General features: G+C 46.5%; 1 protein-coding gene across 1 annotated transcript; it reads right to left on the reverse strand.

The window, feature by feature from the left end:
- Window positions 1–6,973: 6,973 nt before the first annotated feature.
- LOC128938601 (heparan sulfate glucosamine 3-O-sulfotransferase 3A1-like) lies at window positions 6,974–50,146 on the reverse strand. Its single transcript, XM_054278918.1, has 3 exons — window positions 50,127–50,146; window positions 41,350–41,901; window positions 6,974–7,592 (listed from the first exon to the last, which is right to left on the reverse strand). The coding sequence occupies exons 1-3, from the start codon at window positions 50,144–50,146 to the stop codon at window positions 6,974–6,976; spliced, it is 1,191 nt and encodes a 396-aa protein (XP_054134893.1).
- Window positions 50,147–72,089: the final 21,943 nt, after the last annotated feature.

Here is a 72,089-nt window from a genome sequence, read left to right on the forward strand (position 1 = left end):
GAAAAGAACCACACCGCCACGATGGCCATCATCATTCCTAATTAACAAGGTGGAAATGCAGGTCCTGGGTCTTTCCTGAGGGGCTTTGCTTGGCTCCCAGCAGCTTTCCCCAGGAGCCAGGCTGCCTGTGGGGCATTCCTTGGCCAGCACATCTGGCAGGTCAGGGGCCAGCTGTGTGCTCCAGGCTCAGGGTGGTATTGGCTTCTCCTGCAGCTTCACACCCTGATGGATGATCCAGGGCTGTGTCCATGAGTGCTGAGCTCATGAGCTGGAGATGAGCTCCGGAGAGCTTTCCCCAGGATGGAAAAGCAGCATGGACCGAAGTTGGAGGAGGTGTGTCACCCTGGTTTTTTAAGATTTTCTAAGCTTTCTGATGTTGACATCCTTGTAGTGAACTTTTTCACACACTTTCTGTAAAAATAACTCATTGTTTTGCATTCCTTTATGGAGGAGGAGAGTTGATGGACTGTTGGTTTGTCCAGTGCCATTGGAGATGTGGCACTGTCACCCTCCAATCCACTGTCACTTTAGGAAAACTATAAATGTTGGAGTCAGAAAATAAACTTCCCTTTTTCTTCACCTTGAGAGCAGCAGTGTGAGCTTGTGTTCTTTTGTGTCCTACAGTGACAGAGGTATAACTCTTCACAAAAGCCATGGCTGGCCAATATTTTAGGTAAGAAATGAACTGAGGAATGCAGCCAGAATTAATTCTGCACATTGGCTTCTCCAGAGTTTTCTGGTGTGGTTGACTTCTTACCACCACATGGATATTTTGGTATTTCAGCAGAATTCCCCACTCCTAATCTGGATAGTCCTTTCTGGGTGGAGTGCAAACCCCAGATCGTTAACTCCGGATAACCGTAATTAAAAGAAAATAAAATCAAAGGTACTCAGAAAAAGAAATGGAAATTTTTCTTCCATGGAAGCCAAAAGATTATATTAAACTTCAGTGGTTTAATAAAATATTATGAAGTTTGGGAGCATATTTTCCCTGGGACTTAATCTGTTTATACATCTGAAAAAGTAAATAGAATATCGTTTTACTTGACCACACAGCAAAGCTGATACAGGAGGGGGGTTTCTCCACTGTGTATATTTCTTGAGGAATTCCTTTCCCCTCGGGTTTCACTCACTGTGAACTGGGACAATCCTGGTCAGGGCAAGCAGGAATTCTTCCATCTCAGTGGAGAAATGCTGTGGACGTGGCAGGGACAGGGACAGCAAAGGGCTGAGCACTGGGGGAGATAGGGAAACCTGAATTTTTAAGGGAAACCTGAATTTTTGAGGATTTTTGCAATTTAAAGAAAGGAATATGGCATTGACCTTGATGTGGTGCAAGACAAGAGGTCATGGGAACAATGATGCCACTGGGGAATTCACAGAAGGCAGAGCCATGGAGTGAGTGAGGTTTAGAACACTAAAATCAGACACAAATGGGTAATTTTGTGGTTTTCCCCTTTTTTTGTCATAAATTTTGTGGTTTCCCCCCTTTTTTCATAAATTTTATGGTTTTCCCCCTTTTTTGCCCCCTCTTTCCAGCTTGCTGCCACCAGCAAAAAGAGAGCACAGCCTCTCAGTACCCGTAAACTTTATTAAACATGTGCTTTTTCATTCTTAAATTAATTTTTTTTTTCCATACTGAAATAGCACCAAAGGGAGAAGGATGACAGTATCACCAAGTCAAGGGGAGGGAGGAGAGAAACCCCAGAACCTGCTGTATACAACAAAGGAATGTTTTAATGGTTAGGAAAATGGGGAATGTTTCCCCTTCATCTGGAGACTTGATGCTGTGAAGTGTGAAGGGAGAACTGGGAATCAGTGCAAGCCAGAATCACCCTGTACAGGGCAGGAAAAACCAAATTATTGCTGGAAATTTGGCTCCTTAGTGCTGCACCCCAAGGCCACCCTGACTTCAGGCAGAGGAGTGTCACACACTGATCCCCAGGATGTATAAACTCATTTTATCTGTGTGGATCATGGAGTGGCAGCACTTCCACAGCAGCTGAGGATAAAATTCCCTGTGGCACAAAATCAGCACCAAGGATCCCACGGGCACAGCAGCCCCTGCCAGGAATCCCAGGGATGGATTTCACAGCAGCACACACACCTGGCATTGCCTTGCCAAACTGCGCTGGTAAAGAAAACCCCATTTCTCTGATTTTTTCAGTTGAAACAGAGAGCAAAGAGCTTCCTCACCCTCCAGGTTTGGCTGAAAGCTGTTGCTGATGGGTTAAAGGGAGATCTCACCTTCAATGGACTGGGCTCCACGAGCCTGTGCCAAAGCATGTCAACAGAAGTGGGGGAAAAAATGATTTCTGAAGACTGTCGCAGACATCTTTTTATGAAAAATCCTTTCCTTAGGATTTTTTCCTCCTGAGAAGCTGAGAAACCTCAGGAACAAAATGTAAACAATGGTTATCTGCTGTTGTGGAATGCAACAGGTGCATCTCTGATTGGTCTCATGTGGTTGTTTCTAATTAATGGCAAATCACAGTCAGCTGGCTCAGACAGAGAGTCCCAGACAGCTGCCTTTGTTATCATTCTTCTTGGCTATTCTATTCTTAGCCAGCCTTCTGATGAAACCTTTTCTTCTATTCTTTTAGTATAGTTTTAATGTCATATATATCATAAAATAATAAATCAGCCTTCTGAAACATGGAGTCAGATCCTCATCTCTTCCCTCATCCTCAGACCCCTGTGAACGCCGTCACAGAAGATTTTGGGGCAATCCTGGTGCTCAGCACACCCAAACCCACACTGCTGTGTTCTCTGCTGTGTGGTGCCATCTGTGGCTCTGTCTGTCTCCTCAAAGATCATGGAACCAGGGCATGGTTTGGACTGGAATCCACCACAAAGCTGATCTCATTCCCTTCCACGACCCCAGGATGCTGCAAGGCCAATCTGGCCTCAGACACTTCCAGGGAATCCACCACCTGGGCAACCCAGGCCTCACTTTGTAAAATTTATGATCAATTTGACATTTGATGCTGATAGAAAGGTTGGTGTGGGTTGTTTTTTTTTTCCCTTAAAACAAATCCAAAATTTGGATTTTGTTCTAAAATCCAAATGTTGCATCACATATAAGCCTGAGCTTCATCAATGCCTTAATGGCAGATTTGATTATTGAGACCAGAAGCCTTTTAATAACTTAATTATTTTCTCATAGTTAATGTTTAGATTTTTCGGGTTTTTTTTTAAAGGAAAACACTTTTTTATTTATAGCTACTTTTGATTTCCCCTCCAATACATATGCCCAGCACTGCAGGCCCAGGAGGGATGTGGTTTTCAATAGTTTACCTCCCAATTCTTCTTAAGGTTAAAATAATCTAAACTTCATGGCTGGATTTTCAAATAAGCCTAAAGAGTTTAGAGGCTTAAATGCTATTAGAGTTCAAAGCAATTTGGTTGCATGACCTCTTTTTAAAAGCCATTGTTCATACATGGAGGGATTTTCCAAACTACTTATGGCCCAGATCAAAAGCAATCAATCACAGCCCCAGATCCCTAAATAGCTTTACAAGGTGTGCAACAAGGTATTCAAACCCCTGGAAATGAAGGAGAGCAAAACATTGAAGCATTTAGGGGAAAGGATTCCTAAGTGGCTGAGCTTGATGTGCTGGGAAGAGTTTTAAAGGCACATTTGATGGGTTTTTGTACATATCAAGGCTCTGCTGATTTAATGGCAGGTGCAGATATTCAGCTGTAAAAAATGTTTGGTATTGCTGCAGCTTGTGCAATATGGGAGCCCAGTCTGTGGCCCTATAAAGCTGCTTTATGGCAGTGCAAATGTGACCGTGTGGGAGAAAACAGCAATATAACTCTATTGATTTTTTAAAGCATCACACTCCTAAGTGATGTTTGTATTTGTCTGCTGGTTTTGGCTGGGGCAGGGTTCATTTTGTTCACAGGACTGTGGTTTGGGTTTGTGCTGGGAGCAGTGCTGATAACCCAGGGGTGTTTTCAGTGGGGCTGAGCAGTTCTTACAGAGCATCAAGGCTTTTCCTGCTCCTCCAGTGGGGAAAATGGGGATGCACAAGGAGCTGGGAGGGGACACAGCCAGGACAGCTGAGCCTGGTGGATGCAAGGGATATCCCAGACCATATGACATCATGCTCATATTGGATATGGATATTCCAGACCATATGACATCATGCTCAGCATATAAAAGAAGGAAGCAGGGAATTTTTGGAGTGATGGTGTTTGTCTTCTCAAGTCGCCATTCCAAATGTGAGGGAGCTCTGCTGTCCTGGGGTTGAGTGTTTGAGCACCCATGGGAAGCCTGGAATTAATTTATTGGTTTGCTTTGCTTTTGCTTTACCTATTAAATTGTCTTTATCTCAACCCTCAGGTTTCCTTAGATTTACTTTTCCAATTCTCTCTGTGTCTCACCTGTGGAGTGAGTGGGGCTGAGATCCCAGCTGGGCTTAAACCACAATAACTTGTGAAAGCTATGTCTGTATTATCCCAACCTTCATTCTCCTTGAAATACCAAAGAAATGGCATGTTAAAATCTTCTTTTCAGCTGGAAGACCTCAGATTTTGTGCCTTACTGGTTCTGGCACTGTTTGATTATGCCTGTGAGTGACTGATGCCTCACCCTTGCTACCACTTTGGTTTTTCCATGTGAATAAAGAGCACAGCATGGGGGGCTGTCCATCCCCATTCCTGCCCCAAAACCTTGCTCTTGGAATATTTGTTCCAATAATTCCCCACCATCCTTTTGGGTACAGCTCATGCCCATTCTGACCAGCACAGGCAGATTGCTCCCCTCACCTCCTGTGGGAAGGAATAATGTGACACCATTATGAAGAACCCAATGTTCTCCCGGCTTCTGATGCTGGGAGGGACCATGGTGCCACCTCTGTGACCATCTCTGATCTTCTCAGGTCATGTCTTGCCTGAATTTTGAGAGGCTGAAGGGAGGGAGGCAGGAGAAGGGATGTTGGGTCTGTGTGCTGCCTCATCCTCCTTTCTTCTCAGGTGTTGTGTTTGTGCAGATGTGACATTGCCAAAAAAGGCCTTAAAATGGGACATAAATGGGGGAAGAGGTGAAAGCAGCAGTGGAGGGGGTGAACATGGCACTGAGCTGTGCCACACCAGGGCAGAGGGCTGAGCACAGCCTGGTTTTGGTGCCACCAGCCCAGCAGCACTTCTGTACAGCTGGGGCATGGAAACCTGGGTCAGGCTCAGCCCTGCTGTGGGAGAAGCTCCAGGGGCCTCAGGAGCTCAATGAAGCTGTTTGATCCCCTTGGGAAAGGGGCCTGGCAGGCAAAACCCTGTGGGTTTGTGTCTTCAGGGCATGGGAAGGTTCCAGGGCTCATCTTTGGGAACAGGAGATGTGTAGGGCTGAGCAGGAAGGTGGTTCAGGGCAGCCAGGAGAAACTGTGGCTCAGCACATGCAGAGGAACTCAGTGCCATGAGGCTGAGAGGGTGCCCAAACCCTTTTCCTAACTTTCCAACGTAGAACTGCCTCCCTCTCAGGTGAAATTGTGACTCTGCTCCAATTCTCTCTGGACTCTGAAATTTCTGCTCTGCCGGGATTTTATGAATATTTTTGCTGGTATGCAGGCAGCCAGTGAACTTCATCCCCAGGCTCCTTCCTCACCACATTCCTGGGGGATCCCACACAGTTTGTTTTACCCCCTCAGGTTTTACCCCTTCAGAGCAGGGCTCAGGACAGGGAGCATTCCCATGTGGTTTATGCAGCACCAAGGTGTCACTGGGTACCCCCAGAGCTCAGAAATGCTGAAGATCAAGAGCCAGCAGATAAATGAGCCCATGGAATAAAAGACTCTGCTTCACTAAGATTTCTGTCATTGAAACATTTCTACCAGCTAAAAACACGTGGTAAAGGTTTTGCCTGGCACACTTCACAACCTTCAAGGTTCCCCCTCAGTTCTCCTTTAGGAAAGAACTACTGTTTTCTAATTCCTCTTTCTGGACATGATTATTGTTGACCTTTTCCCCACCAACCCTTCCTCCAGTCTATTTAAGACTGGCCCAACTTAAAACATTCCTCATTATGGCTTACACCATGTCCACTGGACACCAAGGAGTTTCCTGCACATCCCTGGTGGGATGGTGGGTGCCCCAAACACCTTCAGGGTGTGCCATGAGCATCATCTCAGTGTGGAACCTCCTTCCCATCCCCAAAATCCCTTCAGATGGGCCCCTCTTAGAAAAAAAACCCTTAAAAAACTATTTTGCTGTCAGAGTAGCAAAAGGGATGCAGTAGGGAGCCCTGGTTTAGAGCCAGCTCCTGTGAATGAGGCTTTTGACTACCTGGCAATTTTCATTATAGAGTCAAAAGAATCGTTTGTGTTCTTTCACTTTTGGCTACCAAAATTATTTTCTCTCAAAACAAAACAAAGGATTATTGGTTTTGGCTTCCTTAAGAGCAAAAATAAGCTCGGCTGATGAAAAGAGCTTGATTTAAAGGGGGGTAAAAGTAAAACAAAAAAATTGGATAAGTGGAAGCAAAATTCACCAAATGTTTCATGCAATAAAAAAAATCCCCTAAGGTAACATTTGGAAAGCCAAATTAGGTATTAAGCCACCTTTGTTTTATTGTCAAAAGTGGTGAGGTCTGGCCAAAATGGCCCTTACAAGGCAAAACCTGGCTGAACTTTCAGGAAGACTCTGAGCTGCCCCCAGCACCCCTGTCACTGCTAAAAACTTTGCACCTGTGTTTTTTTACAGAGGGGAAAAAAAACATTGAGGGAAGCTGCTCATGTCATTGGGACCAGGCTGTTTCTCCACAGCCTCCTTTTCTGGGTGTGCACAGCCCCTTTTCTCTGAGAGAAGAAAGGAAACAAAGCAGTGTAACAAAAAAGATAAAAACCAAAGTGTGTTTCAGCACAGCTATTATTTTTTTCTCCCCATTATTTCCCCCCCCCGCCTCTCTACTGATAGGTAAAAAAAATAGATATATATTATATTATATTTTCCTTTTCTTAAATTATTTCTTTCAGCCTCAGTCCCAGCCGAAGTCCTGCCCTGTCATCTGGTAGAACTTCATGTTGAAGGGCCTGTAGAAGTCCCTCAGCCTCTGCACCACGTCCTGGTCGATGTCAGGGTGGGTCCTGCCCTTGGTCTTGCCCAGGCAGTGGGGTTTGCTGCTGCCCTCCGCCTTCTTCAGGCACGGGAAGCCCTTGGTTTTGTTGAAGTAGAAGTGTTTGTCCGTGATGATCCTCTTGAGGCCCAGGAAGTCCTGGACCCTGCCCAGCTCCCCCGCGGGGTCCCTGATGAGCCTCTCCCCGCTGACAAAGAGGATCTGCCCGATGGGGAAGTGCAGCAGCCAGTTCTCCAGGTGCTTGGCGTAGATGCCGATCTGGATGGCGCTCCACGAGGTGTCTATGAGGCCTGTAGTCCTGTTTTTGAAGGTCAGGCTTTCAAAGGTGGGGATGTCAGGCTTCTTGGAGAGGGTCTGGGTGTAGTCCGAGATGGCTCTGGTGACGGGGTCGCGCACCACCACGATCAGCTTGGTGCCCTTGCTCATGGAGGAGATGCGGGCTGGCGCCTCCTTGGTGACAAAGTAGCTGGGGGTCTTCTCCATGGTGATCTGCCCCTCCAGGGTCCTGGGCATCAGCTCCCTGCAGAGGGGGAATGAGGGACGTGTCAGTGACAAAATGTGTGGGGTTCACCTGCCCTCTGAATAGAGAGACAAGCTGAGAAGAAGGGAAACACAATTCTTATCTCTTGGATGAAGGAAAAAGGAGAAGGAGAAGGAGAAGGAGAAGGAGAAGGAGAAGGAGAAGGAGGAGAAGGAGAAGGAGAAAGAGAAAGAGAAAGAGAAAGAGAAAGAGAAAGAGAAAGAGAAAGAGAAAGAGAAAAAGAGGGAAAGGAAAGGAAAGGAAAGGAAAGGAAAGGAAAGGAAAGGAAAGGAAAGGAAAGGAAAAAGGAAAACACTATTCTTATCTCGCTTGCTGTGCCTGTGTTGTGCCAAAGTGGAATGCAATGTGGAAATTGTTTACCCAAATGAGGTGTAGGAGCCACAGGAGCAGGTGACTCCCAGCTCCTCTCCTTGTCCTCCTCATCCCTCTTGCCTGCCACACCACATCCCATCCCTCACACACATCACTGCTACACCACACCCAGAGCCAGGGATGCCTCAGGTTTGAGCTTTTCTATTTTTCAGATTCTGTGCTGCTTTAGTGTGTGGGTCTGGGTTCACATCAGGGGATGGTGAGCTCTGTGCACAGAGCAGGGAGACAAAACAATTCCTGCTCCAGCTGGGCACCAAGGACAAATGATCCAAATCTCAGCCCAAGAGCACAAACACCGTGGGCTGGAGAGAGAAAAACAAGGATGGGACTGGATGGGCTAAAGCTGGAATGGGACAATGAACTGCAAGATGCAAATGGAGCAGAACTGATCACAGTGAGAGACCCCGTGCCCGGTCGTGCATTTTGGGGCCATTTTGGTTCATCTTGGGTGCAGCCCTGGTGGATCCATTGAGGAGATCCTTCTAATAAATCCCTGCTTTATTCTTTAACTCTTTGGCCTCTGTTCTAGGCCAGCCTTCTCAGCAGCATCTACAAACCACCAGATTCCCACCCATCATGTGGTGACACACAAACCCATCCTCAGCAGTTTCCCTCTCCACAGCTGATCTGCCATGGTCCCATCCTTCCCAGGGGGGCTGGGGGTGGCTGCAGCCCCTCTGAGGTTCCCCACCATGCCACCAGCAGCTCTCCTGGCAGCTGCAGCCCCCATACCCTGCTCCCTTGGCTCTGACCCCGTGTGGGGTGAATGGTCCCTGTCCTGCAGCAGCAGCATCTGCTTTGCAAACCTGAGCGACCTGCCAGCAAAATTGAACCCATCTATCAAAAAAGTAACAAGGAAAAGCCAACAGCAGCTAAAAACAGCAATAATAACCAAACCCCAGGCTGTTATGTTACAAATGAGAGAGCAAGGAATGGCCCTTCCTAAAGCAATTGTAACCACCTGACACAGGGGCTGAGCAAAGATGTGCTCCCAGAGAAGTCAAACCTTTGCTGAGGGTGTCTGTCTGGGGAAACTCCAGGAATTTGGGACATTCAGGCTGCGGAATAAGCAAGCTGAGGAGTATGAAAGATCTCTCATGCATCCTGAAGATGTGAAGATAAAAGGGAATCCCCACTGACAATAATGTGATGTTAGAGCACCTTCCTGCTTTCATGGCTTGGGATGACTGCCGGTGGATGTGATAACACCTTAAAGCAAACTGCAAAGGGGAAATCTGCCCTCTGTTAGCTTTTCCCTGCTTTGCAGCAGCTTGATTTTCCTCTGGAGAAATGTCCAGGGTCTGGCTGGCATTGGAGACCCCAGCCTGAAGCAGTGGTGGGAAAGGAAATCTGTCATGGTGGCAAGTGCTGTTCTAAGGAGGTGCCACTGAAGGGTCATTGCAGGGAAAACTTATTAAAGAAATGCTGCTCTTTCTGAAAGAGTCCCACAGCTCTGCAATCAGCCTTGGGTGCTGGGGAAAAGGGAAAGGAGGGGCCAGATCTGCTCCCAGAAATGCAACAAGGTCACAGGGTGGATGGGACCCTCTAGATAGGGTGGAGCAGCAAGGCAGAGAGGGAAAATGAACTGCCTGAGGGGGCTTGTTTCATCTCTGACTCCTCCCCAGAACCAGCGCCAGAATCCTGTCCCCAGGCAGGAGCCAGACACGGTGGTGACAGGCGTGTGACAGGGCTGGCAGCCCTGGGGGAACACAGAGCCCTCTCCAGCATGGAGCTACCAGACAAGCCGGACAGAGAAACTGAGGCACAGCCAGCATCCTGGCTTGGTGCAACCTCACTGACAGCCCCACAGGGGTGTGTGCCGCTCCCTGGGTCACTGCTGCCACCAGCAACTCATTTCCTCTATTTCTTCTTCTTCTATTTCTTCTCTTCTTCCTCTTCTCTTTGTCTTCTTCTTCCCCCACTCTCAGATTCTCTGTGGTTGAGATGACCCCAAGGTATTAAAAGTCTCTTTTTCCCAGCCCTGCAATCCAAGAAGGAGTCAGGATTCTTCAGTTCTGCTTTTCAAGGTTCTTTTATTTTCTGTTATCTATTCCATTCTCTCTCTCACCTGCTGAGATCTGTCCAGCAGGTTGGGTTGTGGCACAGTCCCTGCCCTTGGGGTGGTGTTGGCTTTTTATACTAAGAACTACACGTACTTTATTTACAATAATATTCCAATACCCATCACCTATGTTAGACAGTCTGTCTCTACTCTAAACCAATCCAGAAGTGTCACCATCACAGCAGAAGATGGAGGACAAGAAGAAGAAGAAAGAAGAAGGACAGGACATGCCCAGATTCCTCCATCTTGGCTTCTGAACCCCCATTCTAAAAACCCCAAAATTCTACTTTTCCACCCTGTGACAAATTAATTATCATTCTAATTAAAATCATGGCTTGTAAATCTTCATATAAGGTTAGTAATTTTTTCCATGGGCTAAAATCAAAGGCACAGGTGTTTGTGACTCTGTGCCAAGGTCTCTGAGCCCCCTGCCAGGGTCTGGAGTACTCCAGGGCAGGCAGAGCAATGTCCTGAATTCCCACAACCCACCATCTCTCTTTTTCTTCCAAATCATTTTAAGCAGTGATTTTGCAAGAGGAATTTATAAAAAACCCAAACCCAGCTCTCACAAGCACTCCCCTTCCCCCAGCCCAGCCCACACTCCCAGAAGTGCCATTGCAGCATGTTCAGGAGATGATTGAAAACAAAGATGCTCTAGCAAAGAGTGATAACTCCATGTAACCAGCAGCGTGGATGGACATATAAATTCAGGAATGCTGCCTAAAGAGATTAATTCCTCCCTCCCATGAGGCCAGCTGCTAAGCCCAGGGGCTGTGCAGCTCACAGGGCTCTGTGCTTGCTTTGATGAGCTGTGAGTGTGCATGGGAGTCAGCTGAGCCTCCTGCTCTGCCCTCCCTCAGATCTCACGTGAAATCGATACAGGGAAAGATGCATTTCAGGAAACTGAGAGAAATTTAAAGGAAAAAACCTCCAAGAAAAGCTGTGAGACTGAGGATGCTGAAAGGAGAGGGGCAAAAGATCAGAGAGATCTGCAAGGAAAAAAAGAAAATCACTCACTGTGGTGTTGGATGTGAAATCAAACCCAGTAGCAAAAGGACACTCTTGCCACTGATTTTAATGAGGATGGATTAAGCTGGGCTTGGAGCAAAACAAGAGGCAGGAATAGCCCTGGGAGAGGACAAGGAGCCCTGGGTGTCTCCTATCCCTCCCCATCCTGCTGTCCAGGCATTCTCTCTGCACAAAGATACAGCTCAGGGAAAATTCTGGTGTTATTGGAGGGATCTGTGACACAACTGCCATCTCTCAGGGGACGCTGCACCCTCACAAAACAAGCCAGGGGCCTTGGAATTTCCTGTGTCTCTGCTCTTCCATCCCCATGGAAGCTCTGCAAGCCATGCAGGATGAGGGTGTCACCTGCTGAAATATTTGTGGTTTTTTCCCTTGGCTGTGGTCAGAAAGGTTTCCAGCAGCTCTGCCTCACTCCCACTGTAAGGAAACAATCTCTGAATTATTTACTCCCTCAGGATGTGCTGAGGTGGCTGTCCTGCCTCCCTGGCATGGTTCCTGTGCCCAGGGCAGCGAGCTCCCTCCTGTCACTGCCATATTTTCTGAAAAATCCTCTTTGCCCAGGATTTTTTCTCCATACATATATATCTATATGATATATATCATATAGATATATCCTATATATATATGGGGTTTTTTTGCAAGGCCATCCTTTACAAAAAACCCCATATATATATATATATATTATATATCTTATATACATCCAAACTTGTTTCTAGCTCCATTTTTCTCTCAGCAATGTCTGTCTTATCCCACGGCATTTCTAAGTCAGCATTTCTTATCTCAAGGTTTGCACACAGATGCACACTGTGTGAGCCTTCTGTCAGGTTTTGAGGATTCCCTACAAATCCATTTCCCACCCAGGGGTCCTCTGTGACAGTGTTCACAGGGGTCTGAGGATGAGGGAAGAGATGAGGATCTGACTCCATGTTTCAGAAGGCTGATTTATTATTTTATCATATATATTACATTAAAACTATACTAAAAGAACAGAAGAAAGGATTTCTTCAGAAGGCTGGCTAAGAATAGAAAAAGAAAGAATGATAACAAAGGTTTGTGGCTTGGACTCTCTGTCTGAGCCAGCTGACTGTGATTGGCCATTAATTACAAACAACCACATAAGACCAATCACAGATGCACCTGTTGCATTCCACAGCAGCAGATAACCAATGTTTACATTTTGTTCCTGAGGTTTCTCAGCTTCTCAGGAGGAAAAATCCTAGGAAAGGATTTTCCATAAAAGAAGCCTGTGACAGTCCTCTGCAGACCCTCCCAGCTGCACACCCAGTGCCATGGGCACCTCCACTGCTTCCACCATTCCACCTCAGCATTTAAAAACAACCCACTGCAGGCATCTCAGTGCCTCCAGAATGGCCTGACACACCCAGCTCCCAGGAGGTCACAGCCAGGAAGCCTCATCCCTTCCTGAGGAGCTGGGAAATCCATCTAAGGAATGTCATGGAGGATGCAGCTTGTTTGCTGATCGCTCCAGAGGTGAAGATCCTTCCTGCACCTCAGGGAGCCAAGGCAGGAAACAGCAGTGTCCCTGAGATAAGGGGGTCACACAGCCCCAGAGACTCTGCCAGAGTATCACAGAGTGACCTTGTGTCACCCCTTGGTGTCCCTGCCCTTGGGGTCACTGCCCTTGGTGTCTGTCCCTCTAGGACACGAAATAACACAATGTGGGCACTGGAATCTCCAAGGTAAGAAGAAGGGCAGTTTAATTTCTGACTCCAACATTTACAGATTTCCAAAAGTGACAGCGGATTGGAGGATGACAGTGCCACCTCTCCAATGACACTGGACAAACCAACAGTCCATCTCCTCCTCCAGGAAAGAACGTAAACCAATAATTATTTACAGAAAATTGCATGAGAATGTTTTGTTACAAGAATGTAAACATCAGAAGGCTTGGAAGAACTTAGAGAGCAGGGTGACAGGTGTCACTCCTATTGGTGTCCCTATCCTTGGTGTCTGTCCCTCTAGGACACAAAATAACACAACAGGGACACTGGAATCTCCAAGGTAAGAAGAAGGGCAGTTTAATTTCTGACTCCAACATTTACAGATTCCCAAAAGTGGCAGCGGATTGGAGGGTGACACTGCCACCTCTCCAATGACACTGGACAAACCAACAGTCCACCTCCTCCTCCAGGAAAGAACGTCAAACAATAATTATTTACAGAAAAGCACGTGACAAAGTTTGTTACAAGAATGCAAAGATCAGAAGGCTTGGAAGAACTTTGAGAGCAGGGTGACAGGTGCCAAGGTGTCACTGCCCTGTCTGCAGAGCCTCGGGGCAGTGCAGTGAGGGGCAGCAGCTGCACACAAGGAGGGGGCTCTGCTCTCCATCCCATGCCCCGCTGTGCCTCCCGTGCTCAGCCCCTGCCCCCCTGCTCTCCTGGGATGGAGAGCGTGTGGATCAGAGCTCATTACAGCACGCAAACCCTCTGTCTAATTGCTCTGATGAATTATTGAGGGGCTGGGCTGCTGCTTTGAGGGCACAGGTAGTGGGGAGCGCTGTGCCCTGGGGTCTCCTTGTGCTGAGAGGTGATTCCCCATGTCTCAGCATCCCGTGACCAGTCTGGGAGAGCAAACTGTGCCAAGAGGTTCCCAAAAAAACCCTCCCTGCTGGAAGGCACATCTGGAGAGCAGCAGGGCCTAAGTGCTATTGTCAGGCAGAAACTCCCTGGTGCCATTAGCCCTGCAGGCCATTGATTTCCTCTGCTGGAACAAGAAACTCATCGGGGCTGAGGCAATCACAGGTGGCACCTCCAGCTCCTCTGGGCTGCCCAGCTGGCCTTTGGAGAAAGGCGTTTCAGATTGTTTTCTCTCCAATGGGTAATTGCTGGTAAATCCCAGCCCCTCTGCCCACCAGGAACAGATGAGGAGCCCCAGGGCTCTTGGTCACAGCTCTTCAACACGTGTCCAACCTTTGTATGGGAATGGAGACACCACCAGGCATCTTCTGAAGGATCTTTCTGTGCCATGTCTGCAGTGCTTGGTGTCACTGCCCTTTCTGTGACATCCCCTTGAGCTCTTTAAGCCAGAGCACTCCCAGCAGCTCCAGTCATGCACTGGAAAGGACAAACTCCTCCTGGACCCAACACTCATCACCTCTGGTCTCCCCAGCACCATGTCCAGTTTAACCCCAGCAGTGGGCAGAGCATCGCTCAAAAGGAGCTTTGCCAAATTCTTGCAGCACCAGCTGATTCTTACAAGGGAGAAAATCAGGCTCACAGACAGTGATTTTATCACATTTTCAATGCCATTCCCAAATGAAAAGGGATTCTTTATCACAACCTGCTGACTCCCCTCTATGTCTGTCATGCCAAAGGAGGATTTTCCAGCTGAGACAATGGACATGATCCTTTCACATCCCTTGCAAGTGCAAATCAAGAGCTCCCTTCTGCCACCCCAGCACACAGCAAGGTCAGTCCCTGTTTCTCATCCCAGCAGAGGATGTGGCTGGACATGAATCCCTGGACCCAGCACCCACCTAAAGCAGAGTTTTGCTGTAAGTCCTTGCCTGTTTGTCCACTGCCCCATGGAGAGGGAGCTCCCAGCCTCTTTCCACCCCACAGATGGATGCCAGGAGCCACAGCCTTGAAGGGATCAGCACAGCCTCCAGCCTGCACCTCACCTCCCTCAATTACAATCTTAAACCATCCAGTTTTGGCACCTGCATTGAGATTTTTGTTTGTGTGGGCTGTGGGTTTGTGCCCAGCTAGGATGTGAACAGAGCAGGAGATGGCACGTGCTCTGAAAAGTTCAAAGAGCAAAGACTGAGGGATGACCAAAAAACGGCTACAAATGACCCAGCACCTGATATAAATAAATCTCCATCTCATTCTTTCCCTCTAAGGGCACCTCTGAAGTCTCACAGGGGTACATCCACCCAGAAACCCTCACAGGAGCTGCTGCTGGGCTTGGAGGGAGCAGGGCTGCACCTTCCCCACCTGGACCTGGGGGAACCCTCTGTTTAAAGGCCTTCAATTTATCATGGTATTTATTAAAGGCCTTCAATAGACACACCTTGGGCACTCAAAAGCCTCCCAGAGGGGCTACACCCAGGATGGATGATGGTCATGAGTTTTTCAGACAATTTTAACTTTGGTCCATTGACATATCAGTGGTTAATTGTCCAATTACAGCTTCAGGTAATGGAGTCCTATTCCCTCAGTTTGCTCTCCCCTCCAAATTCACTTTTTTTGTACTTTTTGATGCCTGAGGCTGTGGGGTGTCCTTGAGTTTCAAGCCCAGAGGAATTGTTTTGTCTGACCAAATTGTGAAGGCAGCAGCTGGCACTTTATATGGAGTTTAGAGTTATGCACTAAAGCAATGCAGGATCTGAAAAAGGGCTCTGTAAATGGGAGAGTGTGGAAAAACCTCCATCCCCAAACCAACTTCATTCTCCCTCACTCAAGGATCTCCAAGACCCCATTTCAGTCCTGACTAAGCAAATCATCTCAAGGAGGAAGGTTAAAGAACTGTTTGTTATTGGAAGTGTCTCCCTCTTTAGGATTCGTTTCTTTTTGATAAATTAACTCCAGCTCCATTACTTCATGATATATTTCCCTTGACATTTAATTATACTTACACCAAACACATTAAGCCAATCAGTCTGAACAGCTTCTTATTAATATGCAAATTTCTCCTTTGAAAAGCCATGAATCTGTGAAAAAAAAAATCTCTACAGGCTTCAATTAGGCCCTTTTGGGAAGTTGGGAAGTTCCCTGAGAAACACCCTCATGGCCCAGGGCAGGAATCCAGCGCCACAGATTTTGGGGATGGGAAAAGAGGAGGCCAAAGCACCTTCTCAGGTATGGAACCATGAGAATAAGAGGCTGAATTTTGCAAACCAACAGGGTGTGGGAAGCTTATTCCCATCCCAGCATCTTTCCATGGGAATCACTGCTTGTCCTGTGTGCAAGTCATCTTCCTCTGGGGCCATAAATGGGAGCTGCAGAATATTCCCTGAAAATTCAGCTTTGAGCAAAACCAAACAGGAATCTGGTTTCTTATTTCTCATCCCAGCACCTTTCCATGTTGCCTGTCCTGTGTGCAAGTCATCCTCTTATTGGGCCATAGATGGGAGCTTCAGAATATTCCCTGAAACATCAGCTTTTAGCAAAAACAATCAGGAATTTGGGTTCTTATTTCTCATCCCAGCACCTTTCCATGGGAACCACTGCTTGTCCTGTGTGCAAGTCATCTTCCTCTGGGGCCATAAATGGGAGCTGCAGAATATTCCCAGAAAACTCAGCTTTGAGCAAAAACAAACAGGAATCTGGGTTCTTATTTCTCATCCCAGCACCTTTCCATGCTGCTTGTCCTGTGTGCAAGTCATCCTCCTCTGGGACCACAAACAGGAGGTTCATGTGGGAGCTGCAGAATATTCCCTGAAAATTCAGCTTTTAGCAAAAACAAACAGGAATCTGGTTCTCCTGGCGCCATGGGCAAATGGGACATGATTTGCATTAGGCAAATAAATGGAACTCCACAATTAACCATCTGCCCTGGAACAGATTTAAGATTTGCTTTAAAGCATCACTTCCCTCCACCCTCACGTCCATCTGAACGCTGCAGGATTTTCTGCTGGGAAACCAAGTGGGAATTCATTCATTGAATCATTCCCGTAATTGCAGGGAAACATCAGTGGAGGTACCACAGCCAGGGTGGCCTTTGGCCCCACGGATGTGTTTCCTGTGGATTACACCAAAGGACAAACCACAAAACTGCTTCAAAACCTCTCAGAGCCCCCAGTTCCCACCAAAAGTCTTTAGTCACCAACCCAAGATGATTTCCTGGGAGCTGCTGAGAGCTACATCATCATCTTGAGAAAAAGTTTTATTTTATTTCAAGAGAAGTTGCAGGTTTTCTTAAAAAACATCTGATTTTCTGTATTTTTTTTTTTTATTCCCTACAGTTAGACATCAAGATCAGAAATACATTGCAATCAGTGTGCTATATAAATAGTCCAATTTTGGGAAACAGCTCTCATGAGCAATAAAGAAACCCAATTTACTGTGCACTATAATAAAAATATCTCTTTTACCATATAAATCAAACCCAAGTGAACAGATAAAAAAAAAAATAAACTCAACCCCCCTGGTTTCTGCCCACAGGCACAAGCAGGCTGCCCTGGGGAAGGGCCTGCCTGCCCTGTATAAATATATACAAGAGCAAATCTGTTAAAAATTGCAGCCACCACTTTGTTTTCTAAAGGTCCCAGTTTATCTTTGGTCAGGAGAAGGAGAGGTCGGCCAGAAACACAATCCTTTCCTGTATAAACACCACAGTCAGGGCTGGCTTTAAGTGCATCATATGGTCTATATTTTATATGTGTATATATATATAGAGAGAGAGAGAGGAAGAGAGATTTTTCAAGCCAGTCAGAGACATAAAGTGATCTTATATCATCTAAAACCAACAACCAGACTTGGACTTCTGGCAGTTTTCCTTGCAGTTGTCCCTGCCACCCCCCTGCCCCTTCCTCCCAGCTGCTGGAGCACGCTGCTGCCTGCCCCCATTATTTCCCACAAAGGCATATAAATCACTGTGGAAACTCTTATTATCTTATTTTCCCTCTGCTTCTCCCTTGTCTGTTTGGAGAAAAATTAATGCATTTGTCTCTGGAAAAATGTGCAGTCTCTATAATTCAGCTTTAAAACAAGCACAACTAGCAAATGGATAGAGCTCTGTTAGGAGACTCATTTTTCATGTGGGTAATTGAACCCTTCCCTTCGATTTTTCCTCTGGGTGTTAAAGACAACTGATGCCTCCCTGGAATTCGCTTATGTCTCAGAAAGGTGGAAAGGCAGGAGAGAAAAAGCAGGAGAGATAAAGAGAGAGGAGAGAGAGGGGGAGAGAAAAAGAGGAGAGGAGAGAAAGAGAAGGAGAAGAGAAGACGAGAAAGAGAAGGAGAAGAGAAAGAGGAGGAGAAGGAGAAGAGAAAGAGAAGAAAGAGGAAGAAGTGAAGGAGAAAGAGAAGAGAAAGACAAAGAGAAAGAGAAAGAGAGAAGAGAAGAGAAGAGAAGAGAAGAGAAGAGAAGAGAAGAGAAGAGAAGAGAAGAGAAGAGTCCAAAGCACATCTTAGAGCGTTGGCGGTCTCTGTAGTGGGACCCTGGGGAGCCTCCAGGCAAACATCTCAGATGGGATTTTCCCAAAAGCTGGTGCAGCTTTGATTTGGGCAGCTTCTCACCACCTGGGCTGCTGAGGAAACCCATCCCCATCTCAGGGAGAGTTCAGTGCCCTGCAAACCCATGGATCACCAGCCCCACTGTGTCCTGCAGGAGCCCCAAGCCCAGATGTGGCCTGGGACACACACACTGCATGGCTGAGGCCAGCAGCTCCATCCTGATGCCTCTTTCTACACCCAAAACTCAGGGAATCTCCACTGCTTTGCTCCCTTTGCCAATGGCACATCTGCCTCCACCAGAAAATGGGAACCCAAACCATCAGGTCTCCAAAAAAGTCCCCCAGAGAGACAAACCCCAAAAATCACATCCAGATTGGAAATAACCCCTATCCCTGGTGCTGGGGGATGCCTCTGCCCACATCCTGATCCCTCATCAGCCCTGGGGCTCCAGTCAAGCCAGACAAAAGGGAAAAGTCAAAGCAGCGACACAATCAATCACCCAGAAGAATTCAGGAATAATTCCAGAAAGGCCACAATGAACTGAGTGCTCAGGCCAGCAAAAACCATCGTGTGGCCTTCACATTCTCTGGAAAAATCCCTTTGCCCAGGATTTTTCTCAGGAAAAGGGAAACAATTCTTATCTCATTTGCTTCTCCTGTGTTATGCTCATGTGGAATGTGTTTGGAGATTGTTTACCCACAGGTGATTGTTTAATTGGTTTCTGCTGTGAGTCGTTTTCACTCTTTGGCCAATCAGGGCCAAGCTGTGTCAGAACTCTGGAGAGACTCACGAGTTTTCATTATTATCTTTTTAGCCTGCAGTAATTACCCTTTCTATATTCTTTAGTATAGTTTAGTATAGCATTCTTTAATATGATATAGTATCATAAAATAATAAATCAGCCTTCTGAGAACATGGAGCCAGATTCACCACTCCTGCCACAGGGCACCCCACAAATACAATACCCTGGGGCTCAATTCAAGCCAGACAAAAGTGAAAAGTCAAAAGGGTGACACAAACAATCACCCAGAAGAAGTCAGGAATAATTCCAGAAAGGCCACAATCAAGTGAGTGCTCAGGCCAGCAAAAACTCTTGTTCCTTTGTCTCTCACTGCATTATCTCTGTCCCCTGGGAGCTGCATTATTGCCTGCAATACATAATAATGCAATTTGCTCCTTTTCCATGTCTGCCTCATTTTTCCTTGGTGCCTGGGCAGGCCATGCACACTCACTGCTCCTGCCATGGAAAAAGGGAAGGAAGGAGAGGAGTTGGGGTGGGAAACGGAGCTGGAGACAGGAGTGGGGGTTGAGAAGCTGCAGACAACGTAAAGAGGAGTAAAATGTTGTCTGAAAATTCGAAGGACACAGAAAAAAACACTAAATGGAGGTGATTTGTGAATAAAAACCCCAAAAAATCCCAACAAACCCAGTGTTCCTCCATTCTCCTTCCCTCTGAAGAAATGCCACCAAATCTCAGAGACTGAAAATGAGTGCAGGGACTAAACCACCTAAATAAAGGCAACTGATACAATAATATTGGAAATAATATTGGAAATGGGCAGTGGATGCAGCAGGCTGGGACCCACTGGGCTGTACAGCCACACCCGGGGAGTTCTGGGCACCCTTGTGTCTCTGGAGATTGTGAACTGACTGCTGGGGTTTGGGGAGCAGGGAGATGGATTTTCTCCCTTTTCTGCAGAAATAAAAGGATCTGCCAGCCAGGATATTGTTGTGGAGTCCTCAATAGTTCAGCAGAGATTATGATAAATTTTGGAAATTCCTGTGGCATGCCCTGGGCTGCTGGAGATGCTGAGTGCACATCTGTGAGTGTATCTGTGCCTGCTGGGGGTTTATGAAACACCCAGACACCTCAAAGACCTCACTGCTGAGAACAGAGGCTGTTCCTTAAATTATGCTGAGAAGTGACTTTTTTTATGTGTCACTACACATCTCCTGCTGCATGGCCAAAAACCCTTTATTTGTATTACAGAAAAGGGAGCCTGACCTCAGGCTGTGATCTAAAATCCATAGAGTCACACAAGTTTACTCTTGCAGTGGTTCTTCATCCTTCCTGTGCCAGGTCTTTGTCCTTTTGCTAAATGAAACTTTAATGGCTGGGAAAGGGCTCTGTACTTTCATTAGCAAAGCAGTCGGGTGCAAAAGGGGGAAAAGTCTCCAGAAAGCTGAAAAAAAATCTTCCTGGCCTAATCTGCAAGTTCTGGGCAAGGCAAGGGCCAAGGCAGGGAATTTAGCCATTTCTCACAAGATCCTGCAGCAGCAAGAGCTCTTCCCTGAGCTCAGCAATTCCACCTTCTCCAGGGAATGCATCACTGTCTGATCCACTACCAGCGCCATCTGACATATTTCAGGGAGTTTTAGTTTGCAGCAGATGCAGATTTCAGGAGTAAATGGCACAGCAACCAGCTCTGCTCTGCTCTGCTCTGCTGGTCTGCACCATGCTCAGCTTTGTGTCACAGGGAGGGGATGTGGAGGCTCAGGAGGGGGCAGTGACACCGAGGTTGTTCAGAGTGAATACAGGAAAATAAAATAAAATAAAATAAAATAAAATAAAATAAAATAAGGAGGGAGGGAGGAAGGAAGGAAGGAAGGAAGGAAGGAAGGAAGGAAGGAAGGAAGGAAGGAAGGAAGGAAGGAAGGAAGGAAGGAAGGAAGGGAGGAAGTGGTGGAAGTGGCGGAAGTGGCGGAAGGAAGGAGGGAAGGAAGGAAGGAAGGAAGGAAGGAAGGAAGGAAGGAAGGAAGGAAGGAAGGAAGGAAGGAAGGAAGGAAGGAAAAGGAAGAGTTCTCCAGAATATGGATGGACTATAAAAACCCCAATTATTGACATCAAGTTCATAAGTCAACTTGGGTCATTTGGATCCAGGGCAATAGACACTGCTGCTCCTCACCCAGCTCTGAGCATGGGCTGGAGGTTTCAGATCAGCTCCTGAAGGTGACTCCAGCCTCTCCTTTTCCAGCCCTGCCCTGCTTGGCAAGACCAGCCCTCCTTCACCCTTCATTTCTCAGCATCCAAAGACAAAACCCCTTTCCTCTTCCATCACACCTCCCTGGGAACAGCAAGGAAGCACAGGCAGAACGGACCAAGCCCAGGCTGATACTTTTAAGACTTTAAACCCCAGACAGAACCCACCCCAACACTCACTCATCACCCATGGTGGGTCCCACCTTGCAGGGAAGGGGGACACGGGGACCCCTGGCATGGCGTGATCTTTCCATTCCAACATGAGGGGATTTGGAAAAGGATCCTGAGCCTTGGGAGCCCAGGTCTTCTGCCCTTAAGCCACGTTGGGAAGCCCAGACAGGACCCCTGGAGATGAAGATTTTGAAGTGTGATCAAAGAGAGCTGACATAGCAAGGGGGATTTATGTTCCTGCAAATGCACGCTGAAAGCTTCTTAGTTACTCCAGTGGGGCTTTTTCCAAAGGGGCCTAAGGGAGTTAGGCACTTAAAACTCCCTCAGATCCTTTATTTAGCTTGCAAATGGTGCACTGGAGCAGCGTGACCCCTGCAGCATTGCTTCTGGAGCGTGTCTGCCTGAGTGAGAGGCTGAATTGATCCTGGCTCTATTGGTGGCCTCCTGCAGCTGCTGCTCCTCCACACCAGGGAGACTCTGCCTGCAGGAACAGCTGAGGGGACAAAGCATCTGAGGAAATAAAACAAAACACCTCACTGAGAACAGGGGGGCTGTGTGTTCCAGGGCATGGCTGGAGCAGCTCCAGGGCTGACCCCTTCCACAGGAATTTGTGCTGGACATGAGGAGCTGGAGATGGGAATGATCTGGGCAGGTCCCTCTGGTGGGGCTTCTGGTGGTGCTCACAGGGGTCTGAGGATGAGGGAAGAGATGAGGATCTGACTCCATGTTTCAGAAGGCTGATTTATTATTTTATTATATATGTTACATTAAAACTATACTAAAAGAATAGAAGAAAGGATTTCATCAGAAGGCTGGCTAAAAATAGAAAAAGAAAGAATGATAACAAAGGTTTGTGGCTTGGACAGAGAGTCTGAGCCAGCTGACTGTGATTGGCCATTAATTAGAAACAACCACATGACACCAATCACAGATGCACCTGTTGCATTCCACAGCAGCAGATAATCAATGTTTACATTTTGTTCCTGAGGTCTCCTCTCAGCTTCTCAGGAGGAAAAATCCTAAAAGATTTAGGATTTTCATAAAAGATGTCTGCGACAGGGTCTCACCTCACCACCATCTCTAGGAAAGCTTCAGGATTCACTTATTTCATGACTTTGGTTACTCTTCACTGCTCTCATCTCCTTGCCATTTTTTTTTCTCCACCTCCAGCTTTTACAGTCAAAAAATATAGAAAGAATGCATGGTGGGGGCTTTGTTCCCAGCTGGTTACATACTTGTGATGTCCTAATCATTCCTACCACCACTCCTAGTCCTATTCCAACTTCAGACATCCCAGCTGTCCCTAGGAAGCTGCTCCAGTGTGAGACAGGAATTCACACCCCAAATTCAGGTTTGATCCCTGTCCTTAGGGGCAGCACCACGCTGGGCTCCTACCCCACGCTGCTCTAAAGGTAATTGTCACTTGCTGCTCTAATGGTTCCAATTCTGGAAAAAGCAGTATGAGGAAGCTGGAAAAAAGACAGAAACCATAAACAAAGAATGTTTGTTTTCATGCAAATAGTCCTCATCATAGTAATGATAATACTAAAAATAAAAATAATAATGAGAAATGCAGGTCATGTTCTGGCTGCTTTCCAAGCCTTCCCACAGGGTCCCCTGGGCTCCACCTCACCCACCCCGTCACCACAAACTGCTCAGGGAGCCCAAGAGGGAGCCCAGCACAAGCAGGCTGTTGGGAAGCAGGGCACACATGTGACATGGCATTGTCCCTAATTTGATTAATGAAGCCATCACGCTCAGGGAGCGTCCTGCACACCCCCAGCACCTTGCTCCTAACCCACACCACAACTTCCCAGCACAGCTCTCATTCCCCAATCCTTGCCCCTCTCAACTTTGTCAGGTAATTGTTTATGAAAAGATGAATGTACACAATAATGCTGGGTGAAGGGAGCTGATGTATGTGGTGTTAATGAATGAAATAATCAGTTTGGCAATAACTGGCATGTGTATTTGTCAAAAGGGAGCCAGCAGGACATTAGCATTCTGCAGCCACCAAACCTTTATCTCCTGGCCTTGTGTTTGACAACCGCCCCCAGATAGTCCATGAATAAAACACAGAGTAGTACCCAGACATAATTAAACTGCCAATGTGGATGTACCTAAATGAACTTGATATCTTAATGACACTAGATAGCAGGGGAATAATGAGGGCGGTGTGAAAGGGACGTGCGTAATGAGCACAGGCACGGTGGGACTGCAGCTCCTCGTTAGCACAGCCAGCTCTGCCCCTGCTGCCAGGCCAGCCCAGGACCCTGCCAGCCTCCCCCAGGGGCTGGGGACACAGAGCCACCCCTCAGGGGACCAGGGCTGCCCCTGCAGTGCTGCCGAAGCACAGGGCATCTCGCCCTCCCTCCTCCATCCATTGCCCTGATGCCTGGGGAAGGCTGAGCTGCAGCAGAGGCTGGGCAGAGTTACAGAATAAAGCAGGGATTTATTAAAAGGATCTCCTCCATGGATCCACCTTGGGCAGCACAAGAGCCCAACCAGAGCTATTGTAAATCAAAGGCGACTCCGACGAAGGGGAGAGAGAATGATGCATCTGACTCCATCATCAGAAGGCTAAAGAATTACTTTATTATACTGTACTATGTGCATTTCATCTAAACTGAATCTGCCCTGCACTCACTCTTGCTCACAGCTGCTCAGAACTGCACTCATCTCTGATTCTGTCCTGACTGTCCCATGAGAGTCCTGATACACACACACACACCTGGCCCTGACAGGCCAAGGGAACAAAACATCCTCACTGTGGGTAAACAATCTCCATATTGCATTCTGCTTTAGCACAACACAGGCACAGCAAGCGAGATAAGAATTGTGTTTCCCTTCTTCTCTGCTTGTCTCACAGCTTCTCTCTGTTCAGAGGCCATGAGAATATGCCACACCAGGGCTGCACCCAAGGTGAACCAAAATGGTCCCAAAATTCACAAGCATTCACAGGGTCTCTCACTTCGATCAGTTCTGCTCCATTTGCATCTTGGAGTTAATTGTCTAATCATGCCTTTAGCTTATAAAGTCCCATCCTTGTTTTTCTCTCTCCAGCCCATGTGTTTTGTGCTCTTGGGCTGAGATTTGGATCATTTGTCCTTGGTGCCCAGCTGGAGCAGGAATTGTTTTGTCTCCCTGCTCTGTGCACAGAGCTCAGCATCCCAAGATGTGAGCCCAGACCCACACACTAAAGCAGCACAGAACCTGAAAAATAGAAAAGCCAAAACCTGAGGCATCAGCCCCATCTCTCTGCACCCAACCCTGCCACATCTGCTCCTCCAGAAAGCTCTGGCATGCTGCTGTGCAATGCAGACGTGATTTTAGGAGCACTTAACATGATTAAATTACCAGACTTGCTCCTTTTTAATGTTGTTTGGGGGTTTTTTTCCCAGCACGGAGATGGTTTTCAAGGAAACAAGCTGTTCCTTGGGGATGGGCAGCTCTGAAGATGTCCCAAGATAACTCAGCAGCACAGAGCCACAACCCTTCATTCCCATCCCATCCACTGCCACTGAGCCAGCTGTGTCATCTCCCAGCACCTCTGGGTGCAATCCTCCCTCTAGAGGATGCTGAGCACCCCTGACAGCCATCCCAGCTGTCCTAGAGAGTGAGGAATAGAGTGAGACGGGAATTTACACCCCAAAATCAGGTTTGATCCCTCTCCTTTGGGGCAGCACCATGCTGGGCCACCCCACACTGCTCTAAAGGTAATTAATTATCACTTGCTGCTCTAATGGTTCCAATTCTGGCAGCAGATGAGCAATGCAGAGTAAATATCAGCCTTATTAAAGAAGTGATAAAGGGAAACTGGAGCACGTGCTGCAGGGGAAGGAACACTCCCCCAGCACACAGGATCTGTCAGCAGCACAGCCCCTGCCTTCTGCTGAGAGAATTCCAAGATATTTGAATACAATGAGCTCAGCATGCAGGAAAGCAACTGGTGCAATAGGCTCAGCGTGACTCTGTTGGGATGGAATTGATTGAAGGCTCAGAAATTGTCACAAATCCAGCTGGGAAACGTGACCTGGGAGAGCTCCTATCTGCCTCTGTAAAGCAGATCAGGAAAAATTGCTCGATGCAAATGGGGAAAGCACAGCAGGTTTGGGGGAAACATCTCAAATCCCTGAAGAGTTCAAGGTTAGGCTGGATGGGGCTGGTACAAACCTGGGCTAGGGGAGGTGACCCTGCCTACAGCAGGGGATTGGAAGGAGCTGCTCTCTAAGGTCCACTCCAAACCAAACCATTGGTGATTCTCTGGTTCTATCAAAGTCCAACACAGCCAGTGCCGAGAACCCAACACTGCAGGAAGCACAGCAAGTGTGATGCTGGGTAGGGTATTGAGATGGGTTAAGGGCCAGGAAAAGGGAAAAGGTGGCACCAGGTGGCACAGCCTGCCCGGGGAGATGACAGGAGGAACCTGGACACCACCATGTCCTGAGCAATGACAGCACAACTGCAGTGATGCAGCCAAAGTGCTCTGAGCTCCTGCCAGGTGAAACCCCCAACTTACTGCACTCAGCCCCTTCCCCTTCTGGATATTTGTCCCTGGATATCTGTCCCTAAATATTTGTCCCAATTCTTTAACCATTGCCTTCCTTCCTAGGAAGGACATCCTGTGGTGCACCCTCATGAGCCAGTAATGGGATTTCATTAGATTAAATAACTCCAGTGAACCCCAGAGACCAACAGCACTTTAAACACGGAGCTCGGAGTTAGAATTACTGTTATTTAACATTGATTAGATTACAGGGTAAATCCAATTTCTCCCTAAGCATGTGCTGGCTGTGATTTGCCTAGTGGGAGATGCGAAGGAGGGCATTCCTGGAGGGAAGGGCCCATGGCTGAGTCAGCAATGCCAGCGTGACCCAAGGCTTGTGCCTGTGCAGAGCAGGGCTCAGGGGGTGTCCCCACTGTCCCTGCCCTCCCTTGGCTCCAAAGCTGGGGGTGCAGGTAGATCTGTAGCTGCCACGTTGGTTTAGCATCCTCGCCAGCAGGAACATCACCAGGAAATCACTGGGCCTCTCTGACCCACAGCCCTGCCCCAGCTGAGCTGTAAATCTCTCCCCAAAGCTCTGTCTGTCCTGGAATGCCCAAACCCCTGCCAGGGGGCTCAGAGACCCTGGCACAGAGCCCAAGACACCTGTGACTTTGATTATGACCCATGGAAAAAATGACCAACCTTACATGAGGATCTGCAAGCCACAAAAGTCTAAACAGAATAATAATTAGTTTGTCATGGGGTGAAAAACAGATTTTTGGGTTTTTACAATGGGGGTTCAGGGGGGTAAGATGGAGGAATCTGGGCATGTCCAGCCTTTCTCCTTCTTCTTCTTGTCCTCCATCTTCTGCTGTGATGGTGGCACTTACAGATTGGTTTAGAGTAGAAGCTCACTGTCTAACATAGGTGATAGGTGTTGGGAAGTTATGGTGACCTGCTGAGCAGACACTGGCAGGCCAGAGAAAGAATTTTATAGATAAGAAACAATAAACAACCTTGAGAATGAGAATAGAAGAGTTTTAACTCCTTCTTCGACCACCAGGCTGGGAAAAGAGACTTTGTGACACATCTCAGAGTCACTGTGAGCAGCAGCAATCCCGAGATGCTGTCCCTGTGCCAAAGAGCCCGAGTGCAATCAGGGGGCTGGGAGCAGATGAAGCTGCAAACTGCACAGTGCAGCCCCCAAAGGCACAGCTCACAGCTCACTGAGCCGTCACATCACACCACGGGGACAGCAGGTCCCTGGATGTGACAGGGGGCCACGGCCCCCCGTGCAGGCAGGGCAGAGCTCAAGCTGTCCCACAGCAAACAAAGCAGCTCCGGGGCTGGGGCTGACCCACCGGGGCACCGGGCATGGTCAAACTCAATTATCTCTGTGTTAATTCTCTGCTCTGCATCTGGGTCAGCCTGGGAGCCCTTCCCTGCCCCAGCCCCTCCAACTTGCCTGCTGAATTCCTCAGAAGCCTATTCCAGAGGAGGTACTGTGGTCTCGGCAAAGGGATAGGTTGGATATTAGGAAAAAGTTTTTCACCAAAAGAATAATAAAGTATTGGAATGCTCTTCCCTGGGAGGTGGTGGCATCGCCATCTCTGGATGTGTTTAAAAAAGACTGGACATGGCAGGTGGTGCTATAGTCTGGTTGAAGTGTTGGGGCATAGGTTGGACTTGATGATCTTATGTGGAAATTTCCCAGTCCTGACATGGGAAGAGATGAGAATGTTGACTCCATATTTCAGAAGGCTGATTTATATAAATATAAATATAAATATAAATATAAATATAAATATAAATATAAATATAAATGCATTTAATATAAGATATACAATATATAATATACAATATATATTTATATTTATATATATTTATATGTTTTTATATATAAATACATAATATATATTACATAGTTATATATTGATCTATTTATTTATAATATATATTTTCATATATTATATACATTAGTATATAATATATATATTATAATATAATAAGATAATTTTTGTATTAATAGTTATAATATTAATATAATAATTAGTATGAAAATTATAATAATATTTTATTATTATAATGAAATGGTGAATTTTTATTTCTATTATTATTAGTAGAAATATTATTTTTGTAATAGTATAGATAGTATATTTATAATAATATAGTTATAATATTTCTATTTTATACAAATAATAATATTTTATCATTTCATGATAGATACATAATACTAAAACTATACTAAAAGAACAGAAGAAAGGATTTCATCAGAAGGCTTGAAAGGAAAGAAAAAGAATGATAACAAAAGCTCGTGACTCTCAGAGAGTCTGAGGCAGCTGACTGTGATTGGCCATTAATTAGAAACAACCAACAAGGACCAATCAAAGATGCACCTGCTGCATTCCACAGCAGCAGATATTTATTGTTTTTCTTTTCCTCTGAGACCTCTCAGCTTCTCAGGAGAAAAAATCCTCGCAAAAGGATTTTTCATAAAATATCATGGCTACACTCTTAGAGGTATCTTCCGAGCTCATTATTCTGTGATTCTGTGGTGAGCCAGGAGCAGGCAGAGCACCATCACAGCCGGTGACAAACAGCTCTGGGTGCTGTGCTGGGCTGATCAGGGATCACACCCTGGGCACGTAAAAACAAGATTTCAGCTCAGTGTGACTCCTTGTGCAAGACTCTGAGCACCTTCTGTGTCTGCCCGTGGTCAGAGCAAACACAGACCAGGGAAAGCCAGTCCCAGCCCTCCCAGCTGCCTTGGGAGCTCAGCTTTGTGGGTTCATCAGCCCCTTCTCAGCACCAGCCAGCTGAGTGTGTGCCAAAGCCTCCTCAGCTGCTCTGGACACGACACAGAAGATGCTGTCCCAGCCATGGCAAGGCCCACGCTGGCCCCTGCACCTCCATCTGCCCAACAAAATCCCATCCCTGCTCCTAGGGAGGGTCCAACAGAGCAGCTGGACAAGAAACATTTGGTGTTTTGTGGGACACACATTGACTCTCAGCCGTTCACACCCACCCATGGATTGTTTTGGGGTTTTTGTGCCTGCTCAGGAACCTCTGGCTGCCCTTAAACCCTGGCAGGTTTGCACGGGGCGCAGGAGTTGGGCTAATGACCACAAGAGCTGACAGGGAGCAGGGGTTTGAGGGTCATTTCTACCCAAATTACCCAGACCATGCTGCAAAGCAGTGGAAAATTCCTCCCTGCACAGCAACTTGGATTTTTAACCAAACAACACTGTGGCATTCACATTCTCTGAAAAATCCCTTTGCCCAGGGTTTTTCTCCTAGGAAGCTGAGAAGCCTCAGAGAAAAAGGAAAACTATAATTATCTGATTTGCTTCTCCTGTGTTTTGCTGCTTTGGAATGTGTTTGGAGATTGTTTACCCACAGGTGATTGTTTCATTGGGCTCTACTGTGAGTTGTTTTCACTTTTTGGCCAATCAGGGCCAAGCTGTGTCAGGACTCTAGAAACAGTAATGGGTTTTCATTATTATCTTTTTATCATTCTGTAGGTATCCTTTATTGTGGGAATCCATAAAATCAGAGGGTTTTGGGAAAGCTGCAAAAGGCAGGCCTCAGAGACAGCAGAACTGTGGTTAGAGCTAAGCAGCAGCCATGAGATTGGTCAGCAGAAAAATTATGTGAAAAGTAGAAAAGTCAGGACAAATAGAACAATGCTCTGTGTATTAACACTTGTCTAGAATAACTCCCTAAGCTGCAGAAAAGTTTATCTAGTGAGATATTAGGGAGTTCTAAGCTCAATAATGGAGCTCTGTGCATTGTGTTTGAAGGCTCACAAGCAGGTATTGTATTTGAAATAAGCAAGCATTGTTTAACCAGAGGTACCTGTGCTTATAGTGGTTGGATGGAACTACTGTCAATGTGCTTTTGCTTTGTGTGATTGGTCAAAAAACTTATAAAGTGAGTTGTGACATTGAGTTCTTTGTCTGCTGCCTGAGATGTGAGCTGCTGGCATCTTCCCATTGTCACAACCATGTAATGAGACTGATGCTGGAAAATAAAACAGCTCAAGGCACGTTCCCAGCAGTCCTGTCCCATTGGTGGTTTGTACAGAGACCCCAACCAGTGATAATTTCTGAATTCTTTAGTATAGCTTAGTATAGCATTCCTTAACATAATATAATATCATAAAATAATAAATTAGCCTTCTGAGAACATGGAGTCAGAGTCATCATTCCTTCCTTCCTCATCTGGGGGCAGCACAAATACAAAACAACACCAGCCATAATTCCCCTTCAGTAACATTTGGGAAGATGAGGCTCCCTGGGTCACCCTGTGATCCACAAGATAATTCCTGCACCAGCAGCAGGAGCAGACCATGGGTCCCTCCAGGGTAAGATTTGGCAGCTTCCTCAGCTGGGCTTTGCTTCTGGTCCATCACACTCGGCAGCTCCTGGTGCATTGTTCTTTGCCAAGCACTTTTCAGACTCTTTTAGCTAAAAACCTCCCGTGGCAGCCAATTTCACAGCTTAACCTCACACTGTTTGAGGAAGTCTCTAATTCTGCTTCTTTCCAACCTGTTGCTGATGGGACAGATGGAGACCTGAGAGGGGGAGGAGGGACAGGGGGAGGCCAGGGTGCCTCAGAAACCACCCTATGAAACCTCCCTGGAATGAACAAGTCTCGGGTTGGCTGTTGATGTTCTCTGCCCCGAGATGTGCAGGATGTCTCTGCTTCGGGCTGCACAGCTGAAGAACGAGTCTGGACTCTTCACTTTTCGGTCTGGAGGTTGTTTATTAATTCTTATCTATAAAATTTTCTTCCTGCCCAGCAGAGATCTGCTCAGCAGGGCAGCCACAGGCACTCTGTGTTCTCCTTTTATACTACAAACTATGTATAACATATTTACATTTAATTCCCAATACCCATCACCTGTGTTAGGCAGTGCACTTCTACTCTAAACCAATCCCAAAGTGCCAACATCACTGCAGAAAATGGAGAACAAGAAGAAGAAAGAAGAAGGACTAGACACGCCCTGATTCCTCCATCTTGTCCCCATAACCCCCATACCAAAAATCCCAAAATCTACATTTTCACCCCGTGAGTGCCTTGTTATCACACCATTCAAACCTGTGTGACTTTCAGGTCCTCATACAAAGCTGGCAACTCGTTGCAAGGGTCAAAATCAAGTCTCCAGGCGTTCTGGGCAGCATGCCAGGGTCTCCGAGCACCCTGGCGGGGTTCTCAGTAACTCTGGACGTCCAAAGGGATGTGCTGAGTGCTGAGTTCCCGCAAACAAGGACAAGCCAGGGCTCCCCAAGCCCTGCACAGCCCCAAACCCCAGCTCTGCATGTCACTGCCTGTTCTCTGCTTGCTGCAGGCACTGAGATTTCCCCTTTGTGTTTTTATCCTCCTTTTAGAGGTGATGAAGGCTCTAACAACCTTTGCCACACACGCACAAGAATGCTGAACACCAGGCAAACATTTAAGGGCAAATATTCACATTCACACGGCAGAGTTCAGCAGTGCAGGAAGATAATTGTGCAATATTCACTTAGTGCCTTGCTGTGACACGCAGCTTTGCATGCAGAAAAACCCAAACTGGCTTCCAGAACATCCGTCTCTCAGCAATCAGAAGCAGAGCACCCCAAGCCCTGTGGTGGGGCTCTGCCAGCAGGTCCATGGGCAGGGAACAAAGGAACTGGAGCCAGCTCAAACAGCAGAGCTCATTTCTAGGGACACAGACCAGGATTACCAGACATGGAATTTAGCCCAGACAGGAGGATTAGCACCCTCAACTCTTGTGAGAGGTGTCAGGGGAACTTTTCCTGACCTTCAGCACAAGCAGCAGCCTGGAGGATGTGCCTGGTGCCAAGGGAAGCTCAGCATACACTGAACACCTGTGGTACTTATATATTTTGAAAAAAAAAAAAAATTATTGTTTAAGATTTTTTTTCTGGGAAGCTGAGAAGCTTCAGAAAAAAAGAAAATAATTTTTATTTTATTTGGGGTTTTTTTGTGTTATGTTTATGTGTGGAATGTGTTTGGAGATTGTTTTATTAAATTTTAGTGTGAGTTGTTTTATTAATTAATGTTGTGTTGAGACTCTAGAAAGAGCCACAAGTTTTTATTAGTATTTAGTAAGGATTTTTAAATTTTTTTTAGTATTTTTATTCAGTATTTAGTAAGTATTTTTATTCAGTATTTATTCAGTATTTAGTAATTTTATTAAGTATTTAGTAAGTATTTAGTATTTTATTCAGTATTTAGTAAGTAATTTTCTAGTATTTTTAATTTTTGTTTTAGTATTTAGTAAGGGGGTTTTTTTTGTATTTTTAGTATAATATAGTTTAGGTTTTTTTATATAATACAGTACTATAAAAATAATGAATTAGCCTTCTAAGAACACGGAGTCAGATTCATAATTCATTCCTTCATCAGGGCATCCCTGCAAATACAACAAGGCACCTCCTTGGCACAGCATCTCTCCTGGGCATCACATCTCCAGCCTTTCACTCACTAACTCTGAGCTGGAGGAGTCAGGACACAGCTGGGAAATCCAGATGTTTCCTCACTTGTTCTACAGGGCCAGTTCTTGGGATTTCTCTCTGTAATCAGGCTTCCCAAACAGTCCAGCTCAGAGAGTGCTGAACTGTTTAAATAACGACAAAAGATGCTCTGTGTTACCAGACAAGATGATGAAGGCAGAAGCGAAATGGAAATGACAAAATGCAACACTGAGAGTTGAAAGCTGCAGATACGAACACACAGAGCCACACATGGCAAAACACAGAAGGCACAATTATTGATCTGGTGTTTTTCCATAAAAGGCTTCCCCAGACAGCTTGGTTTATGGGAAGGAGCCCTCTTCCAACAGGCAATGGCAGAACTGCCTGGCTTTTTGCAATTTTTAACGAAAAAAAGACCCCGCTGGAGAGAGAGAAATAAATAATTAAATTGATAAAGAGCCAGCTTCCCATGGTGATGCTGAACCTGAACATCTCTCCCCAGGGGATGATGTGAGAAGGGTGGCTGTGGATGGAAATGATCCAGCTGTTAACATCCCAGCTCACAGCTGTGCTCAGGAGCTGCAGACAAGGGGCAGAGCAGGATCCCACTGAAACTGCAGGAGTTTGGTGCAAGAAAGGCCCCCAGATGCCTGGAATCACCCCAGGGGGATTTCCTTATGTGACACTTGGGGAAAACAACCACAGGAGGCTTCCAAAGCTCCGCTGGGGCAGCAGGGAGGAGAATTTCCCCCTCTATTTCCCACCAGAGACAAACCCAGCAGCCTGGGGGAGTCTGAGCAGGGATCTTCAAACCCTGCAACAGATGGTGGAGCACAGAACGAGGCTCCTCACTTCCAGGAAGCAAGAAGGATGCTCTTGCCATGCATGAAGGGAACCAGCAATTCCTTCTGCTGAAAGATTTCCTGCTGCAGAATCCCGTTATTCGATGGAAGAAATGCCAGGAATAATTCACTTCCTCGAGCAGCTCTATTTATACCTTCACTGTGAGCACCATCCTGCTCACAGGGCTCAGGTGGGTGTGCAGCTGAATGTGTTTAACCCTAAACCATGGAAAAGTGAATTTCTCAGGAGGTGCATTATGCAGGAGAGAGGCAGAAACCCCAAACCATGATAAAGTGAATTTCTCAGGAGGTGCATTATGCAGGAGAGAGGCAGAAACCCCAGCCACTGTCACAATCCCTGGGATGGCCCCAGTGATAGTAAAAGGTTTTCAAATCATAAAATTCAGGGAATTAGAAAGAAGCTAGACTTAGTGGGGCCCTGGAAAAATGTTAAAAATAGACTCTGAAAATGTTAGGCTTTGTGCTTGCCAGATCATGTGAAATTGCACCTGCGTAAGCAGTATATGATAAATGATATAATTGTTAGATTGATGATTGTTTAGTAATTAAATATAATTATTGTTTAATTGTAAGAAGAATCATGAGAAACTATGTTAGAAGTTTGAGGAGGACCACGAGGAGCCCATGCTTGGATGAAATCTATGTATACAATAGAACAATATAAGTTTAATAATTAACATGAAAGTTATATAATGATAGAATATAAAAACATTTTCATCCCAAACCCATGTCGGAGTCAGATTTGGGGTTGTACCCCTGACACCCAGAGTTCTTCAATAAAAGCACCTGCATATAATCATTATTGTGATAATGTGTTCCTGAACGCTATCACCAGTACCCAACCTCAGCAACACAAATTTAACTGACCTAACTTACTCCCCTCCCATAATACCTGCACATAATGAGAATTTGCAAAGATTTATGGCCACAACACCCTGCCCCTGCTGCCCCTCTCCAGCATCTGCAGTTTCCCTGTGAAAGCAGTTTGGGTTACCTCAGAATCCTCCAGGGGAAAAGCATCACTGGCAGCTCAGGGGTTTCAATGCCTGCCTCACACAGGGGGCTGCTCTCAGGTTTTCTATCACTGCTTCTTTGCCCTGAACTCTCTGGCAGTGCACCAGCTCCCTTCCCCCTCCCCAGACCTCTCTGCTCCTATTCTAAACTTCAAAAGGAGAAACCCAAGCTGGGCTGTGGTAAAGACATCCTGGTGGGGATGTGTGACGGTGTTCACAGGGGTTCTTAAATGAGAGAAGAGATGAGGATCTGACTCCATGTTTCAGAAGGCTGATTATTGTTTTATGATATATATTACATTAAAACTATACTAAAAGAATAAAAGAACAGGCTTCATCAGAAGGCTAGCTAAGAAAAGAAAGGAATGATAACAAAGGTTTGTGGCTTGGCTCTCTGTCTAAGCCAGCTGACTGTGATTGGCCATTAATTAGAAACATCCACATGAGACCAATCACAGATGCACCTGTTGCATTCCACAGCAGCAGATAATCATTGTTTACATTTTGTTCCTGAGGCCTCTCAGCTTCTCAGGAGGAAAAATCCTAAGGAAAGGAATTTTAATGAAAAGACGTCTGTTGCAGGGATGGTGTGGCCAGGGCATGGCCCTGACTGCCACACCCCATGGAATGACCCCCAGGAGCCTCCCAGGGCAGCAGGGCAGGCTGGGAGCACAGCTGGACACTCACAAAACCCAGCCAGAGTGGTTAGAGCAGGTGAATCTGCTGCTTCTCTAAAGTTTATCCCAATTTTTGCCATAGATGAGCTCTCACCCCAGCCAGCTGCAGCTTTGTGCTGCTCTCCACGAGAGCTGGCTCTGAGAATTTCACTGACAGCTTCTTGGACAGCCAAGGCCATGCTTTCCCAATTGCTCAGCACCAGCAGACAGGGCCAGGGGAGCTTTATTTGCAAACATGTCAGCAGAGCCATCGTGGGTGAGGAAGGTGCTGCTCTCTCCAGGACTGGGGTGTGAAGCAGCACTGAAGAGGAGGATGGGCTACAGACCTCTGAGACTCCCCTGCTCAGACCACAGCATGCGGAAAGAAGAGCCCAGTAAAATCTGAAGTGTTTATTTTGGTGCTTTCTGATAGGAATGTGGTTGACTTCTCCTAATATGCCAACTCAAGAGCTCACTCCATCACCAGGAACAGACACAAACCCCAGACATGAACTCCTCCATTAACACAAAACAGAAGGGATATGTGGAGACACAAAATGCTTGGAAAAAATCACCAAAAACCAATAACCCTTTGGGGTCTGCTTAAGGAGTAAGAGGGGAAAGAGCCCAGTTCTCTGCAGAGAGATCTCTGCAGGGGTGTCTGTGCAGTGCCATCCCTGGAGGTGCATCCAGGTGCAAGGGGACAGCCAAAGCTGTGCCAAGGTTTCTGATGGGTTAAATACCACCTGTCAGGACCCAGGACATCCCTCTGGCTGTCCTGAGCAGCCAAGACCCCTGCCAGGGGGCTCAGAGACCCTGGAACAGAGCCCAGAACACCTGTGGGTTTGATTATGACCGGCAGAGCAAATTACCAACCTTATATGGTTGGTAATTTGCAAGCCACAACAGTTTAGGTAAAATAATAGTGAAGTTATCATGGGGTGAAAAAGTAGATTTTGGCGTTTTTAGAATGGGGGTTCAGGAGGCAAGATGGAGAGATCTGAGCATGTCCAGCCTTTCTCCTTCTTCTTCTTGGCCTCCATCTTCTGCTGTGATGGTGGCACTTTTGGATTGGTTTAGAGTAGAAGCTCACTGTCTAACATAGGTGAGAGGTATTGGAAAGTAATTGTAAACATTGTATAAGTAGTTTTTAGTATAAAGACATAACACAGCCCTGGGGGCAGGCAGAGTGCCTGGAACTGTCCTGCTGGATGGGTCTGGGCAGGGCAGGAGAAGGAATTTTATAGATAAGATGCAATAAACAACCTTGACACCGATAAATGAAGAGCCCTGATTCCTTCTTCAAGTGCTGGGCTGGGAAAAGAGACTTTCCAACTTTTCTTGGGGTCACTCTGACAAGCGAGAGATCCCAACAACCACCCAGCAGCTCTGGGTGGTGTTTAACCTATCAGAATCCCTGTGACTCCTCATTCTGTGCTGCAGAGATGTGTCCCACCACAGCCCTGCTGCTTCCAGCCCTGCAGCGGCGACTCCTTTACCCCTGGGCAAACTGAGGCACACCACACCTCCCCAAACTTCCAAACTGCTTCAGATCTCTGCTGAAAACCCTTGGAATATCCAATTCCAGGCAGTGGCAAAGCACCAGAAGCAGTTAGTGTCTTCCCAGCCCTGATTTCCCCAGCATTTCCAGCTCCTTTCCCCAGCACAGAAAGGTCCCTTCAGCCACCCCCAGACCCTCCTCATCCTCCACCTGCAGGGACTCCTTGCCCAGGAGACCCAGCACAGGCTCAGCCCATCTCCATCTGCTGTTTACACTGAATTAGCTGCACTTTGGGGCCACAACCACCTTTTGTTTCCTTTTTATACAGTACCTGGCCCTGCCAGCTCGGTTCAGGAGGTGTTTGATTACACAGCTAATAAATAAACAAGGACCTTGATCCTCTTCAGCATGTGGCTGTGCAAGGCTGCAATTTCCAGGGAAACTGCTCCAGGCTGTGCTTGATGCTATTAGTGAGTCAAATGTGTTTGGGAGATGAGACGGGATGAGATGTTCCCAGGACAAGGAGAAGGTGCTTCTAAACCAGCCCTTCCTACCTGCAGCAGGGAGTGGAAAACCCAAACTGGTTTAATGTCCAATAAAGCAGGCAATGCTCTGTGCTGGGCACACCCTGAACACACTGAAGGCACAGAGCTGAGCTGGTGCTTCTTGCAGAAGGAAGGTGGGGAGATGATCCCTTCAAGGCAACTCCTGCAGCAGCATCTCACTCACACAGGGGCGTTTGCAACAAGGGTTTTCCTCCTGAAGGCCACCTGGTCCTGCTCCACCTTCCATAAATTGTATTTACTGCCCTGATGTCCCTCCAACATCATCCACACACTCCTCTCCTCCCTCCCACAATTATTCACTCACAGAATGCTCTGCTGGATCACATAGACCTCAAACCCCTGCCCCAGGAGCAGCCTGACTCCATCCCCATCAGGGATACGGAGTCTCTGACTCCTCCATCCCCATCAGGCTCTGATTTCACCCTGGTTTGAGGCAACAGAGGATGGGACACAGCTTGAGTTGGGATCCAGCTGCTCACAGCTGGATCCCCAAAATCCCCCCCTTTTCCTCCATCTCAGACCCCTTCAGCATCTGAGGTGTTCTCTGTTCCCTCTGACTCAGAAATGTCATTGCCTAGATTACAAAGAAGCAAAAAAAAACCCACAAAAAACACCTGGAAATAAATCCCAAGAGGACATTAATTAGGAGTCAGAACTCCCCAGCTCTGGAAGCACTGAGGAGCAGAGATATTTAAACTCCCAACCTGACGGAGTAACTCTGAATTATCTTTCATCTTCCCCTGCATCAGATGGAATCTAATGACATTAACTCAGCTTCACTCTAGTCAAAGTGGCATTGGTGCTACAGAGGCAGGGAGATTAAAACATCTGAAATAGATGTTCCTGGGCTGAGTGACAGTATAATGGCATTCCAACAGGCAGCTCAATCAGTGCAGACTAACAAAAGATCAGAGGGAAAGAGCCACATTCGCAGTATCAGCCGCAAACACAGATATTTCCCTTTAATCCAGGGGTTTTTTTTTCCATGCCTGGCTCAGCCCCTGTTCCTGGGAGTTTTCCCCAGGCTGTGCAGCCGTTTTGGGCTGGGGGTTGGCAGCTGAACTCTATTAAAGCCTTTGCTCACCTGCTATTGAACCCTGCTGGCTCAATAGCCTTGTTCAGGGCTGCAGCAGCCAGCTCAGCACTGAAGTCAATGCCAGCATTGTGGGCTGTCCCCTCCCTCCTTTTGTCCCCGCTGCACGAGGGGACTCAAACCCAAAGCAGAAAAAGCTCCTTGGGGCACACAACTGCCCTTGATGTTCAACCCACACACGGAGGCGTCACACTCACCAAATGAAATCCCACGGATGGATTTCACAAAGTCAGCTTCTCCAGGGGACCAGGGGCTGCACTGTTACTCCTTTTATTCCCTGGAGGATGTTTCCATGCACCCCAGCAGGTGACCTGCACGTCACCAAGCCTTGTCGCAGACAACTTTTATGAAAAATCCTTTCCTTAGGATTTTTAACTCCTGAGAAGCTGAGAGGCCTCAGGAACAAAATGTAAACATTGATTATCTGCTGCTGTGGAATGCAACAGGTGCATCTGGGATTGGCCCATGTTGGATGTTTATAATTAATGGCCAATCACAGCCCAGCTGGCTTGGACAGAGTCTGAGAGATGCTGCCTTTGTTATCATTCTTTTCTATTCTTAGCTAGCCTTCTGATGAAACCTTTCCTCTTATTCTTTTAGTATAGTTTTAATGTAATATATATCATAAAATAATAAATCAAGCCTTCTGAAACATGGAGTCAGATCCTCGTCTCTTCCCTCAACATAAGCCCCCTGTGAACACCTCACAAACCCCACAGGCACACCTGGCTGGCTGCTCCAGGAGCATCACCACTGCTGCAGGCACAGCCCAGCCCTTCCCCCTGCTAAGGGAGCAGCTCTTTTATTTCCAGGGAAAATCAGGGCTTTCCTCATGGCCAAAACCCCACAGCCACCCTGTCCCTGTGACAGCTCCACAGGCTGGCTGCCCCTTCAATCTGTGCATCAGCCACCAGCTTTTTGTTCCCTGGGTGCTGGCAGCCTGTGCTGGCTTCCTGGGGCACTGAAAACAAACCCAAGTGTTTATACCTTGTAATGACCCTAAACCTGTTTAGTCTGACTGCTGGGAAACAGCAGCACACATGAAACCTAAGCCTCTGATGGCAAAGATAAGGAATGGGGACCTCTGGCAAACATCTGGCCGTTTCCCCAGCCCTGAACCCTCATCAAAGATCACAACAAAGCCTGCAGACAGACAGGTAGGTTTGTAAATGAGTATTTGTGAGTGGTGACCACAGTGCTGGCACCACGGCTCTGCCATCCTGTGTTAGCAAAGATTACTCACACAAGCAAAGCCAGCAAGATTAGGTCTCAAAGGAATAATCCCACACAAAGAATTCACTGTACCTCAGCCTCCACAGGGCTAATAAAACAACAAAAACAAAAAGGAAAGAAAAAAAAAAAAAGATGAAACTGAACTCAGCACATCAAATACCAGAACAAACAAACTGCAGCAATTAATGGGAGAGCTCATGTGCCAACTGCTAAAACATAATGATTACACAAACAGCACACGGGGCAGCACAGCCAGGCAAAAAGAGCTGCAAGATCAAGACCAAACCTCTGGAAAATTATATCCCCTGCCCTAAATGCCTGTGGCTCCTCCTCTGTCTAGGTCTGCACTCCTCGCTCAGGACTGCTCCACAAGCAGGTCTGTCTGTCCCACTGCCATCTGCTCCTCAAAGCTTCCACAGCATCTTTGACAAATGAGCTTTTCTGCATATCCACCATAAATTTCAGTAGATGCCACCCCACAGCCATGTGTTTATTTTTCAAAGTCAAGGCTTGATTAGAGTTCTTGAGGTTTTTCAGATTCATTTTTAACGTTTCCTTTCTGCCACAGGGTCAGCATGTGGAAATCGGATAAGCACGGACTAAAAATATAATTTTGCAGACAGCTTCAGCCCACACAAAAGGAATCTTCCTTCTCAAGAGAAGTCACACTTTTCAGGCTGCAGGAACCCAGAGTGTTTCTGACACTGGCAGATACACAAGGAAGCTCATCCCTTCCACGTGTTAAGACTTTTACATCAACACTTGGACTGCCAGTACTACCCTACTCCACATTTCAATGCTGTCACCACAAGCCGAGCCAAAATCCTCTTCTCTCTGCTAATAGCCAGGCTTTATGTGAAAGTAAAACAAACTCCAGGGGTACCCAAATCCTCTCCTGTTTGCTTGTTCATTCAAGAAAGCACAAACACAGGACACACTTCTGGAGACAGCAGTTTCACTCTCACCCTAACCAAGCTGCCGGAAAAACGCTCCTCTGCTAACTTTAAAACACACAACCAAAGAAGACCTGAACAACTTCAGCGAGAACCCTCTTAGCTTTAACATTGACTGGCTTGTTTAACAAAACACTAATTCATTGAAAGAAACACCGGATCAACCCTTTGCTGGTATTTCAAAGGCGAGGTGAGCATGCAGCGTGTGCTCCTGAAAGTGACATTTTTGGTTAGTCGCTACTGGGATGCCGAAACATTTACGTGGGAAATAAGGGGGTTTTGTCCACACTGACTACAGGAAAAGTAGTCCACACTGACTGCAGGAAAAGCGGCTTCTGCAGCGCCGGGCTGGGAGCGGCGGGAGGCGATGGGGAGGCAGCCGGGGCTCGGCTGAGACTCACCGGTCAGCCACAGGTTTGGCAAAGAGCTGGGGGAGCATAAAGATATTGAGGGGCTGTGCTTTTCACGGCAGGGTTTAGCTGTGCCTCAGCACCCCCGTGCAGTCCCCAGGCCAGAGGGGCACCCAGCGCTTCTCCCTTTGGAGAAGGGAGCGCCGGGGGACAGGAGGGTCCTGGGGCACTCCGAAATGGGGACAACCCGGAGGGGGATGCGGGGACAGGAGGGTCCTGGGGCACTCGGGAATGGGGACAGCCGGCAGAAGGATACGGGGACAGGAGGGCTGGAGGATTTGGGAGTAGGCAACAGCCGGGCTGCAGCGGGGAGCGCCGGAGGGACCCCGGGAGCGCTGGTGGTCCTGGGGCACTCCGGAATGGGGACAGCCGGGAGGGGGATGCGGGCACTGAGGAATGGACACAGCCCGGGAGAGGGATGCAGGGACAGGAGGGTCCTGGGGACAGCCGGGAGAGGAGGGCTGGAGGATTTGAGAGCAGGGACGGAAGAACGGGTGGAGCGAGAGACTGCGGGGAAGAGAGCTCCATGAGCGAGGAACGAACGCGGGGCTGAGAAAGGCTCGGCGGCGGCTCGGGAGCGAGGAGCGGCGGCCAGCGGGGGGCACTGGCGGCTCGGCCACGGCTGCATCCCCATCCCCGTCCCTATCCACGCTCCGATCCCAATCCCCATCCCCATCCCCGTCCCTATCCCGATCCCCATCCCCGTCCCCGTCCCGCCGCCCGTGCCGTACCTGTACCAGGCGAGTCCCCGCTCGTAGTTGCGGTCGAAGAAGTGCGGCTCGGCGCCCACGGCGCGCACGTCGGGGTGCACCCGCAGGAACTCCAGCAGCGCCCGCGTCCCGCCCTTCTTCACTCCGATGATGATGGCCTGCGGCAGCCGCTTGCTGCCCTCGCCCAGCAGCAGCGCCAGGGTGCCGGCCGTGCCCGCCCCGCCGCCCGAGCCCCCGGCCCGGCTCCCGCCGCCCCCGGCCGGCTCCTCGGCGCCCGGAGCCGCCTCCTGCCGCCGCCGCCGCTGCTTCAGGCGCTGCAGGAGCCGCTTGCGCCGCGCCGCCGCCGCCTGCCAGGGGGGCAGCTCGGCCGAGCCGCCCAGGAACTCCCCGCCGCCGCCCTCGTCCTCCTCCGATGCGGCGGCACCGGCGGCGATGATGGGTCCGGGCAGCGTCTGGCAGCGGTCGGCCAGGCAGTAGAAGACGTAGAGGGACATGAGGAGCGAGCAGAGCATCACCAGGAACTTCTTGAAGATGCTGCGGGGCAGCGGCTCGGCGGCGGGGGCGGCCGCCGCGCTCACGGCCATGCTACCCCGAGAGGGCTGCGGGGAGCCCGGGCCATGCTCCTGCTCCGCGGCCGCCGCCCGGCGCGGCCCCTCCGCGCTGCGCTCCGCGGGGCCGGGCGGCTCCGCGCTGCCGCCGCTGCATCCCCGGCGCGCTCAGGGCGGCATCCCCCGCGGGGGACAGCGCGGCTGGCTGCGGGGGGCTCGGCGAGGATGCGGGAGCAGGGCTCGACGCGGGGCTCCCACGTGCGGAGCCCGCCGCGGAAAACTTCGGCCGAGGCATCACCGGCAGCGGGGCGGAGCGCGGCCGGCGGCGGGGCCAATGGCGCGGCGGGGGCGGGGGGCCAAGCTAAGCCCGGAGCGGGCGGACCCGTCGGGAAACCGCGGCTGAGCCCTTTAGGGGGGAGCGGGGGGGTCCGGGAGGCCGTGCCGGGGGATGCTCCGGGGGATGCTCCGGGGGATGCGGGAACACCTCGGGAGGCCGTGCCGGGGGATGCGTGGGTGGCCGGGAGGCTGTTCCGGAGCTATTCGGATGCAGGGATGCCCCGGAGGCTGTGCCGGGAGGTGCTGAGGTGTCCAGAGGCTCTCACGGATGGTGCAGGGATGCCCTGAGTGGCCGGGAGGCTGTTCAGAGGTACTCTGATGCAGGGATGCCCCGAAGGCTGTGCCGGGAGGCGCGGAGATGCCCCAGAATCTGTTGTGGAGGGAGCAGGGATGCCCTGAGTCCATCCCGGGGGCAGGGAGGAGAGCTGGGAACTCTTTGCTAGTTTTCCTCTCGGTGCTGACAGGGACATCCTGCTGCCCACGGGCTGCCTCTTTCGGCAGCCGAACCCCGCAGGACTTTTCTGTCCAGCACCTGTGTGGTGCAATGAGACCCCGGTGTTTGGCTGACCACCATGTCCACCTGCCTGTCCGGCCACTCAGGTTTTTAACTGACCCCCTCGGATCCCTCCGGACCCGAGAACAAATTCCTGATGTGCCCAATAATCCACCCTGACACACACAAATACCTTTGCACGGAAGAGCAGCCCCTCTAAAGCTCTGGTGGGTGTAAAACACACTCACGGTATCACAACCAACAGTTCCACCGAGCTCCGTACGGAACACAGCACAGAAACACCCAAAATCAGACTTTTCCCCCCTAATTTGCACAAGCTGCCCCTGGGCTGGCTGCAGAATCTGGCCCACGGTCGGTAAGAAATATCTACAAAAGCAACACGATATTGCTGTTGGAATTTGCTCTTCTCCTCTGAGAGTACATAAAATGTGGAAATAGCTCTCAGCTCCGTGGCAAGGCTGCCTGATTCTAAGGGCTTCGTTATTTCATTGCCTGTGGGAATGCCCTCTTAATTTGAAATGTTTGTCATAGATTATAGAATTTTCAAACAAACTCGCACATGAAACACTTGACTTAGATCCTTTTTTTTTTCCTTCTGTTTGGTGTGGACCTAGCTGAGGACTTAAACTTCAACTACTTGGAAATAAAGCTGGTGTATCCACAAATTATGTAATGAAAAGAGGGGAGAAAATAGTGCATTGAATTATAATCAGCCATCTGCAGAGCTGGCTGGCTAATAAAAATGTGTTTCCAAATAGTAAACAGAGCAAAATTAATAACAAATGCTATTTGCAGCGAATTACTCTACTAGATTTTGTTGTAAGATACTGTAGCATTTCAGGTATTTCAATGCTCCAATATATAAGTAGATTTACAAAATGCTGTAAGCAGGTTAGGCCACCAACACCTCTAGGCAACTACTTCCATCATTAGGAACCTAAACGCCTTTATAAATCTGTGCTCTGATCCAGCTCATTGAAGTCAATGAAAAGACTTTGCTGACATCAATGGGCCTTGGACTGGGCCCTGCAGAAGGGAAAAAGTGGTTTCACTTATTATTCTCATTATGATACTTTTTTCCTAGACACTTAGAAGAGTGCTACACTTTCTGTTTGAAAAAAATGGTTGTTTCAAATGGAGAAAAACAGAAAAGATAAGGGAAATTGGTGTGAAAGAGCTTAGAGCATGTATCTGCTGAGACTGCATTGCAAGACTTATGTTTGCAGCATTTTTCCTGGACATATTTGTGTGAATCTGAGCTTTCCTTTAAAGAGTCACTGGCTGACTGGGGAAAATATGACCAGAGCCTGTATAAAAAGTTTCAGTGTCTAGAAAGCAATAAGCTAAATATATCTATATTTAAAAGAGCCCTACGATATTTGAGGCAAACTTGTGATATTTTTACAGCCCCTGACTCATGGTTTCTGCCTCCTGGGGCTGAAGGCACCAGTAATTCTGCAGCCAGGAGCAGCTCTCCAAGAGGGAAGGTGTCTTAATGCTTTAGAAAGGGCAATACAGGGAAATGGTTCCGCCCGTATTGCTGTGGGCTCTGTTAGTACAGCTGCAAATCTGAGATTCTTTACTAGCAGCAGACTGCTCTGGACCTTATTTCTGGATGAGTTTTTCTTGCTACAGAGAGCATTTGATGAACAGTGTACTATAAAGCCAGAGAAATTATGTGGCTGAGATCATGACATCGAGCGCTGAGAACTTACTCCTCTTATCTATTTTAGCCCTGCTGCAAAAATAACCCTTCTCAGGGATAACTTCAGGGGTTTTTTAACAACTCAGAGCTTGCAGCAAAAGTTGCTTTTCATTTTACTCAGTCCCTTGCACAACTGAGTTAACATTTTCAGAACAGGCTCTTTCTTTGCCCCTTAAATTTCTGTCTGCCCATCTCAGCGCTGTTCATTGCACCCATCACAGACCCAGCATGGGGGGGATCCCAGGGCAGCTCTGCAGCCTGTGCTGGCCCCATGGGCACTGCTCATGTCCCCAGAGTGGGACAGGGTGGAGGGGAGTGTGGCTGTGCCCGTGGCTGTGACTCACAACTCCCTGGCACCAACCCTGCTGCTGGCATGGGATGCTGCTGGCATGGCAGGCTCCCTCTCCTCTGTGCTCCTGTTTGCACTTGCTCCCTGTTCCTTTCTCCTTTTATCTATTTACAGTTTAATTATTATTATTTTTAACTTTTATCTGTAGTTTTATTATTTATTATTTATTACAGTGCTTGCTGCACTCCTGCCTCCCCCTCCATCCTGCTCCACTCATTTTGGGGTGTTGAGAGGGTGAGTGGGGCTCCTCTCCTGGCATTGCCTGGTGCCAAAATCCTCCTTCCAGCAGCAAGGCTTCCCTCTCCAAACGGGCTGATTTGGGATGCTCTTCACTGAAGAAACACACCTGCTCATCAGGAGAAACCTCTGTCAGTCTTCTGTCCCCTTGGCAAAGCAGAGCTGAAGGCTTTGCTTCCACCATCTGATGTTTCCAGGTGCTTCCACACAGCTGGGGAAGGGGAAGGCTCACACCTCGGAGGCTCTGAGCAGCCCGTGCCAGCCCCACTGGGATTGCTGTATTTTTTCCCCTTTCCCAGTGACCCGTGGCACAGATGGGATCAGGGGTTAAACTGGGACTGTGGTGGAAAAGGGCCCGGAGCCCGGGGCTAGAGGAACTTAACAAGTGATTATAAGGTCTGAAGGGAAAGGGAAGCCCTGCCTGTCAGGAAGCTGCTGCTGAAGAAAACATCCCTTTGTGCTGGGGAGATGGAGTATGGGACAGAGCAGAGGGAAGCAGATTGATAACCAGGGGGTGATGTGACCCCACATCGGCTCCCACGACAAAAGCCCCTTCATCTAAAATGAATAGGAACAATGGCTAATGGGGACAGGCCAGCAGTGGGCAAGGATCTGAGAGCCAGGGCAGAGGGAGGAGGCAATGACAGCTCCTGTTCTACCCAAATCCTCCATTGATCCCAATAATCTCCTGGGCTTTCCCCCCCTTGAAATCAGACAGAAAGTTCAAGGGCTTTTAGCTTTCAGATTGTAGGAACAGGCATTGTTCTGGAGAGCCACTGAGGTGTGCAGGGAGAGCCTGGGGCAGGCTGAGGCCAGGGAGGAGCTGCTGCTGTGCCCTGCCATGTCCCAGCCCTGGAGGAGCAGATGCTGTGCCCTGCCATGTCCCCAGCCCAGGGAGGAGCTGCTGTGCCCTGCCATGTCCCCAGCCCAGGGAGGAGCTGCTGTGCCCTGCCATGTCCCAGGGTTTTCAGGGCAGCAGCAAGGCCATGAGGACACTGGGAACAGGAGCTGCATCCCCAGGGAGCATCCACAGAGTCCAGGCAGATGGGACAGGTGATGGAGACCTGATCATCAACTCCAGACCTGGTAGTTTTGTTGAAAAGATGTCTTGAAATACTGAGCCAGAGACACTAAAAATGTAGGGATGAGATTTGGCTTTGGTTTTTAATATTTTTTTTTCTTTTGGAAGGACAAAAGTACTCACAGGAAATGTCATGTAGACCAGGGAAAGAAGGAAAAATGAAAAGTTTTGAGAGACTGTTTTCACTCTGCACTCTCCTAACCTGACAGGATGACTTGGTCTGCTGTCTAATTTGCACTGCCTGTGCCCAAAAGCAAGCAGAGCTGAGAGCAGAAAGCCAGTGAAATCTGAATCCTGCTTTGGCTGGGGCTGGAGACCACAGATCCCTGTCCCTGCTGCCTGGCCATGGCACAGAGTGAATGTACCTTGTCCTGATAGCTCCTGCCCAGCTGGGATGGGGCCAACTTGATTAGAGAGCTGGCACAAGGCATGGGGACATCTGGGAGGCCTCAGAGCAGGAGCATGAATTAATAAGAGCCAGAAAGAGGAGGAGGCTGAATTGAGCCATGGCAGGAGCTCCACGGTGCCTGGCTGCTGTGAATGGGGTCCTGCCCTTCCCAAAGTGCCATCCTGCTCAGGGGATGCCTGTGCCATGTCCCTGCCCTTCCCAAAGTGCCCATCCTGCTCAGGGGATGCCTGTGCCATGCAGGAGGGCAGAGCCTGGCTGATGGCTCAGCCTGCCATGCCAGCAGCAGTGTTTCCCAAAGGCTGGAGAGGGCTATGGAGCCCTGGGCACAGCAGGACCAGGTTCTCCCCTCTTGCCTGAGCTTTTTATATATATATATATATATATATATATATGATTATATATATGATTATAAATATTAAATATAAAAAGCCTTATAAATATGATTGCCTGGCAAAAGATTTGGAGAATGTGGAAACTATAAGTGAGGTTGAAATGAAAGCAAGCTTTGAGATCCCTCAGTTACTGAACAACTGGAAAACAATGGTGTGGCCAGCTGAAGGTGATCCCCTTTTGATGGAACAACACCCTCTGCTTGCAGGCAGCTCCAAGGGTCAGAGCAGACCCTGCAGCTTGGCAGAAGGAGTCCAAAGAGGAGTTTTTAGGGTTTAAAATGTAACACAGTATAGTAATGTAATGATTCTTATAGGCTGTATGGAAATGCTGTAGGATTTGTATCTTGTACTAGATTGGTTAGTGAGAATCAGAATATTCGACACAGAAAAAGATTTATTGTATTGTAACGGGAACCTTGCTCTCTTACCCTCTTTAGTCTTCCTCACTCTCTCATTTTCTCTTTACCACTTTCTTTACTTCTCTGACTGGCCAAAGAGTGAAAACAACTCACACCAGAATCCAATGAAACAATCACCTATGGGTAAGCAATCACCAAACACGTTCCACATGAGCACAACACAGGAGAAGCAAATGAGATAAGAATTGTTTTCCTTTCTCTCTGAGGCTTCTCAGCTTCCCAGGAGAGAAATCCTGGACAAAGGGATTTTTTCAGAAAATGTGAATGTGACACCAGGCTGTGGGAAACAATGCAGAGCCAGGCCAGGCACAGAGGTGGGGACACTGTGCTGAGCACAAAGCCACAGGCAGGGGAGCCTCACACCTGAAACAACCTCTGACACCCCAGTGCTCATGCATCAGCAGCTCCCATCCTGGAAAACCACTCCTGGAATAACCCAGCACATCCTGAGATGGCCTGTGCTGCCCTGGTGCTGGTGTTTTACCCCTCTGGGTTTGCCATAGGGCAGTTTGGGCATTTGGAGAGAGGAGGATGAGGGTGATGGGTCTGCAGCCCCCATGGGACCTGAGCTCTCTGTGCTGGAAACCCCCTGAGCATGCACGGCTGCAAACAGCTCCATCGCCTCCACCCGCCCCAGCTCCTTTTCCTTCAAGAAATCCTCCCTGCTCAGAAATAAAGCAGCTGCAAGAGTCACGTCCTCCATACCCATGCTGAGAGTGATGCTTGGAGTGGCCTTTTGGTACCCAAACTCTCCTCTCTTTCTTTCATCCAGTGAAAATAAATCCATCAGGCTGGGAAGCTGCTGAATATCCTGGTCTGAATCCACACCCACAGGGTTCTGGGGGTGCTCTGGACACCCCAGTCTGTGGGGTTGTTGTGGGGCTGGCAGCCTGGGATGTTCCCAACAGCCCTCGGCCCCTGCAGGCAAATATTTACAGGAGCTCTCCAAGGGGAACCTATAAAGTGCTGCCTGGTGGAGCTTCCTGAGGATCACTGCAGACAGCTATATTAGCTGGAACATGAAGTAGTTACACTCCTGCTGCTCTTCCAGTGCTCTGGAAACAGATACTTGTCTCTTTTATTACCTTTGTTTGTGCCTCGTTTTATTTGTGCTCTGCGTGCTGCCTTGTGCTGGCTTTGATACACTTGTGAGTGGAACAACAATAAAGACCTTCCAGGCCTTTTGTGCTTTTTAATATTATTCTCCATTAAAAAGAAAAAAAAAAAAAAAACAAACCAAAAAACCAAAAAATCAGGCAATGAAAACAATACAATGAAAATTAAACCCTAAATCTGCATTTATGGTTCTTCATTAAACACACAGGGAAGGCTGGCTACTAACTGCTGATAAAATGTTTTGGTTCTGTTAAAAATGTGATTGTGGGGAAAGTGGTGTCTTTTGTGGACTGGGGTTGGCTTGGATGAATATATATATATACCAGTCCAGGATGGACATTACAGCTGGAAAAAATGACCCCAACAACTGGAAAGGTGTGCCCTACATGGGGTGAGAGTTGCTCACTCCCAGCTTCACTTTGTTCCTCCATAAAATGCTTTGTCTCCCTGTGAAGCCTCAACCAAGCAGCTCTGAAGTTAAGAGCAGTCTTTAAATGGACTTAATTGGGTATCAGGCCATGCTTGGAGAGCACTGAGGAATGAACCAGGCCTCCAAAATGCTGGAAAAACCAGCCAGGGATGCACCAATGGTCTGGGTGTAAAACCCTTCCCAGCAGGTTGGACACAGAAGGGAAAAGGGCAGATCAGGATGGGAGTGTGCTGCCAAGGGATTCTCCTCTCTCTGTGTAAATATTTGTGTTCCAAAGCACTCAGAGCACAGGCAGGGGTGTGGGTGTGTGTTTTGCTGTGGGGGACACCCATGTGGTTGCACTGTGTGAGCTCTGAGCACGCCAGGCAAGGTTCTCACTGAGGGCTCTGCTTCTTCAAGGCTTTCTCTGAATGGATATTCACAGAAAAAGGAGCCTTACACTCATTTAAAACACATCTATATCTGAGTGGGCAGCTCAGTGATTACAGCTCCATGATGAAGAACATCCCAGAGAGGATGGAGATCACCACACACTGTGTCCCTCTGTGTAGCCATGATATTTTCTGAAAAATCCCTTTGCCAGGATTTTTCTCCTGAGAAACCTCAGAGGAAAAGAAAAACAATAATTATGTGCTGTTGTAGAATGCAACAGGTGCATCTTTGATTGGTCCATGTTGGTTGTTTCTAATTAATGGCCAATCACAGTCTGGCTGTCTCAGACTCTCTGGTCAGTCACAAGATTTTATTATCATCCATTCCTTTCCTTTTCTTTCAAGCCTTCTGATGAATTTCTTTCTTCTATTTTTAGTATAGTTTTAATAACATATATATATAAATAATAAATTTATGATTTATAATATTTGATAACGATTTTATATTATTATAATATATTATAATATATTATAATATATTATATATAATATAAATATTATAAATATATATTACTATATATAATAAAATATAAATAAATATATATTATATAGATAGATATTAAATATAATAAATATATATAATGTATATATTATTGTATTATAATATATTATATATTATAGTATATTAATGTATAGATATAATATATATAATATATATATTCTGAAACATTTGTTATACATATTTTTTTTTATACACATATATATATATTCTGAAACATGGAGTCAACATTCTCATCTCTTCCCTCATCCTGGGACCCCTGTGAACACCACCACACCTCTGGGTTTTTTTCCCCTCATCCTGGTTTCCCCAAGCCCTGCCCTGAGCAATGCAGTGGACAGGGAGGTGCCATCAGGTCAGCTGTGCTTTCCAGCTGCCTGTCTCTTTGCTTCAACGGATTTTACTTCTTTCTGACTGCTAATATCAACAAAACCTGCCAGGGCACCTCATCACTGCTGCTCCCCAAGAGCAGACACGGAATACTTGGAGCATGCAGTCAGCTTTTCCAGCCTGTCCACACAGCTGCTGTAAACTGCCTAAGCACCATCAAAAACCACTTTATAAACTGAGGACGGGAAGGGGATGATTGATGGCTCCGCACTGGACGTGACACAGCTTCCACACTTCCCTATATTTATAATATTTGTGTATTGCCCCTACCTCAAAGCCTGACTGGGCTGGTCCAATTCACTCAGAGATAGGAATTTGGCACAGCCTGACATAAACTCCACCACTTTGGGCCACCGAGGGAGAAGCCATTGTTATAAACTTTCTCCCCCACACCCTGCTTGGCCCCCTTTTTAACCCCATTCCAGTTGCATTATTTCTTTACAAGCCAGCAAGAACAGAAACAAACGTTTCACATCTGTTCTTGCAGCCTGGCCCATTTGCATGAGAATCATGGCCAGGGATTCACTGAGCACAGCTCATGGCCAGCAGTGGGACAGAGCTGGCCACCAGTGGCCCCTCGAGCTTCTGCACAAACCAGACAGACCCTCAGCATCAGGAAATCACCTTCTTTTGGGATCTAATCCCTCTAGAGATGTGCCAGGTGGTTTTTCTTTCTGGATGGTGCCGTGCAGCTGATCACTCATGGGGGAATCCTTTGGAATCTCCTGTTTAAGGGGTTTGGTGGAGTTAAAGGGTTAAAACCCCCAGTTTAAGGGGTTTGGTGGAAATAAGGGGTTAAAACCTCATGTTTAGGGGTTTGGTGGAATTAAGGGATTAAAACCCCCAGTTTGAGGGGTTTGGTGGAGTTAAGGGGTTAAAACCTCCTGCTTAAGGGTTCTGGTGGAGTTAAGGTGTTGAAACTCTTGGGTGAGCCCTTTGGAACCTCCAGTTTAAGGGGTTTGGTGGAAATAAGGGGCTAAAACCTCCTCTCTAAGGGGTTTGGTGGAGTTAAGGGGTTAAAACCCCCTGTTTAAGGGATTTGTGGAGTTCTGCCATTCCAGCAGCAGCATCATGAAGGGAAGGTTGGTGCCCCAGCCAGGCTTGAGGCAAGGGTGGGTTTTGTTCAGTAGGTCAGTAATGATCATTTTAATGGTAGAACATCTCCAGTGATATTGGCAGCTGCATTTCCTTTCTCTCTTTCCCCATTTCTGAGGTACTTGAGAGGTTCAGACTTCCCAAAACACCTGATACCAGAGATTCCCCGCTAATGTACAACCCTCCCTTTTAATTTTAAATTCTTATGGAATTTAGGGGTTTTTCTTCCCCATTCCTTCTTTCATCTTTCAATGTCCAATTTCATTTATCAAAGATATTTGTAAAAGCAAATATCCTTTTCCACTCACCAATCAGTGGAATCCTTCCCACGGTTTCTTTTATCTCCCAGTGCTGGTATTATCCATCAGCAGAGCCACAGCTGGTTTGGAAAGACAAATCTGCTGTTCCTCTCAAGGGCTTGGGGCTGGGATCACACTGAGGGTGAAGATTATCCCGGTTTGGAGCTGCAGGGTCTGCACAGGTGGCTGTGCTGCCTCAGGATGGTAAAGTGATACCCCTGTGCTGGCATCCCAGCCCTGCTGTGCCCTTCCCAAGGGCTGGGAATGCCCCTGTGGGGTTTTGGGACAGGCAGGGTGGCCCCAGAGGAGCAGGCATCTGCCAGGGTCATGAACCCCAGCTGCAGCATCCTCCTTGGGGCCTGGCCCAGCACTGAATGGTTTTGGAAGGATTCCCAGGCACAAAGGAGAGACAGATTGTGTATTGATCCAGTCCCTTCATCGGTGGCTGCAAACCTGCCCAGCCATGGGAGCACCTTGCAAGCAGAGGGGGCTGATCTGGGCTGTGAGAGATGCTGCTCACTTCCAAAAATGCAAAAGGTTTATTAAACCTGATAAAAAATACAACAGAAGAGTGAATAGAGAAAATGTTATGGCACCAGGAGCAGAGGATTTCCCCCACCATGTGCTCACCCACACAATGGAGGTTCCACCTTTTAACCCTTCAAACCCTCCCAAAGTTCTGTCCATCAGCTCCTCCTTCCCTGTCCAGTGATGGAGATCATTCCTTAAATCCTGACTGGAGCTCAGGTGTTCCATAGTGACAATCTGACCCTCCCAAATGTCCCAAACCCAGGGCACCCCCAATAACAACACAAGGGGGGTAAAACAGCCATAAATCTATAAAACTTCTCTTAACATATATCCATGATATTTGCCTTTTAATAGTGACAAAACATAACTATAAATCTATAAAACTTTTCTTAACATATATACATGATATTTGCCCTTTAATTGTGATAAAACACAACTATAAATCTATAAAACAATAACTATAGATCTCTAAAACGTCTCAACATATATGCATAATATTTACCTTTGAATTGGGATCAAACATAACTGTAAATCTATAAAACAATAATTATACATCTATAAAACTTCTCCTAACATCTCTACATGATATTTGCCTTTTAATTGTGATAAAACATAACTATAAATCTATAAAACAATAATTATACATCTATAAAACTCCTCCTAACATCTATACATGATATTTGCCTTTTAATTGTGATCAAACATAAATCTATAAAACAATAACTACAAATGTATAAAACTTCTCTAAACATATATCCATGATATTTGCCTTCTGATTGTGATCAAACATGACTATAAATCTATAAAACAATAACTATACATCTATAAAACTTTTCTTAACATGTATCCATGATATTTGTGAGAGTCACCCGTGGCGTTGCCCATGGCAAGGCACCATCAAATCCAACTCCTGGCCCTGTGCAGGACACACCACGTGCCTGAGGCTGTTGTCCAAATGCTGCTGAAGTCTGTCAGGCATGGTGTGACTGCTGCCCTGGGGAGCCTGTTCAGTGCCTGACCACCCTCTGTGTGAAAAATGCTGATATCTAATCTTGTTAACAACAGTCCTTGGCTCATGTGCAGAGCATTTCCAGCTCCAGGGGGTTGTGGGCACACTTGCCAATGCTCAGGGCATGGAAGTGGCAGCATCTGCATTTTTGTGCCTGCCACAGGGTTTTGTGATGCCACAGGATATGGGCAGGTGTGTGGTGGCAGAGGAGCTGCCACAGACATCCAGAAGGCTGCAAGGAAGAGGAGAGCAACACAGACATTTCAAGTGGTGCCTTTGTTGTTTGGGCTCTGTGGTCCCACCTGACAATTCAGAGTTTATTTCTCTGCATTCACAGAATAGATTGAGTTGAAAGAGCTTTTAAAGAGCATCCAGTGCCATGGGCAGGGACACCTTCCTTTAGACCAGGTTGCTCCAAGCCCACCCTAGCCTTGGATTCTTCCAGCAATGGGGCAGCCACAGCTTCTCCAGGCAAGCAGAGCCAGTGTTTTACCTCTCTGGATTTGTCATGGATCCTCAGCTCTCTCTGCTGAAAACGCCCTGAGCACTGCATGTCTGCAAACAGCTCCATCCCTCCACCTGCCCCAGCTCCTTCCCCTTCAGATGGCATCACAGAAATCCTCCCTGCTCAGAAATAAAGCAGCTACAAAAGTCCAATACCCCATATCCATGCTGATGGTGATGCCTTCTGGTACCCAAACTCTCCTCTCTTTCCTTCATCCAGTGAAAATAAATCCATTGGACTGGGAGGCTGCTGAATATCCTGGTAAGGTCTGAATTCCTATTAAACAAATAAGTAAATAAGGTGGGCTCATTGTAGTGATGCTGGCTGCAGGCAGGAGAGAGGATGTGCAGTATGGATTTGTGAGCACAAGAGGGAGAGCAAGGAAGGAGGAGAGAAGGATAGGAGTGAAGGAAATGGACTTGATACCTGTTTGTAACCTAGGTCAGGATTAATAATGATTTGGGCAGCCTTGGCTCCAGGCCCAGTTTTACATATTTTGTCTCGGGATCTCTAGCTGGTCAGAGTGACCCTGAGAATGTTAAAAGTCTCTTTTCTTAGCTCGATGCTTGAAGAAAGACTCAGGGCTCTTCATTTCTCAGCCTCAAGGTTGTTTATTGTATCTTATCTATAAAATTCTTTCTCCTGCCCTGCCGAGGTCCATCCAGCAGGACAGTTCAGGCACTCTGCCTGTCCCCAGAGTGTCCCCCTGTGTTATGTCTTTATACTAAAAACTACGTGTACAACATTTACAGTTACTTCCCAATACCTATCACCTGTGTTAGACAGTGAGCTTCTACTCTAAACCAATCCAAAAGTGCCACCATCACAGCAGAACATGGAGGCCAAGAAGAAGAAGGAGAAAGGCAGGACATGCTCAGATTCCTCCATCTTGCCCCCTGAACCCCCATTCTATAAAAAACCCCAAAATCTACTTTTCCACCCCATGATAACTTCACTATTATTCTACCTAAACTGTTGTGGCCTGCTGATCTTCATATAAGGTTGGTAATTTGCTCCATGAGTCATAATCAAACCCACAGGTGTTTTGGGCTCCGTGCCAGGGTTTCTGAGCCCTCCTGGCTCTTCTGGACAGCCAGAGGGATGTTCTGAGTTCCTACGGTTTTGCAAAGACATAGAAAGAAATGACAATTCCTGCCTGGAAGGATGAGCTGTGATTTACACATTTTTCACCTCACACATGCCAAGACCCCAATTTCTGCTCACACAAACCCGAGCACACAAGCGAGGATCTGCAGGCTCTGGGCAGGGCAGGTTAAATCAGTGCTCTGGTTTAATCCTGCTTATGTCAGTCAGGAAAAGTCTTACCCAAGGAATAAAAAACAGCAAACCAAACCCTGCTTATGAAGTGATGACTTTTATTTCACTGCTTTTTTAGTTTATCTGCTTAGCTCTGCCATTCCCTCTCATTGCTGTATCCGAGCAGGCGTGGGAATGACTGTGCCAACAGTTTCACTGACTTAAGGGAAGTGATACAAAAAGAAAAATAAAGAAAAACTGAATGCTGAGGTTGATATTTTGCAAGACCAGCTCGCTGTTTGCTCCCTGGACACAAGGTTGAGTAACTGAGCAAAAAAAGTCCTCTAGAAAAAAGGCAGTGATGGTGCAAACAGTGCCTGGCATGGGGTGCAAGCCCAGTCCCAGGGCAGCATTCCTGCAGTGCTGGAGAGCCTGATGAGAGGCCTTGAGAGCTATTTAGCACCACTGAATTGGGACTTGAAGCAGAATTAATTGAGCTCAAATTGCATCCTCCCAGCAATCCGCTAATCTGCTGCAGCAGCAGGATAATGACATCTTGAGAAACCGCCTTCAAAAACCAAACTTGCCCAGCTTTAATAAACGGGCTGCTTGAAGAGGGGATTAATGCTTGCATATCAAATATTGCCATTTCAAGTCTTATGTTCGTGTAGGAGTCTTTTCCTTCCCAAAGGAGGGGGGTTCTCAAGAGAATTTGTGAGCTGCAAGCACTTCACACACACGCACACACACACACCCAGGAGCACACAGAACCAAGCTGCTGTCATGTCCCCAAATCACTTTCTTTAAACCCTGTTTATTCGTTTTAGGCAGTTCTTAGCATGCAGGAAGTTTAATAAAAGCTCCTTTCAAACAAAGACCTCAAAATGCTCTGGAAACAGCAACAAATCAAGTGTCACATCATCCCTGGTGACATGGGGACAGCTCTGCAGCCTCTGGAAACGAGTGGAGTGTGGCAAATACATGGAGCCCAGGAACAGAAGCCTCTTTGAATCCTGCACCCTCTCCCCCTTCATTTCATATCTCCTCTTTGCTGACACCTCTGTCACTGAGAAAGAGATGAGAAAATTGGATTTTTGCTGTGATTGCAGCAGGATCCCTTTTGGAAAAGACCCTGTTGGTTCAGGATGTGCACTCAGACAGCACACGGGTCAGATTCCTGGAATTTGTCCCTTTCCCCACTCCATGCTGCCTGCTTGGCTCCAGCTGGCTGCAAACACCAAATGCAAAGTGACTCCTGCCCGTGTCCTCCCAGCAGTTCCCTGCATCCCCTCACTCTCCATCCTTCCTTGGGTTTCTGTGTTAATTCAATGAGACACAACAGAAGTTCCCAACCCTTATGCATCACCCTCAATTTACATTTTATTACCAGGGGTATCCACAGCAAAGCAAATCCACACCAGCAGGCTGTTCTCTCTGCTGCTGTCAGTAACATTGTCTCTGCCACCAAGCCAATTAAAAGCATTTGTTGGCATTCAGTAATTAGCTTGGAGCAGGGCTGAGGTCTCTGTCTTTCACCAAAGGGTTCACAGGCTGCTATCAAATATTTATGAATGATCTTGGATGACATCTGTTTGCTATTTTGCTGGTGATGTTCCTGGTGAGTGGCTGACCTGGGGAGCACATGCTGGTGGTGGCAGTGGAGCACTCACTGGTGGGTCAGCAGGAAAATAAAAATAGAATAAAATGAAATAAAAAATAAATAAAATAAAAAATAAAAATAAAAATAAGATAATATAAAATATAAAATATAAAAATAAAAGAAAATAATATAAAATAAAAAATATGAAATAAGATATTAAAGATATAGTATAAAGATATTATAAGATATTAAAATAAAATGAAATAAAATAAAATATAAAAATAAAATAATATAAAATCTGTAATATATAATCTATAATCTATAATATATAATCTATAAAATATAAAATATAAAATATAAAATATAAAATAATAATATGAAATAAAAATAGAAATAAAATAAAATAAAATAAAATAAAATAAAATAAAATAAAATAAATCAGGGCTCGGCTGCTCCGTCCTCCAGCAGGTCCCAGGTATTGTCTGGCAGCATGGCCCTGGGCTGGTCCAGACACATCAGGAGCTTCACCCAGGATGAGGTGTCTGAGGCTGAACAAACCTTAAACCTGGGTTTACCAAAGTTTCAGCTGAACCTGGGGCTGGTTTCTTGCACAGAATCACAGAATTAATTCATTAATTCCCCAGGCTGGAAAAGACCTTTGAGATCATGAAGTCCAAGCTATGACCCAACACCTCCAGACCATTCCAGTGCCAATTCCTCTTTCAGTGAAGAATTTTTTCCTGGTGTCCAACCGACACTTCCCCTCAGCTTTAGACTTTGATGGGCTCAGAAACTTCTTGTAGATCCCAGGAGGCTTCACCTGGAAAGTTTCTGGTGATGCTTCTGGAGACTTTGTGTTTTGAGCACCCACTGCAAGCTCTGAATGTCATTCTAGAAGTCGGGAACAGAGAAACAAAAGGAGCAAGGTGTTGTGGTGTTGTGGGGGTCCCCAGGATGAAGTGAGAGATGAGAATTGACTTAAGTTCTCAGAAGGTCGAGATATGATATGATATGATATGATATGATATGATATGATATGATATGATATTACGTTATATTACGTTATATTACATTGTATTACGTTGTATTATATTCTAAAACTATACTAAAGAAAGAGGAGACATCAGAAGGCCAGACAAGAATCAATAATAAAAACCTGTGACTAACCAGAGAGTCTGACACAGCTGGCTGTGATTGGCCATTAATTAAAAACAATTCACATGCTTGGATAAACAATCTCCAGGCCACATTCCAGAGCAGCAAAACCTGGAGGAGCTGAGGCTTCTCATCTTGCCAGGAGAAGAAATCCTGGCAAAGGGATTTTTCAGAAAATATCATGGTGACAGCAAGGAGCAAAGCCCTTCCGGCAGCACCACTCCAGGTGTTCTCCAGGCTTGGCAAGAAGGAGCCACCACCTCTTCCCACTCTCCCAGCCATCCCATGGAGCTGTTTTAACTGCACCCAGCACAGACAGACAGACAGACAGACCTCTTCACATCTGCTTGCCAGCCAGGCACTTCCTCATGGTGACTTTGGTGGAGGGTGCTGCCCTCAACACTTTGTTCCAGCTGAAGCCTGTGAGGATGAAAGATAAGCAGAAATAATTTTCCACTGAGGGATATCAGTGAAATGAATGAAAACTGCCTGTCCCTGCACCATCTGGCTGCCAATAATACAATATTAACAAGCAGAGCCAATGAAGCTGAGCCTCCCTCGGGGAGCAGGGTTTCACTTGGGCAATGTCACAGGAATTGATGTAATCCAAGTTCTGATGCCATTGATAGCAGCTGGCCTGGAAGCCAGGGTGCCCAGAGAGGGGTCCAGGCCCAGCCTCAGCTCTGCCAGGAAAGCTGCTGCCACCAGCAGATGCTTTCCAAGGATCCTGGATGGAAAAAGGGTTCAAGGTGAGCTTCAGGAGCCCAAGCTGGGCATTAAACTCTCTTGTTGTAGGGAAACCACTGAGGTGATGCTGGACACTCTGTGAGGTGCTGGGGGGAGCCTGGATAGGCCCACAGGCAAAAGGGAAGAGTTTTGCATTGTTGCATTATTCACTGGGACTACAGGAGCTGAAAGGTGTCACTATAGGACATGAAAGAACACAAGCACACCACTGTTTTTAACGTGAAAAGGAAAAAGGGAAGTTTATTTTCTGATTCTAACATTTATAGTTTTACAAAAGTGACAGTGGATTGGAGGGTGACAGTGCCACCTCTCCAATGACACTGGTCAAACTAACAGACCATCAACTCTTCTTCTATAAATGAATGCAAAACAATGAGTTATTTACAGAAAGTGTGTGAGAAAGTTCACTACAAGAATGTCAACATCAGAAGGCTTTGAAAATCTTAAAAAACCAGAGTGACAGAAAGGGGAGACAAAACTTCCCCTCCTACCTTCCTATTACCTGTAAAAAACTTTCTCTTCCAATCCAATGGAACAATCACCTGTGGGTAGGCAATCTCCAAACACATTTCAAAGCAGCACAACACAGGAGAAGCAAATGAGATAAGAATTGTTTTCCTTTTCTCTGAGGCTTCTCAGCTTCCCAGGAGAGAAATCCTGGGCTAAGGGATTTTTCAGAGAATGTGAATGAGACACAACTCTTGTTGCTTCTACCCATGGAGTTGCTTGGGCTTGGAGAATTGGTGCTGCAGAGGAGGAGCTGGAACAACCAGGATTTATGGGGAGGTGACAACTCCCAACATTTTCCACTGGGCAGCAAAGGGAGACCCTGTTTTGGAAAGAGCCAGACGCCCTCAGAGGAGGCGTCCAGCCCCAATCTGACCCCATTCAGGTCACCCTCTTGCCTAATGAGGCTCTAGTAAAACCCTCCCAAACAAAGGTGCCTTCGTGTGAGGTGGTTCAGCACCCACAGCAAGGAATCTGTGGGCACAGCTGTGTGATAAAAGGCATTTCAGTAATCCAGAGGAGGAAACAAAAGAGTGTAAGCGATTCAGGTGAGTCCTCACACACCCCAGCTCCTCAGCAGCACCTTCCAAGGGAGCTGAACCTCCCGCTGAAGTCAGGCCAAAGAGCTCTCAAAGAGGAAAAAAGAAAATTGCTTACATTGAAAATGCATTGTGTGGCTCATTTCACAATGGTTAATGCAATTTAGAGCCATCAGCAGGATCAGAGAGAGGGATTTGCTCTGTTTGATCATCCAAATCAGCCGTGGCAGGAGATGTCTGTGCCGGCAGAGGTTCAAACACTGGGGCTTCCTCTGTGAATCCCTGCTCTGCTGCGAACCTGCACACTTCCCATGCTGGGACAAGCCTTTCTTTCCCAGCCACCCCAGGCAGTCTGTTTCTCTGTTTCCACCATGCTGTTCCTCTAAAGCATAAGATTGGATTAGGCTTTTCTTAGCTTGCCTCACTCTGAATGTAGTGTTGCCAATTTGTACAATTTTCTGCCAAGCTTTGTGATGCTTGGGATTTTTCTTGGAGTGCCAGTTCCTGGAATAAAGTGATTACAGAAGAACCTCTTTAAAAGTGAATTCCTGCCCCATGTTGTTACCAGAAGGGCTGAAACGGGGAAGGAAGATCTTGCTTGGGGGAGGTAAAGAGGCCTTTTCCATCACCCAGATTTGGGGATTAAAGATCCTGCATGCTGCAAGGAGTTCTGAGAACCAGAAACACTGCTGCTCAAGTTTACCTTGGATTTGCAGCCAAATTTTCTACTTCTTCAGCACATTCAAAAGGGGAACATAATTTCTGGAGCAGTGAGAGAAAATCTTCCGAAGAACCCTCTGCTCCTGAGCCACCCCGTGTCCTGTGTGTGGGACAATGCTCCCACAGCCTGGGTGCTCTGACTCAGAGCCAACCTGATGGACAATGGAACCCATCTCAAGAGGAAATGTCATTTTTACTGTGTTATTTTAAGATGTTTGGGATTTTTCTTAGAGTGGCAGTTCCTGGAATAAAGTGATTACAGAAGAACCTCTTTAAAAGTCAATTCCTGCCCCATGTTGTTACCAGAAGGGTTGAAATGGGGAAGGAAGATGTTGGGGGAGGTAAAGTGGCATTTTCCACCACCCAGCTTTGGGGATTAAAGATCCTGCATGTTGTAAGGAGTGTTCTTTTATCCACAAGAACCAGAAACAGTTCTGCTCAAATTTACCTTGGATTTGCAGCCAAATTTTCTACTTCTCCAGCACCTTCAAAGGGGAACATAATTTCTGGAGCAGTGAGAGATTATCAGAAGAACCCTCTGGTCCTGTGTTTGGGCACAGTGCTCCCACAGCCTGGGTGCTCTGTGACTCAGAGACAACCTGGTGGACAATGGAACCCATCTCAAGAGGAAATGTAATTTTTACTATGTTATTTTTAAGAGGAGATGTTATTTTTTATTTCTTTTATTGTTTTATTTATCCACTAGGAGGCCATGGCTGGGGATGGAGGGTGTTTAACATGCTGTAATATCCAGGCACACTTGGCTCTGGTGTTTATTGGGGGCTGTTTGCAGCAACATGTGAGATGTGCTCACTGTGGAAATATGTGGCACAAACACAAACCCAGCCCAGATGTGCTGGGAAGTCTTGGGTTTTCTGTGCTTGAAATGGCTCCCAAAGTATTAAAAATCTCTTTTTCCCAGCCCTGTGACCAAAGAAGAAGTGAAGATTTGTCAGTTCTGCCTTTCAAGGTTATTTTCTCTTATCTATTCCATTCTCTCTCTGACTTGCTGAGATCTGTCCAGCACGTCTGGTTGTGGCACAGTCCCTGCCCTTGGGGTGGTGTTGGCTTTTTATACTAAGAAATAATTGAAACTACTGCTTTTTATACTACGAAATAATTTAACTACGTGTTCTTTATTTACAATAATTTTCCAATACTCATCACCTATGTTAGACAATCTGTCTCACTCTAAACCAATCCAGAAGTGCCACCATCACAGCAAAAGATGGAGGACAAGAAGAAGGACAGAACATGCCCAGATTCCTCCATCTTGCCTCTTGAACCCCCATTCTAAATCCCCCCAAAATCCATTTTTCACCCTGTGACTAACTATTATTCTACTTAGACTTTCGTGGCTTGCAGATCCTCATACAAGGTTGGTAATTTTTTCCATGAGTCATAATCAAAGTCACAGGGGTCCTGGGTTCTGTGCCAGGGTCTCTGAGCCCCCTGGCAGGGGTTTGGGCAATCCAGGACAGCCAGAGGGATGTCCTGGGTTCTGACAAAGGACAGGACACCCCCAGATTCCTCCATCTTGCCTCTTGAACTCCCATTCTAAAAACCCCAAAATTCTATTTTTTCACCCTGTGACAAATTCACCATCATTCTACTCAGACTCTTGTGGCTTGTAACTCTTCACACAAAACTGGGAGTTGTTTCCATGGGTTAAAATCAAAGGCACAGGTGTTTTTGACCCCATGTCAGGGTCTCTGAGCCCCCTGCCAGGGTCTGGAGTCCTCCAGGGCAGCCAGAGCAATGTCCTGGGTTCTGACATGTCACACAGAATGGTTTTTAATCGCACCAAAAGGAAGCACCAGGGCAGCTGGGCTGGCCCAGGGCATGGGGAGCTGCCTGCAGCCAGGGTGGAGGGAGGGCTGAGACAGGAGAGGGTTTATCTCCTGATAAACCCTCACCTGCTGGGCTGGCTCTGCTCAGCTGCATCGCGCTTTAATTCCCTGTTTTCTTCTGAGGTTTGGAAATCCCATTGCACAATATTGTAAAAATGCCATAAAATATTTTATTGCAGCATGCCACTGAAATGCTGCCAAGAGCATTAACCCTTGCAATGCCTCCTTTCTGGGGGTGCCCAGCATGTTCCCCATCAGGAACTGGCTCCCTTTGTTTGGGGGTTGGACTGTGAGGATGGGGAGGGTTTGGGGGGCTCAGAGCTGCCAGATCACTGCTCCAGTGAGTCTCTCAGACTGATTTTAACTATTTTTAGGCCTTCCCATGTCTCTGTCTGGGGGTTTCACCTTGATGACAAAAAATCTAATCAAATTAAAATTATTAATCATAATTTTAACTGATTGGTTTAAATCAGTCTGATAATCCAGTTGAAGGTGAGATGTGACCGTGTTCACAGGGGTCTCAGGATGAGGGAAGAGATGAGGATATGACTCCATGTTTCAGAAGGCTTGATTTATTATTTTATCATATATATTACATTAAAATTATACTAAGAGAATTGAAGAAAAGGTTTCATCAAAAGGCTAGCTAAGAATAGAAAAAGAAATAATGATAACAAAGGTTTGTGGCTCAGACTCTCTGTCTGAGCCAGCTGGACTGTGATTGGCCATTAATTAGAAACAACCACATGAGACCAATCGCAGATGCACCTGTTGCATTCCACAGCAGCAGATAATCATTGTTTACATTTTGTTCCTGAGGCTTCTCAGCTTCTCAGGAGGAAAAATCCTAAGGAAAGGATTTTCCATAAAAGATGTCAGTGACAGTGAGATTGGTCCTGATCGTTTTGTTCCTCACCTTCACCCCCAGTGAATATCAGAGGAAAAACAATCAGTGCCCTGCAGGTTCCCTGGGTGCATCCCAACTGTCTCATGTCATGCTGATCAGCTATAAAATGACTTCTGGAATCATTTGGGGTCAAATCCTAAGGGTAGGGAGGTGAAGGACCAGCCCTTAAGAAGGCAATGGTGGTGCTCATGATCATGCTCAGGATGGATGAACATCAGCATGCTTCAGCCCGCAGGTCACCCATGACACCCACAGGTACCCAGGATTTGTGTGTGTGAGCAGGACAATGCCCAGGTTGCACCAGCAGCTCCCAGGGAAATGTTCTGTGGCTTGTGAGGAGTCTGAGGTGTCACTTTGGGAAGCTCCTCTGCCAGGCAGGATGGTGTTTTCCAACAGAACATTCCTCCAGGATGTTCCAATCAGAGATTCTTCCTCAAATTTGACTTGAAAAGCAGAGACATCCAGTATTTCAAGGGAAATATTAAGTAGTAGAAATATGAAGTATGGATAGGATAATTTTTTTTTTTGACATTTCATGAAAAATGTAATGGATGAGCTGGAGAAGCCACTTTGCACTGGACCCTGTTCTCCCCAGATGTGGGGAAAAACTGATTTACTGACCTGCTGCACAAAGTTTTGGGGACTTTGCTCCTGAGAAAAGCCTGATATCAGTGTTTCTGGTAGATCTTTGCAGGGTAGGGGGGACATGGGAGTGACACCAGACCCTTCCCCCAAATCGTGGAGCAAACTGGACACATCCAACATGAGATGAGGAGGCTCCTGTTCCTTAAAGCAGGCCCAGAAATAAAACCTGGCTCCTTGGAGCATGATTGAGGAGTCCACCTCTGCACCAGGTTGGGTTTTCCCTCCATCACTTGTCCTGTGACACCAGCTGTGCATCCAAAAAATGACCACTGGTCACCCCATCCCCACCCCAACAGACTGTCATTAACTGGGGAAATATCTCCCATGAACTGGGGAAATATCTCCCATTAACTAGGGAAATATCTCCCATTAGCTGGGGAAATATCTCCCTTTTTCTGGAAAATTCCAGCAAGCTGGGGCAGGCAGAGGCCTCTCCTCCTGCAGATGTTGGGGCTTTGCTTGCCAGAAATCAGATGTTGACCTGAGTTGTTATAAATAAAGAGCAAAAATTAAACCAGCTGTTCTCAGTGGAGATCTTCATCCCTTCTTCTAGAGCCCTTTAATGAAAGAAATAATAACTGCACAAAAGGCTTGGGCAGAACTGATTCAGGCCCAGGGGAAATTCACCCTGCTCAGAGGTGCAGGTAGCAATTAATTCTCACTTAAAGCCTATTTTGAGTGGTACAACATGGGTGTAAATCTTTTTCTCTGGTGTTCATGTAGAAATAAATTATCAACCTGCCCTGAAGGGCAGAATTGGAAACTCTTATTTTGTATTCTTGAGGACACAGTGCAAGCAATCTCAGCTTTTCTAACCTGGTCTGTAGGCAGGCTGTGGGTCTGAGTCCTTCAAATAGGAATTTCTGCTCTAATGGATCTCAGGTAACTCTTGGTTTGCAGGCTGCAAACTCTTTTTTTCATAGTTCTTGAGGACACAGTGGAAGCAATCTCAGCTTTTGGGTGGGTTTGAGTCCTTCAAAGAGGAATTTCTGCTCTGATGGATCTCAGGTAACTCTTGGTTTTCAGGCTGCACCACCAGTGGTGTTTCCCACCCTCTCCCATCACTTAAACCAGGCTGTGCTGCCTCTGCCCCACACACACACAGCCAGGGTGAAATTAAGGATTAATAATGCAAATTTCCCTCGAGTTTGTGCTAAATCTCCATCCCAGGGGCTGGCTGAGATGTGCCAGAGAGGAATGTGCGGATTTGCTTGTTTGATTTTTATCTAAACAAAATGCTTTCCCATAAACAGGGAGAAGGAAACCCCACTTGGCTGAGCCCCTTGGAAGAAGTGTCCTCACTGGGAATGTTTACATGCTGCCTTTGAAAGCTAAACTAAACCAAACTGAGGCTTTGAGCAGCAGCTGCCCCAGCTGTGAGCAGCACCAGGGCTCCGCTGCAGGCCTCAGCTGGGCTTTTCATGCATTAATTTTATAAATATGATGTAAGAAATAGAAAATTACAAATTATGAAATAGAAAATAATTATAAAGTATCACAGCAAAATGGCGTGATAAATAATGTTTTTATCACACAAAATTATTTTTATCCGACCAAAATGGTGTGATAAATTATAAAATATGAAATAATAATAAAATATATAAAAAGATAAATATATTAAAATATATAAATATATATAAATTATAAAATATAATTATAAAATGTCACACTAAAATGGCGTGATAAATAATGTGGGTTTTATCACACTAAATGGTTTTTGTCACACCAAATTGGTGTGATAAATTATAAAATATAAAATAATCACAAAATATATATAAAATATATAAATATATAAGTTATAAAATATTAAATAATTATAAAATATCACACTGAAATGGCATGAAAATGTTTTTATCACACAAAATGGTTTTATCACACAAAATGGTGTAATAAATTATAAAATATATATAATTATATATAAATTATAAAATATCCAATAAATAATAAATATCATACTGAAATGGTGTGATAATGTGGTTTTTATCACACCAAACGATTTTTATTGCACCAAAAGGGTGTGATAAATATAAAATTATTATTAAACAATTTAAAATATTATTATATTTCAATATAATAATTAAATATTATTATATTTAATATTATTATAAAATATTTCTAAAATATCACACCAAAATGACGTGATACAGAAAGGATACAGACAGAAGGATAAAAAAGATACTAATGAATCTTGTGACTCTCTTTCCAGAGTCTGACACAGTTTGACCCTAGTTGGCCAATAAGTCAAAATAATTCACATGAAACCAATGAATCAACCACCTGTTGGTACGCAACGTCCAAACACATTCCAAAGTAGCAAAACACAGGAGAAGCAAATCAGATAATTACTGTTTTCATTTTTCTTTGAGGCTTCTCAGCTTCCCAGGAGAACAATCCTGGGCAAAGGGATTTTTCAGAAAATGTTAATTGTGACACAAAGGGGCAGCTGCTCTGAAAGGTGAGCAAGGAGAAGATAAAGCTGCTACAGGAGTGCAAAGCTCCTCCACATCAAACACTGATGGAGGGAGATGCTGCAGTCAGTGCCAGCTCCCATTGCCTGTTTTTGTAAGGTTTATTTATGAAATCTGGGAGTGAAAGCAGAGTCCAAGATGGGATGCACGGCACAACTCACAGAGGTGAAAGCAGATGGTGGCAGTTAACAGGGGAAGAGCAAACAGAAATATAAATAAACTCTTGGCTCTCAGGGATTCATCAGAGATTCACGTAGGCACGAGAAGATGGATCTTCAAGGGGAGGCTGAAGCAAAAAGCAACACAGATTTTATGGTCTCTTGCTGTTAACTGCTATGAAATTGCAGTGCTTTACAGCACTCAGGTCTTTATGTTCTCTCTGGAGGTGCTGCCACGTGGAAGCAAAGCTGAGCAGCAATCCAGAGCTGCTCTCTGATTAAAGCCCTGCTGCACTCTGCTCTCCCTGCCTCACTCTCTGCTCACATTGATGCTGCTCCAACACAAAACCTGAGCTTGTCTCCCATGAAGAATTGCCTCTCCCCTTGGGCCCAGCACCGTGTTACTGGTGAGCAGTTCCCATCTTCCATCATGTGAAGGGAAATGATTAAAAGAGAATTACCAGAATTCCCTGTATCTCCATCAGATATCAGACTTGGTCATTTGGAAAATTAGTAGTGAGGATCATTTGTTAATGTCACTATTAAGTGATGAAGTTTTTTTATGTTTAACATGCCAGGGTTATTTTCCCTTCATTTCCAGCTTTGTTTTTGAACTTGCTGATTTAATTAAATCTCTCCTGTTGAGCAGCCATTAAAGGTGACCAAGCATGCAAGATCCCTGCTGTGGTGCAGGTAAATTAAACAGCAGATAATTAAAGTGAATGGGAGGCAGCTTGGGGCAGAGAAGGAGGTCCCTGTGCTCTACCAGGAGAACACCTGGGTTTATGGGATCATGCCCTGCAGAAGGAGTTATAGGATATTTCATCACACTGCACAGGACATTCCAATTCCCTTCTGGTCCTAAGGCAATGCTCTAAAAATCCCCCCCTGGAGGGTTTTGGCCTTAAACAGTCAGCATTTTGTTTAATACGTAAGATCACTTGTGTCTCATTGTGTGAAAAAGCTTTTTTATCTTTCCATCCAAAGAAAAAAAAAACACCTGGAATGAAACAAATATAAATGTATATATTTTGCTTTGAGGATCCCCTCCATGCAAAGGCAGGGGAAAAGAAGTGAAGGAAGGGGAGGCACCAGATACAATTCCAGAATGCCCTTTTCCTCCTCCCCTGACCTTCATAATTACCTGAAGCTTCAAGGCATGTTGTTAGCAGAAATCAGAAAGCTCTGAGATTCCTAAACCAGCCCCAGCAGTCTCACATATTTTATATTTTGTGACAAACAAAGTGTTAACCTTGTGGCCAGCACTCCTTGTAACCCACACCCATGAGCTTCAGTATTGTATTTTTAGGGTTCCCAGAGGAAGGCAGGAATGGTGAACCTGACTCCATGTTCTCAGAAGGCTAATTTGTTATTTTATGATCTATATTATTATTAAAGTATACTAAACTATAGTAAAGAATACAGAAAGGATACTTACAGAAGGCTAAAAAATTAATAATGAAAACTCGTGACTCTCTCCAGAGTCTGACACAGCTTGGCACTGATTGGCCAAAGAGTCAAAATAATTCACATGAAACCAATGAAATAATCACCTGTTGGATAAACAATCTCCAAACGCATTCCAAAGCAGCAAAACACAGGAGAGGCATATGAGATAAGGATTGTTTTCCTTTTTCTCTGAGATTTCTCAGCTTCCCAGGAGAGAAATCCTGGGCAGAGGGATTTTTCCAGAAAATGTGATGGTGACACATGCCAGGAGGAGTGAGAAGGCTGCAGACACCTCCCCTGGCAGTGTCCCACCCATCCTGGGGTGTGCAGCCTTCCCAAGGGGACTGGGATCCTGGCAGGACACACACACTCTGCCTGTCCTTCTGCTCTCTTGGCAGAACTGCTCCTCTGGGCAGTCAGACCTCATCTGAGATGGGAATTGTGCTGCTCCAAGACATCATTAAGGAGGGAAAGACTGAAACTATCACATGCTGTCTGATAAAAACACAGCTCCCCAGAGCCCAGCATGGGCTGGACGGCAATTTCTCTCCTCCCAGCCTTTGGTAGCTTCTTTAATTCCCAGAAGGAGCTGGTGAGAACCATGCTGAGCAGAAAGCCAGACTTTTTCCTGCATCCTTTGTGATGCCCATTGCTGAAGCCACCACAATTTCTCCAGCTCTAAAAATCTCTGAACTTGTGTGAGTGACTGTGCTCAATTTGAAAGCAGAGGAGCTGCAGTGCTGCCACTCTGGTTTGCAGGTAAAAATGGGATGTCCAAGGTGGGTTTTCTTGGCTCTCAGCCTTCTATGATGTGCAACATTCCCTCAGCAGCATCCCTGCCAAAGACCTCAGGTGGTGGCATGAGTGGCCTCAAATAAATTTTCTATCATACAAAATGGTTTTTATCGCACCAAAATTGTGTGATAAATTATAAAATATAAAATACCAATAAAATATATTAAAAATATAAATATATGAGATACTAGTCGAGCACAGAGCACAGCCTGGACACTCCAGTAAGGCTGCCAAGTGCCAGTGGCTTTTTTCATAAAGACAACTGATGTCTTTTTTGCTGCTCCTAGAATTATGAGCCAGACACAGTTAGGGTGATAAAAGGGGTTACCTTTACATAAGGATCCTTAGATGCATCATTTGTCAGGTGGAAAACACCAAAAATGCACACCCTGCATAACACATATGCAATTTTTATATTATATATTTAGATTTTGCAAATTATCATATGTGACAATAGTCCCCAGTTAGAAGCACACTCAGTGAAGTCATCCCCCAGTTCTAAATCTTCCTCCCTCAGATGAGGACTAAATGTTGTTTATAAAAAACATGCCTTGAAAAGCTGGTGTTAACCTTGGTTTCTAAGGAGAGCCAAGATAGGACAGGGGTTTTGGAATGTGTTTTGTCTTTCTGCCTTGGGAAACAAGGCTAAGCTACAATAATAGACTACAAAGTTACAAATCTATGTGAAATAAAGAATATATAAAGAATATATAAAATATATTAAAAAGTGTATATAAAATATATATTATTATAGATATTATAAATAAAGATATATACTAGACATATAATTTATATATTCTAAAGAAGACATAAATATATAAAGTATATATAAAATATGTATATATATTATATATATTATATATATCATATATATAACTATATATTAGATATATAATTTATATATTATAAAGAATATATAAAATATATTAAAAAGTATATATAAAATATTTATATACATTTTATATATATAATAAATAAATATATATATAATATATATAATTTAGATATTCTAAAGAATATATAAAATATATAAAAAATCCACTCAGTGTCACAAGCAAAGCAGGAGGTGCAGGTGTGTGTCCAGCACAAAGACCCCAGGTCCCCCCTCTGCCTGGAGGGAGGAGTGTGGCTGTGCCCTGCCAGGGCAATGCACCCTCTTTGCACCAGGCCTGGAGCTGGCCAAATCTCCTCAGGAAGCCAAAACTGAAAATGTAAATATCTGCTTTAAAAGCACTGGGATATACACAAGCTGCAGCAGGAATGTGGGAGCAGCTGCCGTGGCTCTCCCTGGCTCTCTGCTGATGTACACAGGCACATTTTGTTGTTGTAAATGTTTAGAGAAAACAGCTACTCTTGGATTGTCTGAGGAGCACTTTGAATCAGCTGGGCACTGGTGGGAGGACAGTGCTGGTGATGAGCTGCACATGCAGAGCTCAGAGCTTTCACCCAAAGCAGGCTCAGCCCAGCTCCTTTCCTGTCACACTGCTATTTCAGCATCACTGACAAGGAGCAAACACAAAGCAAGTGGCTAAAATGATTGCCCTTGCCCCTAACAGGGTGTCCCTAAGCTCTGTCTGAATTCAGTGATCATCCACAGAGTTGGGGAGATGCTCACTGAATCAGCAGTGATCCAGCATCAGGAGAATTCTGAGAATTCAGGAGAATTCTGCTGGCCCAGTGGGAGCTTATTCTGCTTGCCCTTATCCTGCTTATAGCCCTTATACTGCTCACCCAGGAGCATAAATGGGCTGAAAGCAAAATCTGTGGGTCCAAGCCTTGCATGCTGCTGGGAAAACTCTTCTCTTTCCATCCCTTAGGTCCTTCTCAGCCATTTAATAATTACCAGCCAGCTCAGGGTAGTGCAGCACCTCAAGGCAGTGAGTTATGGAGAAAGGATGGGTTTGTGAGAACACTGATGGTTTGTGCTGGTGATGAGCTCCACATGTACAGCTCAGGCTACCAAAGCTTTTACCCAAAGCAGGCTCAGCCCAGCTCCTTTCCTGTCACACTGCTATTTCAGCATCACTGACAAGCAGCAAACACAAAGCAAGCGGCTAAAATGATTGTCCTTACCCCTAACAGGGTGTCCCTAAGCTCTGTCTGAATTCAGTGGTCATGTCACAGAGTTGGGATGATCCAGCATCAGGAGAATTCTGAGAATTCTGAGAATTCTGGAGAATTCTGCTGGCCCAGTGAGCAGCTTATTCTGCTTAACCTTATCTTGCTTATAGCCCTTATACTGCTCACCCAGAAGCATAAATGGGCTGAAAGCAAAATCTCTGGATTCAAAGAGCCTTGGATGCTGCTTGGAAACCTCTTCTCTTTCCATCCCTTAGATCCTTCTCATCCATTCAATAATTACCGGCCAACTCAGGGTAGTGCAGCACCTTAAGGCAGTGAGTTAGGAGAAATGAAGGGTTAATGAGACCATTGATGGGTTGATGTCCTTAAGGGTAATGGAGAGAGGCAGGAACACCCCTTAACCTGATTTAGACTCCCTTGTTTCCACACTACTTTTGTGCCTTTCTTAGATACCTGACATGCCTGGAGGTACAGGAGGTCATCCAGAGAACTAAAGTGACTGAAGATGGGAATTTGGGCCAAAGGGAAAGGAGAGAAGTAAGAGGAAAGAGAAAAATAAAAAAAATCTCCAGGAGCTGTTGCAGAGCCCAGCTGAAAACCTGTGCACCCTTCCCTTCCTGTGCAGAAAGTTCTTCACCCCTTTGGGCTCTCTGCAAAGCCTTCCCAGCTCACCCTGGCCCAGGCTGGAGCTCTCTCTCTCTTTTTCCAGCTGGGAAAAAGTCAGGCAAAGCAGAAAAACCCCTGCTAATTGCAAGTGGCACCTCCTGCTGCGGGTGGTCTCTGAGCAGAGAAGTGTGACATTGTCTGGGAGCCCCTCACAGAGTGGAGCCCAGCCTGTCCCAGCCCTGGGCTCCATCCTGCTGCTGGATAATAAGGGTTTAATGCTGGAAAGGATGCACTGGAGTGTGCAGCAATCAGCCAGGAGCTGGCTGGCTGCAGTGGGCATCATTAGATGTGCACAACTGTCTCCTGCAGAACAAAACCCTGTCTCTCCCAGTACAGTTCTGGTGTTGGGCCAGGGCAGTGCAATTGTTGCTTTGATGGACATTGATTCAAAACAAGCCCTCAGTCAGTAATGAGGCTTCTTCAAATTGCCTGGAACTTCATTTGTTCTCCTCTCAATTAACGCTTTCAGAGGAATAATGCAAATTCTTTCCTGATTTGGGGGACAAAGAGGGGGTGAGATGGAGATAGCGCTGAGAGAAGGTGGCTGGTTCATCAGAGGCAAGCACAAACCTCTCACTCTTTGTGTCCAACCCAGCTTTGCCTCTTGGACAGTGAAACAGCTTCATGTTGACAAGTGAGCTCATAATTAATAACATTTGAATGTAATTAATGGGAAAAGTTATGGCAAATTCCAGCCCCAGCATTCATGTGAGTGCTGCTCCCTGCTGCAGCTCTCAGCCTCTGCACAGGCAGCAGGGCAGGCACAAAGCTCTGCGAGGACAACTGTGACATCTGTGACACTGGATGTGCCAGCAGAGAGGCCAGCTAGCTCTGACACTGAAGTGGGTCACAGCAAACATTTTTTGGTCTGAAATAAGCAAGGTCTGAAACAAGCCAAGGTTGGGTTTCCCCTGATAGAGC

The sequence above is a fragment of the Melozone crissalis genome, unplaced genomic scaffold (assembly GCF_028551555.1).
Source record: "Melozone crissalis strain CALT ecotype California unplaced genomic scaffold, PUWL_Pcris_2 ptg000026l_1, whole genome shotgun sequence".
In the NCBI taxonomy this organism is placed as follows: Eukaryota; Metazoa; Chordata; class Aves; order Passeriformes; family Passerellidae; genus Melozone; species Melozone crissalis.

Bases quoted from the DNA above. Each gene is read 5' to 3' on its own strand.
- LOC128938601 (XM_054278918.1), bottom strand. From the start codon at position 50,146: ATGGCACCTCCCTGTCCACT. The intron at 41,902-50,126 runs GCATTGCTCAGG...CATGGCCGTGAG, and splicing joins ATGGCACCTCCCTGTCCACT to CGCGGCGGCCGCCCCCGCCG. The intron at 7,593-41,349 runs GTACGGCACGGG...CCCCCTCTGCAG, and splicing joins CGGGGACTCGCCTGGTACAG to GGAGCTGATGCCCAGGACCC.